Genomic DNA, 72,089 nt, shown 5'->3' on the forward strand with positions numbered 1-72,089 from the left:
GTCAATATTATCTAGTTATAGGTGTATAAGGAAAGAAATCACATCAAAAGAGCATATTAACACAAAATGGCCCTAATATGGCCCATATGACTTCTATTCAACCCATTTTCTACCTTTCTTGTGAAATAGCCTTTTTGTTTCTCATAACATGCCATCGTTGGGTAATATTAGGTGTCTAAGGCTAGAAATCACATCAATATAGCATTTTAATAAGTTTTAGGACTTACCTCATCAACCTGTTGAGTGTCCGTACAATGAGTCATAATGTCAAGCATGAATCTCATCACATACAAAGCACAATCAAGTCCATTCTCTTGCTGTGCGCACTAGCATATGACAAACAAATCACATCAGTGAAACATGCAAAGGAAATGAGCAAATATTTACTAACATAGATTGACAAAATAATCACAATATCATGTAAATTACCAACGGTGACTTCCATGTTGGACCCTTTGGAGCACGACAATGTAGCTTCTTCATAACACTGTAGTAAAAAAAAGTACATTCAAATTTGATTAGTCATATGATTACTAAATTAGTTATTATTAGCAATAATCATCACTAGGTTGCTATATATATTTACTTTTGCAATATAGACTTCACGAGCCACTTCTCCGATGATCGAGCTGAATCAAGGTGATAAATTGTGTTAGTGGAATTACAAATCACCATGAGGCTCCAATGATCCCTACATAAGTTCACAATAGACAAGCAAATTAATATTTAGGAGTCAACATATAATGAGGCCAAATCGATTGAATTTGACATGGTTAGACTTACTCTCTATAACATGGGGCGAATATGAACTTGTCTCCCGCACGCGCTGATTCCCTGATACTCTGTTCAACATAGTACAACACGTCATGGGGGTTGCCTATGATTCTAGTAGTGGATAACTGCTCAGGGTATAACCACCCAACTTTACAAGGAGAATCAGTGTCAGTTAAGTGCTCCTGTAGTGCTCTACGTGCATGAACATTGAATAATTTATCAGATGTAGGATAATCACCATCAATTTGAATAACTTGAAAAAAGTATAGATTATGTGGGCATTGAAGTACCTCATGAATGTTTGAATGAGGGAAATGTTAAGCTTTGCACCACGTAGAAATTCCTTCACATCTTCTTTGCTGATCCATGCAACTGCATCCTCATCATAGTGGAACATTGCCTTAGGAAGTGCAACTTCCATGGGATCGACCAAATGACAAGCACGGTTGTGAAGAAAGGTCATGTTAGCAGAGAGCGATTGAAGAACAATGTCTTCAACAAGTGGAGTAGGTGGCATGGGTGAACCTTTCGAAGAGTGCAACTTCGATGCTTGTTCACTCTTGGACCATTGTTCACTTAGCTTCTTCTTAGGTTGATCAATTCTTTTAGGCTTCTCCACCCTCTTTCTCTTTGAAGTTTTGCTTCCATTCGAAATCTGAAATAGTTTGAGAAAGAATAAGTTTATATATTGAGAAATGAAAAAAATGGCTTTATTTTGATGAAATGCGCCAAAAAAATTAGAACTTTGATTATTTTATGCAATTTCAACTCACAATCACTTATATATATGTAATTATGATATGGTTTGAGAATGTATAAGTTTATTAGTTGAGAAATGAAGAAAATAGGCAAGTGAGTAGCCATTTCGGCTCAAAATGGCTTTATTTTGATGAATTGGACCTAAAACCTTAGAACTTGGCGATTTTTATTTAATTTCAAATGACAAAAACTTATAAATATGTGATTATGATTTGTTTTGAGATGGAAGGAGTTTATAAGTTGAGAAATGAAGAAAATATGCAAGTGAGTAGCTATTTCAGCTCGAAGTGGCTTTATTTTGATAAAATGCGCCAAAAAAATTGGAACTTTGCTTCTTTTATGCAATTTCAACTCACAATCACTTATACATATGTAATTATGATATGGTTTGAGAATGTATAAGTTTATTAGTTGAGAAATGAAGAAAATAGGCAAGTGAGTAGCCATTTCGACTCAAATGGCTTTATATATTTAAAATTGCTTAAAAAAAATTTTAAAAAAAATATGCAACTTCCGCCGCTCGGGGACACCCGAGGGAGCCGCCCCCGCTGCCGGAACAGCGAAGGCAGCCCGCGCCGAGGCCACAACAGCCCCGACAGGTGGCTGCCAAGGCTGTAGCAGCCACGGCAGGTGGCTGCCAGTCTGCTGCAGCCTCGGCAGCAGCCTGCCTGGGCTGCTGCTGTCTCGACAGATGGCTGCCATGGCTGTAGCAGCACATGCAGGTTTTATTTGGCGGACCTTGCATATTGTAAAAAAAAAAAAAAAAATATTTGGCGGTTTTATTTTAAGAGTGCCTAACGGTTTAACACTTACAAAAATTGAGAACTAAATAATTTACCTCCTTATTAATCAACTTCACCCATGCACGTGGCCAATCAACGAAGCTACCTACAGCTTGCCAAAGCGTTGTTATCTCAACCTCCTCTATCGGTACGGGTAGTGGGGTGTCTTAGAACCCCGCAACCACTGAATCGATCTCAACCGAGTAATGATGTGGCCCCGCCGTAGCACCCGCCGTCGGTTGGGCACTACCATACGCCACCTAACTCAACGCTGTACTATTTGCATGCCTCGGTGCTAGAAGTGCACACCGGGTGTCTTCCTACACAAGTATATATATAAAAAGAAGATAGTTAAATAGGACTTTTACAACAGCATAGATAATATAACAAAATTCATTAAGGTAGAGGGTTACAAATCACCTGTAACTCTGGAAATTCATGCGGTGTTGGATTTTCAAGCTCCCTCGAGTCCGCATGTGTAGGAGTAGGAACCTGCAACAGTACATCAATCATTGCACCTCAAATCTCAATTAACTCAGTATTTTAAAACTTTTAATAACCCCATTGATTTTACCTCAGGTGGCACATCTTCACCACGTATCTCATCTCCTCCATGTCTATCACCTTCTCCTTGTCCTTTTGGTTCAGAACATGAGTCAACCGGGGTACTCGTGAGGAACGGCAAAGTCGGTAAGTTCATCAGCTTTGCCCAAGCATTCAATTCACCAACTAACTCGTTGCGTACTTGTTCCTTAATTGATGACACCTTGGCATCCAACTCCCCCGGTGAGTTAACACTGGCTCGAGATCTACCCGATTTTGTGTATTCGAGACCCATCACCTTTTGCCATCCAAGCAATGACCCTCCTAAACCTACTACTCGTCCAGGATGGTATGGCCTTCCCAAAGCCACGGTGAAAGGGTCATTCTCCACACTTGGTTCAAATTTTCCCTCCACCATCTCTTGAGTGTACTCAAGCTACAGCATAAGGAAAAATGAGGTCAGTAAAACAGTTAATAGTTTGTACAGTGATTTAGATGCAAAAGTGACTTAAATTCAACAATTCATAGGTAACTTACAAGCTTATCTGCCAGTTTTTTGGCTTCCGGACCCTTGATGACCCATTTTCCGGTTTCCTTATCAAACGTGTGGAGGGAACAAAAGAAATCACCGGCACGAATCACCAATGTAGTGATCGTGGAACTAGAGGATTCCTTCGATGCCACTAGAAGCGATTTAGGGTATAAACCCGAACCGACCCACTCAGGTCTCTTTTCACCAAAAGTCTTAGGACCCATACGATGGACGTATTCCTTCTTTTCTGCATTCGCTTTATTTTGCTCTCGAAGTTCCTACAAAACAAAAAATGTTAGTCTCATTGCTACAAAAAGTGTCAAGCTATTATTCAATTGAGATCAGATTTACACAAACTTACAATGGCTTTCTTTTGAGTCTTCATTATAACGAACTCTTCCCAATCATCTTTTGACACGGTCGGCCATATTTGCCACGGGAGACGGTCATCCTCATCAGCATTCTTCTTCTTTGTTTTCTTCTTCTTTTTGTAAATCCACCGATTAGTCAACTTGGTCTTAAAGCCTCTGAATCTTTTCGCTAATAAAGATTCAAACACCCTTCTCTTCTCGGGATCATTAGGAATAGAAAACAGCCTCTGCAAGCACAAATTAAAACCGATTATTAGTTTCTATTTAGTAACAACCATAAGGTTAAGGTATCTTAAATTGTCTAAATGTGCCAAAAACACACTTACCCTTGTATCATCCCAAAATGTTTGAATCAAACCCGGAGGTACTTGCCGCATTACAAGTGTAATGGGGATTTTCCGCAAACATATGCCAACTTGATTAGCATATTGTAGACGCCATTTGGGCCCGGGTTGGCCTTTGTTGTCATACTCCAAGACCATGGGACCGTCCGGTTTCTTAAATCTTCTCGTTGGACCCCTTCTTTTTCTTTGAGCCGGTGCCTTTTCCCCCCTCCACCACCTGTGTTGTTTTCATCTTGTCCTTGGCCTTGACTTTCAGGAGTCGGGTTCTCACCAACAATCTCACGTTCTGTATTTACAATAGGCGGTGCACGTTCAGCTGAAATTTCAAAATCGTCAAGCCTACGCTCGAACTAATCTTGAGCCTGATCCTCTGGCTCACCCAAGTCATCCTCCTTATTCACATTATAAGGCACATCAGCATCGTCCTCGTCCTCATCCTCGTACTCGTCCTCATCCTCGTACTCGTCCTCATCCTCGTACTCGTCCTCATACTCATCATCGTCAATGTCCTCTCCCAAATGAGGATCATGATCGTCCGCCATGAGATATAAGCACCTTTCAAAGCAATCATAAAACAATATTAGTGTATAGTAAAGTATATGCATGATAGTCATTATGGTTAAGTAGAAGCTATTTAAGCCATTTTCACCTACTTATTATGGTCCTATAACCTTGTATATGCATGATAATGAGTACAAAATGGCAATTTCAATCTACATATCACTTATACATATGGAAAATAGGTTTTAGAATGAATAAATGTTAGTTCATACACAAAACAAAGGAGTTGGGTTAAGTAGAAGCTATTTAAGCCAATTTCACCTACTTATGGTCCTATAACCTTGTATATGCATGATAATGAGTACACTTAGGCAATTTCAAACTACAAATATGTCATTTTCGCCTATTTATGCTCCTATATACATGATAACTAAACTATATTTGCAATGAAACCATTACTAACTTTTAATCAAACTACCTCATTCTGAAATTCCTTCGTTGTGGTCTGATCGCATATAACCTGCTTCGTTGTCTATGTCATTTAGTACAACAGGTCTAGGAACAGTGAAAGGTGCTGAATCATCAAACGCATCATATTCTTCCTCATCCTCAACATCTCCAATGCCTAGGATTCTTCTTTTGCCAGCTAGCACTATAGACCATTTTGAATCCATTGGGTCAGTTACGTAGAACACTTGCTTAGCTTGAGATACAAGGATAAATGGTTCCGCACTATCATTCAAGTGGCCAAGATCTACAAGAGTAAAGTCCTCATGTTTGACGTTACGCCTGATATTATCAACCCACTTACACTTGATAAGAGCAACCGTGAAGTCACAATAATCAAGCTCCGATATTTCTTGAATTCGACCATAGTATGACAACTCTGCATCGACAGGTGATTTATCCTTAGAACTTGCAAACTCCCTTGACGATGCCACAAGAGTTACACCACTGTTTTGGGTGGAGGAAGATTTCAAATCACGACCCTCGGTCCAAAAAGTGTACCCATTGATGTTATATCCCTCAAATGAACGGACATCATCCCTAGGACCGTATGCAAGCCACCGTACTGTATCGGTCACATTAGTATCATTCAATCCAATCATTACTCGATCACGAAACCAATCAACAAACCTCTTATTATGCAACTGCATAACTGCCCTTTCACCTTTGGATGGAAATTCGGCACGCAAACTAGCCATGTGCTCGTCTAAATATGGGTGCACATCTGAAACATGGTGCAACACATAAAGGTGTGCTTGTAAGAACTGATCTCGATCTGGTGACATTCGTTTCGACCCAATTGTGCCATGACCATCAAGTCTACCTTCATGTCAAGAAGTAGGAAGACCAATAGGTTGAGAAAGGGTTATGTAGTCCGCCACAAAGTTACCTATCTCCTCACCCACTGTCCCTTGCATCATACTTCCTTTAGGGTGAGCCCAGTTCCGTACTTTATCTTGTAATGTACCCATGTGTCTTTCAAAAGGGTAGCACCACCTCATGAACACTGGACCGCACAACTTAATCTCACGCACCAAATGAATAACCAGATGAACCATTATGTCAAAAAATGAGGGTGGGAAATACATCTCAAATTTGCACAAAGTCACAACCACATCTGCTTACAAAGCATCTAGTGTACAAGGATAAAGAACTTTGCTACAAATTGTATTGAAAAACGAACAAAGGCTTGTAATCGCTTCCCTCACGTGTTTTGGTAGAATACCACGGATTGCAATCGGTACGAATACTTGCATCATAATGTGACAATCATGGGATTTCATACTTGTCAGCTTCAATTCTCCATTTAAGGTTACAAATCTTTTCATGTTAGATGAGTACCCTGGTAGAACCTTAATGCTGTACAGACATGCACAAAACATACGTTTCTCTACCCTTGAAAATGTATAGCAAGCCGGGGGTAAATAATTCTTTTCATCTTTCCCTTTACCCTTAACTTTCTTCTTTGACGCATCTTTGGCCTTTCCCTTTCCCTTTCCCTTTCCCTTGCTCTTCTCCTTCCCTTTTTTCGAAACATTTTCATCTTCTATTCTCGACTCCTTCCCCTTTCTAACCTTTTCTTGAGGCCACAATTCTGGACGAATCCCCATCTCTTTCAAATCTAACCATGCACCCTTTCCGTCCTTTGTTTTGCCTGGGATATTCATAAGCGTCCCCAAAAGAGCATCACACACATTCTTCTCTATATGCATCACATCAAGACAATGCCTAACGTCATGTCCTCTCCAGTACGGAAGCTTCCAAAAGATTGATTCTTTCTTAAACAGAGCATCTGAGACCACAGTTTTTTCTGATTTTCCAAACACCGTTCGTATCCCTTTCACCCGAGCACTAATCTCAGCACCAGTCAATGGTCTAGGCGCAGTATCCTCTTTCACGGTTCCATCGAAAGCCTTTTTCTGCCTACGGTACGGGTGATCACGCCTAAGGAACCTTCGAGTCCGTAGGTAGACATCTTTGTGAGAATGAGTCAGGTATACGCTTGATGTGTCATCAATACATATGGGGCATGCTTTTTTCCCTTTGACCTTGTACCCACACAAGTTGCCATATGCAGGGAAGTCATTCATGGTCTACATAAGGGCTGCACGCAATGTGAACATCTCGTTCTGATGAGCGTCGAAAATAGAAACCCCTTCGCCCCACATCTTTCTCAAGTCGTCAATAAGCGGCGCAAGGTAAACATCTATGTCGTTTCCAGGTTGCTTAGGACCAGCTATTAGCAATGAAAGCATTACATACTTACGTTTCATGCACAGTCAAGGAGGCAAATTATAAATCACTAAAAGTACCGGCCATGTACTGTGTTGGGTACTAAGAGTGCCAAATGGATTCATCCCGTCCGTGCATAACCCAAGCCTTAAATTTTTGACTTCATTACCAAATTCCTCAAACTTAAAATCAATGTTCTTCCACTGTGGAGAGTCAGCTGGATGCTTCAGCATTCTGTTTTTCTTTCTTCCCTCTACATGCCACCTCAAGTTTTTAGCGTCTTTTGGTATTGAGAACAGACGCTTAAACCTTGGAATAATGGGAAGATACCACAACACCTTAGCAGGAGATCCCTCCGTGCCAGGATTGCAACTCATGCGCTTGTACCGCGACCGCTTGCATCGTGGACACTCCTGCAGTTGTTCATACTCATTTCGATACAAAATACAGTCATTAGGACATGCATGTATCTTCTTATACTCCAAACCAAAGGGACACATGAGCTTCTTTGCGTAATAGTAAGACTTAGGAATTTCATTCCCATCAGGCAACATATCACTTAATGTGGTCAACAAAGAAGTAAAACTGATGTCCGTCCACCCATGCTTCGACTTAATGTTGAAAAGTGTTAGCACGGCCGATAGTTTGGAGTATTTTTTGCACCCGGGATACAAAGGCTTTTTGGAAGCCTCCAATAATAACTCAAACACTTCACCTTCAACACCATGCAACATCTCATCCACTTGTTCATCCTCGACCTCATCCCCCTGATCATCATCGGCTCCATCCTCACCATTATCAACAATATAGTCATCATTCTCGTATCCCTCGTCCACATGAATCTCATTGCTTCTAACACGCACATCATTCCGATCAAGATCCCCACTGTACTCTCCACTTTCTCCGTGCCAAATCCACACATGGTATAATTTCCTAAACCCACGACATAATACATGATCTCTAATGATTTCAACACTATTCACATTATTAATTACAATCAGACTAGGTGTATTTTTTAATCTTTGAATTTCAATTTTTCAGACTGGGTGATATTACTTCAATTTGCACCCTTCTTGCTTGGCACACCCTTGGTTAAGTGATGATTTCTCTTCCTCCAATCGTCTTGATCGTAACTCTGAGGTAACTTCTTACTTGCTTTTCTAAATTTCAGGTTTTCCTCCTTGATTATCATGTGATGGAGACTTATTTCCCCAAAATAATAATAATATCCGGATTATTTGGTGACTGAAATGATATTAAATTTGTTTTACATGGGTTTTCTTTGTCTTTTTTAAAAAATTATTTACTTATGAATTAGATTATGTACTTCTATTAAGTTTTTCTTATAATTTTGGCTGATTTTGGCTAAATTATAAATTTGAGAGATTTGAGATTTTGAATTTCTGATTTACATAAACATAGAGTTGCAAGTCGTTTATTGCAATTAAAGTTGAAATCGGAATTATAATTGGAGTTCTAGCCTGAATTATGACTATTTCTTGCTTAATTGTGTATTCATGGTGCTCTTTGCTTCATTAAAGAGCTTATGTGTTTATTATTTCCCAAAATCATCTGGAATTTTATGTTGATGCCAGAATGTTAAGAATACAAAATATGGACAGAATTGAAAAAAGATTGATGAACTCTTTCTGTTTTCTCATTTGTGCTGTTATATTAACCATTATGATTGTCCTCTATAAATGTCTTATATCTTTGCATTTATTTATATGTTCTATTTCAATGCTACATCTCTTCTGAGACCAGGACCCTTTATCATTAATTTGGCTTGCATGTTGCATACCTTGTTCTAACACCGTACGAATGGTGTTTCCTACTCAAGATCGAGAAGCTTCTGGTCTAGTAATGTTGGCAAGTCCAAGAAGCAAAAGGGCTTCAGTGTTGTGCACTATTGATTAGTGTTGTGTCTACTCAATTTATATCATAATCATTTTCAGATAACTCTAGCTGAAAAGCATTTCCTCATAAAATGTAGTTTGTAGAATAAAATTAGGACACCGACTTATAAAAAAGATGTTAGAGCATTGAAGGCGCGACAATGTATGTATTCAAGGTCTACTACTCTTAAGGCTAGTAGGTACTTTGAAATTATCCTAGCCTAAATCTTCTTGTGTGATATGCTATTCTAAATATTTCCCTTTATATTCCGTTTCATTCAAGTGGTTTTGTCCAAATAAGGTTTCATTTTCAGGGTATAGTTGCTTGGAAGGCAGGAGCCACTACTTTCAAGATGGAGGTCTTAATCATACTTAGGCTCTGTACTGGAACAGTAAGGTAAAATATTTGCACCTTTTATGGAGGTCAACCATTCATTATATTGTATAATTTTTTAACTCCAAAGAGGTTTTATTAATTGTAATTGGTTGGTAGGCGAATAGTGATTTTTTTGTACCTAAGCATTTCGTTGCTAGTGGGTCTTGACACCTATTTCCCTGCCAAATGGTTTTAACATAATGAATATACTAGTGTTGAAATACATAGCCTGTGATGTAGCCATTTCTTACCGAAAAAACTGCACTGCATTTGGATCATTATCAGCAATTTTTCAAATGTTTGATTAAATATTTAATAAGTTTTCTAGGCTTAGAGGCCCGGCATGGGTATGATTTTTTCTCAATTTTTTGTCATCGTTAATTGGCTATATACATTGGGCCTACTTTAATTCTACATGATTGTGAGATTGTGCACATCGATCGCGTGGGTTGCTATTGGCTTTAAACTTGTTTCAATTCATCTGATATGCTACTGTCTGGGAATGTCGAAAGTAATTTTTTTGCAGTTTAACCTTGCATTGTCATGAGCTGTTAAAATCTGAAGTCGTATGCCATGATGATGGCCTTTAACTATGATTTAATCAAATAATTTGCTCCTGTACTCTGCAGGATCAGGGGGAAACTCAAGAGGATGAAAGTGCTAGCTTCAAACACGAAAGAAATTGTTCGTGTTGCTTCTAGTTAAGATGTTCAATCCCAGTTTGTGGACACGAAAATAGTCTTAAAACACCAAAAAAAACAACACTTAGATCAAGGGTTGCAAGGGGGAGATTCAACGCAAAGAAAAATCCAATTAGGAATGGATTTGGATATGATGTAGATGACACAACAACAGATTGGAACACCTGTCGACCAACATCAAGATAGAGTAGCATAACAATCTAAGAGGAAGGTCTATATCAGACTTCCAAACTGAGATTAGGCAAGTAATAGGCAAGACTACTACATAAAAAAAAAAATACACCAGTATATCATTTCACAGTAAGGAAGGGGAGGAGGTTGAGATTAGAAATGGTGTCCAAACTTAGATAGGGTAGAGTAAGGCAATGGTGTTATGCTGTTGTTACTGATGTCAGTTGCTTATACTGTTGTTTGTTACTGCTACTACTGTCTGCTGCTGCTATTTTCTACGACTACCAATGTTTGCTGCTACTGCTGTCATCTGGTATTAATGGCTGCTGGTACTGGTTAGCTGTTGTTTTCGCTAGCTAGCTGCGGCTATGTGCTATTATTACTATTGTTTGTTGCATCCGCGCTGATTGTATGTTTGTATAGAAATTGGAGGTCTAAAGAGACTTAAGTTCACTTCTTTTCATTTTGATTATTAGATTGTTTAGCCAATAAAAAAAATTGGTGTTTATGGATGTTTTTTTTTTTGTAAGAAGTATGAAATAAATTATTTCAATTCAAATTATTTTATTTTATATGTTAATTTCACATTCCTTGTTATACATATTAATATTATTTTTAAATTTCAATAATAATAATAATAATAATTATTATTATTATTATTATTATTATTATTATTATTATTATTATAACAGTAATAATAATAATAATAATAATAATAATAAATGTTACCTATTAACTAATAAGGTGCTACATTAGTTTGCAAAAAGTGATACATAATGTCAAGTAAAGTGCTACTAATTGTTAAAAGATGATTGAAAAATGTTACCTAATAACCGACAAAGTGCTACATTAGTTCTAAAAAGTGTTACACAATGTCGATTAAAGTGATACCATATGATTAAAAAATGTTACTAAGGATAAATATGTGTTACATAAGAAATAAAAGGTAACACTTTAAAAATGATACTAATAATATAAAAAATGTTACATAAGAGGGTTTATAGTACCACTTTTGAAAGTGTTACCATACGTTACCCAAAGTGTTACATAACACCTTAGGTAACATGGGCGGAAGTATCACCCAATAAAGTGTTACCTATTGTCTATAGTAACATTTTTACCACTTTATGTAACACTTATTAGGTGTTACTTGAGGCTAGTTTTGTACTAGTGCTAGTAAAAAGTAACAATAATTTCAAGTCAATTATGACGTAGATATTATTTACAACAAAACTACAAAAATTACACCATTCTATTAAAAAAAAATTTAAAAAATCGGATGTATAATAAAATATTGTACATCCGCTACAAAGTTATCTTAAAATGATCAAAAGTTACCTTTAAATGAATAAAATTTACCTAATATATATAAGTTACCCTGATATAGATAAAATTTATACATGCTGTATTGATAAAGTTACCCAAAAAGTTTAAAAATTACCCTTAATTCAATAAAAGTTATCTCGATGTATTACTTTTGCGGCACGTACATCGAATATATACACAAGTTTTTGTTCTATAAGTAAGCAATAGGATATCGTATGTTTAAACACAAATTTTTGTATGTGGCTGGCCACACGGTGTGGCCCGCCACAATTATTATTATTTTTAAAAATAAAAATACCACAACTCTTCTCTCTCCTCATTTCTTAGCTTCTTCTCCAAGCAAAACCACACATCACCAACAATCATATCTATAATTTTTCCATTTTTTCTCTCCTCTTTTCTTAGCTTCTTCTTTAACTCAAATCACACATCACCAACAATCATATCTCTACTCTATCCATTTTCTCTCTCTTATTTGCCAAATTGCTGCAATTAAAGCTCGAAATTGTAGAAATTGGGTGTCAAATTGCTGTGAAATTTTTTGATTAATTATCCTTAAGATCATCAACAACATTTCAAGTAGTTAAATCAATGAGAATCACCAAAGAAATGTGAACTCGTTTTCTTCGTGAAATCTTAGATCGAACATTCTTCGTCAAAAATTACAGGATGTTACTAGTTTGGCCAGTGGTTACTTGTAAGGTGTTATTAGTTTGGTCAGGGGTTACATGTAGGGTGTTACTGGTTTGGTGAAGGTGTTACTTGTTTGGTCAAGGGTTCCTTGTAGGGTGTTACTTGTTTTGGTCAAGGTTACTTGTAGGGTGTTACTGGTTTTGTTAGGGTTACTTGTAGGGTGTTACCGGTTTTGGTCAAGAGTTACTTGTAGGGTGTTACTGGTTTGGTATGGGGCCTACAAACAACCCTTGAATAGTAACAAATAACCCTTGAATAAGTAATTCATACAAGTAACCTTTGAAGTAACTCATATAAGTAACCCCTGAATAAGTAACTCATACAAGTAACCCCTGAATAAAGAACACATACAAGTAACCCTTGAATTAACCCACTCAAGTAACCCCTGAAAAAAAAATATATAAGTACCCCTGAAAAAAATACAAGTACCTCTAAAAAAAATTCAAGTAACTCCTGAAAAAAAATAATTCAAGTAACCCCTGAAAATACAAGTAACTCCTGAATAATTAATCAATACAAGTAACCCCTGAAAAAGAAAATACAAGTAACCCCTGAAAAATACAAGTAACCCTGACAAAACCAGTAACCCCTGAAAAATACAAGTAACCCTGACAAAACCAGTAACCCCTGAAAAATACAAGTAACCCCCGAAAAATACAAGTAACACTGACAAAACCAGTAACCCCGTTATGCGCGTGAATAGTAAACCCGTTATGCGAGCGTCTGAATCCGTTATTTTTACTGACTTGGCAGCAGGCCACACGGTGTGGCCAGCTGCACCAAAAAATCTCTGATGTCTAAATATCCTGCATAATCAAAAGGAGAAAAGTTTATTCTAAAATTTTATCAACAATCCGGGCATGGCCCGAGCACAATACTAGTAACTAATATATAAAGATATACTTTTAGCCAGGTTCCAAGAGAATGACACTTGGCGTTTTAAATTTTCGTCAAGGGTCATGCCACGTAGGCGACATCCAAGATTTAATATGACACCTCTAACGCTAGATAAGAAAGTTTATGATATATTTTTTTTAAGATAAAAAAGTTATTTAGAGTTTTATTTCTGATAAAAAAAGTTATTTAGAATTTTATTTCTGATAGGACTTCTAATTTTCCATATGAATAACTAGATTGTAACTTTAACAAAAATATCTTATAAATATGTTAATTTAAATTTATATCATAAAATTTATTTTAAAAAGTTGTATAAAAACCAGGTTTATTTATGATATACTTTAATCAACTAAAACGAACTTGGCGTTTTGGTTTTTCGCCAAGTGTCCGACATGTAAACAACAAATAAGAATTAGTGTGACACGCATGGTACCAAAATAAATAATTATAACTTTTAAAATACTTTAATTTTAAATTCTTTTAAGTTTTAACATAACTTTAACCCGTCTGTATATGTAGCGAATTAATGTAAGGATTTTTAAAACATAAGGATATATTGTGGAGGGAACCCGGGTACGTACTAGTAATACAATAATTTTATTATCTCATATCATTTATAATTTATCTAATCCAATTATATATTATAGCCAAGATTCGGATATATTTATATTTAGTATTACTTTTTATAATTACCATATATATTAGTATAAGATAAGCAAATTATTGAGCAACAAATGTCAGCTCCACATTAATCAGCTTGTCTTATAGTCTTACAGTATAAAATATATAGATAGATTACACACAGTACAAATTCTTAAATGGACCTGGTTCACACTAATTCATTGTGGACCACTAACATCAGGAAAACTATGGTTGTTTTATTAGTTAAAAAATAGAGTCACTATGATAGAAAAAAGGTCTCTATGTTGAAATAAAAGTCATTGTGGTAATATATAGGCTATAAGAGGTTAATTTTTTTAATAAAATATTTTATATACCGGTTAATATGAATAATAAAGGTCACTATGTTAAAATTAGGGTCATAACGTTATACTTTAAGTTCGCAATAATATTAAACGTTATACTAGTTTTAATAAATGTTAGTATGTTAAAAATAGGTTACTATGTAAAAATTAAAGGTTACTGTGTTCAATATAATGTAATTTGCGTGCGTATAAACCTCGGGTCCACAATAACATTATTGTGGACCAGGTCCACGCAAGTCTTTTTGTACACACAGTATATAATTTTTTTTAAGCCGTAAAGAATCTTTTGTTAATTTGCATATCTCGTTTATATTATTACTAGAATCTTGCATGATAATTCAATTGCAAATCATGTGTGTAATATAGTATATGCACATCTTATACTCCCTCCGTGTTTTAATAAGTGTTATAGTTTGATTTTTTTTTTTTCCTATTCACATAATGGTTTTGACTTGATTAATTTTCTAATATAAAAAAATCAAATGTTATTGTATGATACATTATTGGATTCATTATAATGTATACTTTCATAATATCAATTTTCCTATAATTTTACTAACATATAATTAGATAAAGTTAATGGTTAAAGTTGTGTCACGGCATGCGTATTTGGTCAAACTGTAACACTTATTTAAACACGGAGGGAGAATATATTTATTATAAGAATCTTATAATTAATAAAGGGAAAATACATTACTATAGTAATCAGTGGCGGAGCCAGGATTTTGAGAATGGTAGGGCACCGCCCCATCGACTATCTAAAATCTCTTTCATCGTACCCTACAGTGTAACATCTAAGTACCACATAGTAACCAAGAAACAAAGTCTTAATACTCATATTTTTGTTAACCCTTTAATTTACTTGTTACACCAAATTCCAGTCTTTATAAGCAATGATCCTATTAATTTTCTTTTTAAAAAGTTTTCTTATAGGTTAAAATCACTTAATGCATTCTTAATAACAAATAGCATAATTTTCCTCAAAATGAATACGAGTTCAAATTATAAGTAATAAGTTGGATATGTACATGTTAAAAGAAATATTAGAAAAAAAAAAATTACACTAAAATTATATAAAACAACTAATAATTTAGTTATTGTTCAAAAAAAAAAAAAAAAAAAAAAAAAAGGTATGTACATCTTTAAAGAAACATTAAAAAAAATTACAATTAAATAATCCTAGACAAGTCTGTAAATTTTGAAAGAGGTTGTTTTTATTTGTATTTTGGGTTATTGGTAAAGAGGACATTAAGTAAGATAAAGCTAGCCAACACTCCATATATTAAAATAATAATAATAATAATAATAATAATAATAATAATAATAAATAAAATAAAATAAAATTTAAATTAGTTGTTGGGCGGAAGAATTGAACTCATGACCATTGGAAAAAGAGTAATACTCCTACCACTAGTCTACTAGGCTACAAGTTTAACTGGATTTAGGTGCAATATACTCCATTTAACTAACTTTAAACTGATTTGATTTTTTTTTATTTTTTTATTTTATATTTTATTTTGGTTGGTAGGGCACGTGACATGTGTCCTACCAGAACCTACACTAGTTTCGCCCCTAATAGTACCTTTTGTTATTAAAGTTATTTTTCAGGAGTTTTTATGTATCAATTTTGCAATGTTGTCTATATCACAGGGAGGTTTCGGAGGTAGATGTGTTGAGAGTGTTTCCATACAAGAATACATGGCCACAATGCATAGAGTTCATAAGCACCGGGAAGATTGATGTGAAACCTCTTGTTACTCACCGATCTGGATTCACTTAGGAAGATGTGGTGAAGGCTTTCCAAATTAAACTAGCGTTAAGGATGGCAAAGCAATTAAGGTTCAACTTTTAATTTATTAACTCAGGAAGATGCGGTGAAGGCTTTCCAGACTAGTGCTAAGGATGGAAAAGCAATCAAGGTGATGTTCAACTTTTAATTTAGAGGGTTGACGAGGGATTTTAGGGCATTTTTAATTTAGAGGTATTTTCACCAGAACAAACATTTAGGTGTAGCCTAGCTACTTTTTTAGGATCTCTAAGATACATTTTGCGTTAAAAAGAGTAATCTAGAAAAATCTAGGAAGAAATGTAAAAAAATCTAAAAGTAATATATCCTAGAAAAGTCTAGAGACTTAGAACTATGTTGAATAGTGTTATACTACACGCCTAAATTCTACCAGTTTGTGCACTACTACAGAGCGAGCATTTGTGTACAACAAAAACTCTATTAAGGAAAATCTGTGTTTAGAAGTTTTATTATAATAAAAATTAAAAGAAAAAAATATTAAAAAAAAAAAAATCTTATTAATGTGATACTTTGAACTATTTTATTATTTAGAGATTTCGGCCCCGTTCTCTTCACCTTAATTTTGCTGAACTGAAATTATTTTTTCTGAACTGAAATTATTTTTGTTGAACTTAAATTATTTTTTACTGAACTTAAATTAATTTTACTTAATGAAATTATTTTTGCTAAACTGAAATTATTTTTACTGATTTTCTATTATAATTCTTCTTTAAGAAAATTGAATTTTACTGAACTGAACTTATTTTTACTGAACTGAAATTATTTTTACTGGACTGAAATTAATTTTACTTAACTGAACTTATTTTTACTGAACTGGAATTATTTTTACTTAATATTATTTTTTTAAGGTGAAGAGAACAGGGCCTTAGAGTGGTACATCTTTGCTTCTACAATTAGCATTTATCGATCTATCCTCATCCTTTATTTATGTTCTAGTATCTTTTGACAATGTATTAAATTAAATTGTTTCAGTTAAAACAATGGGACCTTCGGCAAGGTTCTTCTGAAGTGGCTGAAGACTGGGCTCGGTCCAAGTGATGTTGGGTCGAAAGATTTCCTGCACAGCAAGCACACGTAAACTAGCCTCGGGGGTTGTGCCGAGAAAGGCCCCTCCGATACCGAAGTCAATGCAATGTGTAGAGAGAGAAAGTTATGCAAGAGAATTAATTGCTTGAGGCTTATGTGAATGAATGTAAGAAGGTGTAATTGATGGCTTTTATAGGAGGATTGGGTCTAAAGCCAAATGGGCTTGCCATGTTGACCGCACCTTGACTTGATTCTGACTTGGCATGGTTGGAGAGTTGAATTACAAATTCTTCTGTGGATCCTAGTCCATCTAAAATAGCTAGACCCCTATTAAAACATAACCTTATAAATGAAACACAACTTCATTCTCTTCTTCTTCTTCTTCTTCTTCCCACCATCTTTACACAATTTTGTTTCTTTTTTTTTACAGAAACTCTCTCTCTCTCTCTCTCTCTCTTTTTAAAAAAAATCTAATCACTTTTTATTTCTCTATTGAATTTACTTCATTCTTTTTTTTTTCAAATTCTTATTTTCTCTCTCCTCTGTTCTTTGATTTTTCTCCATTAAATTTCCGCATTTAACGTGATGGAACAATTTTAAATTTCCAAAGATATCAATCCAGGTTTGTTATTATGAACTCATTGTGATCAATATTAATTTATTTTTTGATTTTGAGATGAATTTGTGGATGAATTAATTGTTTTAATATTAATTGAATTTGTGAAAGCTAATTTGATTGATTTCAATTCGTAATCGATTACCTGATTGTTTTTACAGTTCTCATTAATTTGTATGTATTTTTTGATTTTAAGATGAATTTGTAGATGAAATCCCGATCAATCAATTCGTATCTATTATGATCGATTACCTGATACTTTTGAACATTTAGTAAACAAAATCTGAACAATTGCAAATTTTGAACATTAAAAAAAAATCTGAACATCAAAAATTTTGAACATTTAGTGAAAATATCTGAACAATCGCAATGTACCACGCCTATACTTTTGAACATTCAGTAAAAAGATCTGAACAATTGCAAATTTTGAACATTTAGTAAAAAAATCCGAACGCAAATTTTGAACATTTAGTAAAAATATCTGAACAATCGCAATGACCACACCTATACTTTTGAACATTTAGTAAAAAAATCTGGACAATTGCAAAATTTGAACATTAAGTAAAAAAAATCTGAACCTCGCAAATTTTGAACATTAATAAAAATATCTGAACAATCTCAATGTATGCCTATACTATTAAACATTGTGTAAAAAAATCTGAACAATTGCAAAAATCCGAACACTGCACCACGTCCATACTTTTGAACATTTGGTAATAAAATCTGAACAATCGCCTGTGGTCCAGCTATCCTAGCTGGACCAGGGTGCATAATAAACTTATTGGAGTTGAATCTTTAACCTTGGGCTTGTAATTGAATTATTTATGGATCAGGCCCAATTGAGACTAAATTGGACCCAAACATAAATTATCGGAGTATTATAAAGATACCAGGACAAAACCTTCCTTCCATTAGTTCGTTTCTTTCATGAGATTTTATGTACGCTTTTTAATTGCTAAATATCTTTAATTTCTTATGTCAATAAAAAATATTTAATTTTATTATGACAAGAATTATATAAATTATATAGTAATAATATACAAATTATTAATGATATAATAAGTTAACATATGCCTGATTTTTCTACGATATGCCTGAAGATCAAGTTTAATTTTTTTTTTATTTTTTTTAACAGGAAGATAAAGTTTATTGTAGTAATACAACATACTAAATTAAAATATAGTGTATGGAAAGTACAATAATAAACTTTTGGGCCCTTGTCATTCTGCCCCTCATCAGTTCATCCTGAGTTAGTTGTACTAATTTTTGCCAAATATACTGTATTGATTACGCAATGGTTAACTGATTCCACAACTAAATGTTTATCTATTAACCCTCATCGCTTATGCTAGAATTACGCAAAATGGTTAACTGATTCCACTACCAAATCATGTTTATCTACTAACCCTCATCACTTTGTTCACTTCTTTTGACTACAAAGATTAGAATAGACCCGGTCTACAATAACTTATTATAGACCCAACCTTCTTGTATACCATACGAATGTGATTATATCATACGAGATGTGATTATATTACTACAAAAGTGATTATATCATTTTAAAACTGTTACGTAAATGTATAACTCAAAAGATGAATTTATCATTATAAAAAGTATAAAATTATAAATTACATCATTCAAAACATGATTTTTAAATTTTATCATCTTAAACATAATTATATAATCTCATTAAATGGTTTAATATGAGATTACATAATTTAAAATATGACTTACAAAAAGATAATTATATCATCTAAAAAAGTGATTATATCATCCAGAATGTGATTATATTATTTGAAAGTGTCAAATTTTGGGTCTACAGTAATTTATTGTAGACCGGGTCCATACAAGACCAATTGTCTTTTGACATGTATTGATTCCTTGTTTTATGTGAAAGTAATTATCCTATATGCACCGGTCTTTGTTCGTGGCAGGGCTTATATTTGCTTTTGGCCTTGTTTGGCAAATGGCTGTTGGTGGTTGGCTGTTGGCTGGTTCACTTGGCTTGTTTGACCAGCTGGAATGTTTGGCTGTTTATAATGGCTTTTGAAATTGGATGTTTAAGTTGGCTGTTTACAAAAGTGTTTGGTAAATTAATTGGTGGTTGTTGGCTGTTTATTAGATAATTTGTGGGCCAACAAGCCAAAAGCCAACAAAAAAACTACTCAAAGCAGCTTTTTCATTTTGGCTTAAAAGCCAGCTTTTTCGCTGACTAAAAAGCCAATTACCAAACACATTTTTTTGGCTGTTTGACCACCTTAAAAAGCCAAAAGCCAAAAGCCAAAAGCTAACCAAAAAGCCATTAAAAAGCCAATTACCAAACATGGCCTTTATATATGAAAAAGGTGTGTTGATGGATTTTAGAAAGAACTTTGCTGTGGGAAAAGCTAGGCTGCTAATATCATGTTATCCCTAGATCTTACCTGGTGTTTGATAAACTTATTACAGTAAATTGAAGATGGCCCAACCTTCTTGACTTTTTGTATAGTTTGAATACATAGAGAAGGTAAAAAAAAATATATGGAACCAGAATATAAACAAGGAATACTAACTATGTAGATCAGATATCGGTGGTAAAGTTAATCATAGCTCTTTTATGCTTATCTTCAAGTTGTTTGGGACTTGTAGTGTCTATAAATAGTGACTTAACAGTAAGATTAGTTTTATTGGAGATTGGAGGCACTATAAGGGGAGACTTTGGCTTTGTATTATTCACCATATTATTTATTCTTCTTAAATTAGACCAGATCAGACCAGACTATCAGAGAAATAAAGACCAGAGCAGACAGAAGTATAAATATAGGAAGTTCAAGAGACTAGTATTTTCCTATTTGTGTACAGCTAGTTTATTTTTGTAATTAATGTGTTTAGTTGGCTCTCCACCTAATAGGCTGTATAAATACTTCTATCTGAAATATCAAAGGTCAGAGGAATTTCACAATTCATTCCCAATTTTATCATGGTATCACAGCTCTAGGGTTTGAGATCTAATTTTTTTTTTTTCCCTCAATATTTTTATTTTCTCAATTGACCTATCCAATTTGTTTTCCCTCATTTTTTCACACAAATTGAACTTCCTGGTTCCTTTCACGGCTCTTCCACACTCTCACAAAAAGTTTCAATTTTTTTTTCTTTTCTTGGTTTCAACCAAGTGGCGTATCATCATGGTCGGAGGCGAGACAAATTTGAAGACTCCAATGCTCATTCATGACCCATCATCAATTTTCTATCTCCATCCTTCTGAAGGTACATGTATGTCAATTACCAAGTATGTTTTAAATGGAGATAATTATGATGTGTGGGCTTTGGCTGTCATGAATGGTTTAGAGGGTAAGAATAAACAAGGTTTTATTAATGGTGAAATTGCTAAACCAACCGATGAACAATCCCCTGAATTTATGGCTTGGCGATCAAATAACTCAACTATATGTGGCTGGCTATTTAATTCAATTGATATCTCTATCCAACCTAGTGTAGTTGGTCATAAAATTGCAATTGATATGTGGAATGATATCAAGGAACGTTATGCTATCATGAATGGCCCTCGTATTCATCAATTGAAAATTGAGTATCATACTCTTCGTCAAAAAGGCATGACTGTTGTTAATTACTACAATAAATTTAAGTCTCTTTGGGATGCATTATATGGTGTTGAAGATATAGCATGTGGGTGCAATTGTGCTGCTACTAGACAGTGGGGCATCCCACCATATGACAGGGACATTGGATTTTTTATTTGATTGTATTGAGCTACCTGATCATCAACCTGTTAGCTTACCAAATGGCATGCAGACTAGTGCAATAAAGCAAGGGAGTCGTTTGAGTACTGGATTAGTGCTCAATAATGTCTTATATGTTCCAAATACCAAATGCAACCTTATTTCTGTGGGAAAATTAATACTTGAATCTTCTTGTATTGTGACATTTACTGACAAATTGTGTGTGATTCAGGATTGCAATATGAGGACGTTGATTGGAATGGGTGAGCTTAGAAATGGGGTATATTATTTCAAGACAGTGGCAGAAAAGGCTCATGTTCATGCTACTACTGCTGACACTACGTTGCTACTCCATCAAAGACTTGGACATCCATCTAGTCAAACTATGTCTCTTATTTCTAGTTCAACTAGGAATAGCAAAATCAAGAAAATTTTAGACTCTTGTGAAATTTGTTATCGAGCAAAACAAACTCGTACTATTTTTCCTATTAGTGATAATCAAAATCAGGAACTTTTTGGTTTGATTCATTGCGATCTTTGGGGTCCATATACAAAATCTTGTTTTTCAGGCTCCCATTATTTTCTTACTATTGTCGATGATAATTCTCGTGCAGTTTGGGTGTATTTATTGAATGACAAAACTGAAGTTCCTAATTGTTTTCGTAGCTTCTTTGCTATGGTGAAAACACAATTTGGGAAAGTGGTAAAAATGGTACGCTCTGATAATGGAACAGAATTTTTGCCTTTAATACCTTTTTTTGATGAGCAGGGCATGCTATTTCAGACCTCATATGTAGGAACTCCTCAACATAATGGCCGTGTTGAGAGAAAGCACCGCCACATTTTAGAGGTAGCACGAGCTCTTCGGTTCCAAGCATCTTTACCGATTGAGTTTTGGGGTGAATATGTGCAGGCTGCAGTCCATCTTATTAATAGAACCCCTACAAAACTTTTAGAAGGTAAGACACCATACGAGTTACTTTTTGGATCATCTCCTCATTTTGACTTATTAAAAGTTTTTGGGTGTCTTTGCTATGTTCATAATAAGCAACGTCACAAGGACAAATTTGCCTCTTGGAGTCGGAAATGTGTATTTTTGGGTTATCCATTTGGGAAAAAGGGGTGGAAAGTCTATGATTTAGAGACTAAAGAAATGTTCATTTCTAGAGATGTCCGTTTTTTGGAGAATATTTTTCCTTTTGCCCAAGCTCATATAACCCCACTACCTGCAACTAGTGATGATTTGTCATTGAATTGGGATTTTGATCTTGATCATGTGGACAGGGGGAGTACTAATCAATAACCCACCAATTCAATCCACTCAAATGCCACATACACAATCACCCCAATCTGAACCTAGCACCTGCACTCCTCAACATTCAACAACTTCCATGGCCACCCCTGTTCTGGAACAGAATACTCCAACTAATGAAGGCCCCATTGTTGATCTGACTCCTCGCGTGCGACGTCCGCCTTCTTGGATGGCTGATTATATATGTCACTCAGTTCAGTCTTCACCCCCCATTTCTACTGCCACAACACCTACTCCTTCAACATCCTCAGGTATGCAATTTCCTATTGCCAATTATGTTCAGTATACAAAATTTTCTACTAATCATCGAAATTTTCTGGTTGCTGTTAATGCTAATGTTGAGCCTACTTCTTATAAAGAGGCAGCCCGTGAGTCTAGATGGCGTAAAGCCATGCAAGATGAAGTTGATGCTTTAGAAAGAAATGGTACAAGGGAAGTCACTGATTTGCCTCCGGGAAAGAAACCTATTGGTTGTAAATGGGTATATAAAAGTAAGTTCAAGCGAGATGGTACATTGGAGAGAGACAAAGCTCGACTTGTAGTGCTCGGTAATCATCAAAAGGAAGGGGAGGATTTTAATGACACGTATGCACCTGTAGCAAAAATGGTAAGTGTGCGTATTTTTCTTGCGGTGGCAGTTGCTAAGAAATGGGAAGTGCATCAACTTGATGTAAACAACGCCTTCTTGCACGGTGATCTTAAAGAGGAGGTTTATATGAAATTACCTCCCGGGTTCACTACGACATCTCCAACCAAAGTATGTCGTCTCCGAAAGTCTTTGTATGGTCTTCGCCAATCACCTCGAAATTGGTTTGCAAAATTGACTTCCGCTTTGCGTCTCTATGGTTTTCAACAATCTCGTGTTGATAACACTCTGTTTACTATTCGAAAGGGGACTGATATTCTCACTGTTTTGGTTTACGTTGATGACATTTTAGTAGCAGGCAACAATTCAGCTTTGTGCACATCCTTTAAGCAATATCTTGATGATTGCTTCAAGCTCAAAGACTTGGGTCCTCTTAAATATTTTTTGGGTATTGAATGTGCGCGATCTTCAGAAGGAATGTTTTTGTCTCAACGCAAATATACACTTGACATCCTTGCTGAAACAGGTTTGGGATCATGTAAACCAGTTGATACTCTATTACCTCAGAATCACAAGTTGGCTCTTGCTTCAGGTCCTTTGTATCATCACCCTGCCAAATATAGACGTATCATCGGGCGCCTTATTTATCTCACCATCACTCGTCCAGACATCTCTTATTCAGTCCACATACTATCCCAGTTTATGCAATCTCCTCGACAAGAACATTTTGAGGCAGCTATTCGAGTTTTAAGATATCTTAAAGGTAATCCTGGTCAAGGTGTGTTCCTTAGTGCAGATAGTGGTTTGCAACTATATGCTTATTGTGACTCCGATTGGGCGAGTTGCCCTATCTCACTCCTTATCTGCTCGCCGTTCTATTTCGGCCTATTTTCTAATGCTTGGCTCTTCTCCTATTTCTTGGAAGACAAAGAAGCAGGCAACTGTGTCCCGTTCTTCGGCAGAAGCCGAATATCGTTCTATGGCATTTACTTGTGCTGAAGTCAAGTGGTTGAGGTCTTTCCTTGCATGCTTGGGTGTTTTCCATCGTCAACCAGTTCGTTTGTTTTGTGACAACCAAGCTGCAATCCACATTGCTGCAAATCCTGTTTTTCACGAAAGAACGAAACACATAGAGATTGATTGTCATTTTCTGCGAGAGCTCTTGGTTGCCGGAGTTATTAGTACAGCTTATATACAAACCTCTCTTCAATTAGCTGACATTTTCACTAAGGCACTAGGGACAGACCAATTTTATTTTCTCATGTCCAAGTTGGGAGTTCGTGATCCTCACACTCCCACTTGAGGGGGAGTATAGGAAGTTCAAGAGACTAGTATTTTCCTATTTGTGTACAGCTAGTTTATTTTTGTAATTAATGTGTTTAGTTGGCTCTCCACTTAATAGGCTGTATAAATACTTCTATCTGAAATATCAAAGGTAAGAGGAATTTCACAATTCATTCCCAATTTTATCAATAAAGATAACCACTCAAACAAGACAATAATTTTTTACTGGACCAGACTAGACAGTTTCATACCAGAAAGATTTAGACCAGAGTAGCCAGATCTTTAAAAATTCAATCCAGAGCACCTTAAATAAGTTGAAGAGAACATAGCCTTAAAACTTAGAAGATTAGCAATGTTGATGTATGACTTGATAATCTTTCTATTTGCTGAAAATTGATAGAATATGAATTTGATAGTTTTATGTTGGTCAACCTAATTCATATAATCATATGATTCATGTCTCAGCATTTACATTACCTGATGGGAGTTTTTACTTTTTATCCAGGTATGAAGATGCCTTTAATAGATTCATTGATGAGATCAATTCTATTGCTGCATATGATTGGTGGGAAGGCTCTGTTCACAGTATTCTTTTAGTGCTTGCTTATCCTTGTGCTTGGTCATGGAAACAATGGCGTCGTAGAATTAAAATCCAACTTCTGTAGGATTATGTCAAGTCTGAATATAACCATTCGTGTCTACGCTCTTGCTGAGCAAGGGCATTGCACAAAGGAATGAAGGTAATCATTACGTGTAGTTTTCAAAAAAGAAAAAAATTGTCACTCTTAAGCAATTACTCGAACTCCTATGTCAACTTTTTCTTCACCTTGAAGTTTCTAATTATATGCGTTTCAGTAAATGTGTATGAGAAGGTAAACAGGGAAAGGCTTTGATTAACAAAATTTGAAATGGCTTTCTCTGAGCTCTCTTCTCCTCAAGGTTATCTATGATGTGATTATAATGGTATCATTGTAGGTTGGAGGAACACCTGATTTAATGGTTGCATATATTGATTTCTTTCTTAGTGGTGACGAAAATCGTGTAGATATTGTGTCAATCATACAAAAGAGGTTTCCCTTGTGCATAATTTTTGGTGGCAATGGCTGTTATATGTCTCCGTATAGTCTTCATAGTGATGCACTGTAGACCAATCTGATGGCTCAGGTGTGTCACCTTCCCCTTTCCCAATTCATTAGTGATATGTGATGCGTTGTATAACCTTGACCCATATTTATTTCAGCATGTCCCAACTTCTGTATGGAGTCATTTGGTGGCTGGCCTGAATGCTCAGTTGAGGACAGTCCAGCATGGATTCATGCCACACTGGGATCTCTGGAATTCAAAGGGACATTTTCTTTCTATTTTCTCTGTTTCTGCGCAACACTAGGCCAGTTGGTTGCCAGGTTTGTTCAGTATGTTTGTGTTGTGTATTGGTAAATTTTTCAAACAATTCTGTAGAACTTTTCCTGTAATAATGTGATTCTGATATGTTCTGTATGCTTATGCTGTTCAGGATACTTTGCAGCTGCTCATCTTGATCATCATTTTGGCTTACCTTTCTGTCACCTGCCTTACGCTTGTACACTTTTACTGGATTTCTCTAGGGAGTTTTCTTGCTATCTTGCTTATTCGTCCTTTATCTCTGTTGTCCCCCTTTCCTGCGGGCTTGAATGCACTATTCAACGAAGGACATAGGAGGGCTTTTCTGACACGAATGTATGCATTGTGGAACGCTACATCTTTGTCAAGCATTGTCAGTTAGGGCTTAAGCCTAACTTAGAGTAAATGTAAATTGAAGGTACTAACGTTTGCCAAAAGTTGCACATAAGGTATCAACGTTTCAAAAGTTGCACAAAGGGTACTGAACTTGTTATAGGAGGTAAACAATCCGGTGAAAACTTGTTAAAACGGTTGGAACAAGTTTTTGGTTTATCAAAAAAAGGAAAAATAATTAAATAGGAACACGTGTGCTTCAGGAAGGAAAAAAAAAGGCTAATTTGTACATTGGGAAACAAAAAACATCATTACCTTTCACCTTTCTCCCTCTTCAACACACTAACTCTTCCAAGCACCCAGAAATCACGAAAATGGTGGCAGCTTCAATTTCAACCTATTTTACTTGTTCTTCAATTGCTTCTATGAAAACTAAAACCTTCCCATTTCCATTACTCTCCCAAAGGTATCTTTAATTTCACCCAATTTAATTAAATTGCATTTTTTTAATTTTTAACGTAGTTTCTAATTATTACGATATATTTTAGGGAAATGTTTGGGAGTATATTTGATTTGGGGATATTTGATTATCAAGGATATAAATTGGTTCTCTAGGATATTATTTCCTATATTTATCTTCTTGCCCATGCTTTAGCTAGTGGTATTCGACTAGGCTTAGTAGAAGTCAGACATTGTATTATATATTTGTTGCTCATTGTATCAATAAATAAGACCAATATTCTCTGTTTCTACACTAATTCATTTATTTACAATTGCGGAAGCTCAAGTAAATCGATTGTTTCCGTACTATCCAATTACTCCAGTGATTATTCATCTATTTCTGGTAATTTGATTTCTTACTATCTACAAATTTATCTTTTCAAATTGTTTTCTGAATTTGAATTGTTTGAAGATAATTTTGATTTGTTACCGAAACTTATAATTAGACTTATTAGCTGTGAAATTATTATTTTTGTTGATTTGTTACCGAAACTAATAATTAGACTTATTTTTGTTGATTTTCCTGTAACTTTTAGACATGTACTCTTTTAAAAAAAATAACTTTGTATTTTGTATTTCCTGTAATTTTTGTAATTGCTTCTTCTGATTTTTTTTTTCAATAGATGCAAGGTGGACAAGATGGCTATATGAGTATATATGGAAGTCAGTTTTTTTGGAGTTGTACCAGCTATAATTTAACTGATAGATATCTTGAACAATTGCAAACTTCAGTCCCCTCTTTATTAATGTCAGAATTTTATTTTTCATTTTTTTTTTGTTTGGTTAACCTGTTGTAGAAGGTCAATTATATGGTGAGTACTCTATCTGCAACTTTTGAAACGTTAGTATCTTATTTGCAACTTTTGGCAAACGTTAGCACCTTTAATTTGTATTTACTCGCCCAACTTATAATGAAACTATTGAGATTTTTTCTTTCCTTTGAAGTTGTTGTTTATCTTGACTGCCCATGTTGGTCTCTGTACCTAGAAGTGAAATCTATATCAGCATGATAATCCATAAGTGAGATAAATCTGGTCGATTATCGGCAAATTCAAGTTAATCTTCTTGATTGCTATAATGTGTTAATCTAAGGGCTGTATTGGTATTTCATCCTATTAATTTAAGGATGCACTTGTAAATTCCCTCTCATGACATGGACAACTAACATGACTAAGAAGCCACGTAACAGCACAGACTTACAGGTGGAGTTGACGCCGTGTCACATCCGCAACTTAACGACGGACTTGATTAGGAAAACTCTGCCTTCAGAGTTCAAACATCATAGTCTCTCTCCTTTGTAATTGCTCAATCCTGTATTTGTTCAAACATTAAGTTTGGAAACACCACTTAAAATCTGCTCGTTTTGAACACTGACTGTATTTTTGCAAAATTTGAATAACTTAATTATTAGGTCGCTTGGAATTCACCATAAAAGCGACTCACGTTGATCAATGGTTCAAGCGGCCAAACTCCATTTAAGCTGAAGTTTTTGAGCTTTGTTTTTGTTTTTATTTTTATTTTTTTAAGGGAAAATGTTTTGAGCTTATTAATGCTGGAAATGGCGGATCTACTAAGGAACCAGGGGTCACGTGCTACCCCTGGTTTTAAAATAAAAATTAATAATAAATAAAAAATTGTTGTTTTAGTATAATTATTAAAAAAATTGCAAATGTAAATCACATTGGTATCGTTGTCGCAACGTTAAAATTGTAGAAGCATGCTGGGTTGCTCGGAGGTTTGGCAATTAGCAAGTTCGATTCTTTTTATCAAGCATTAATGTTTAATACTCCCTTAAATACTTGCTCCATTTTTATTTTTTGCACTATTTATTTGTCCTACTTTAACTAATATTTGTGACTTATACATAAGAAAAAATATGATCTTGTAGGTATTTGTTGGAATCATCTAAATGAATAAATTATTAATTTTCAATTGTTAAAACTTAAAGTTATTGATAATTAAAGACATTAGTGATCAAGTATTAGTATCGGCATGCGTATCCAAGAAAAAGGGAGCAAGAATTTAAAAATAGAGGGAGTAAAAAGTATTTACTATTTCGCTTTAGCCTACATAAATTTACTTTTTTTTTTTTTTTTATATATAAGACACTTAAATTTACTTTTGCCTCTCTTTTTCAAGACACGATTCTTTTTATCAAGCATCAATGTTTTTTATTTTTTATTATTATTTTTATTTATTTATTTATAAGACACTGAAATTTACTTTTGCCTCCTCGAGCATATTCATCCCCTTTCAACATTGAGCTCTTCTATCCTACTTGATAATCGTGTCTTATCCTACTCCAATAATTTAATTTAATACATTGTCAAAAGTGTGGTGCTATCCTACTTGATAATCGTGGATCCGTCACTTGCTGAAGTACTACGTAAATGGTAGAACAGAGAAAACAAAGAGAATTAAATATGGGGGCCACCATCCCACCAAATTACGAGTATTAATTTGAGAAATTCATTGTGGGACGCTGGGACTGGGACCCATTAAATAACAACCTCAAAGATTACCAAATTGTTAAAAAAAAAAAAAAAAAAATTGAAAATTGAAAATTAAAAGCTTTGCAAAATGTTTATTACTCCGTACTACGTATATCATTGTCATAGCAGTATACGTACTGGCGTATAACAATACATTAGTACTTTTGAACCAATTTTCTGACTTATGGGTATTAGGGGCTGTTTTGATTCATTAAACTGAACTTAACTGAATTAAAGTAATTGGAGTTGAACTGAATTAAAATGAAATAAATTGTTTATGAGAGAAGGAAATTGGGAATTAAACTGAACTGGTTGGAGCTGAAATCAACTTAACTAAACTAAAATTAAGCGGAACAGAATAGACCCTTAGTATCATCAAAACACATTTTATTGTTCTATGATTTTGTTTAATTTTGTGTTTGAAATGTGATTAATGAATATTAATCTTATTCTAATTTAGTGTTAAATTAAAAACACATTAACTAAAAAATAGGAAGTATATACTTCCTACAATGCGTCTTGTGTGCGACTGGCTACATGATTGTAAAAGAATAAAGTAACCCCTATAATATTGACCGAGTAACCCATATAATACTGACCGAGTAACTCCTAAAATACTGACTGGGTAACTCATAACTAAACCCTAACACTGACGAAGTAACCCATGTAACATTGAACAAGTAACCTTTATAACACTAATGAAGTAACCCTTTTGATTGATGGTCACGCCGTGTGGGCAGCCACATATAAGAATTTGTGTACTTCCTTTGTTTCTATTTAGTTGATGCGTTCAACTTTTGGCACACATATTAAGGAGTTGAGAAAGAATAGGAGAAAATGATTAACATGTAGGGTACACTAAAAAAGCAAGGTATAAAATCTACCCAAAAAGGAAATGTTTCAACTAAAAATAAACTTCCTAAAAATGAATATGTGTCAACTAAAAAAAACTGAGGTAGAAATAACTTATAGTTTTTTTTTTCTTGATTATATATGATTATTACTGTGCATTTGTCTCATACGTACCTTCGTATTAATATATTCTCTCTGTATATATATTAATAAGTAAAACATTTTTTAATCCACATACGTCAATGCAAAACTTTGAATGATAATAAGTAATAATTATTACAATTGAATATTAATAAACTACTTATTGAGACGATTTATTCTAACAAGCTCCTGCAAGACCATTTTTTATTCTTATATGTAGATCACAACTATTAGTCAAAGTGAATTACGAGTAAATGAATAATGAAAAAAGTCAAAAATGTTTCACGCATTTAAATATAGAGGAAGTGGAGACTTAAAAATTACATATACTGATATACATAAAATCCAAAATTGTTTAATTTAAAGATCAATAATAACTATATACTAAAAGACATGCCAGCAATGACATGTGTCATCACCTAGTATGTCCTTAGTAGTTTGTTTTTTAATACTACCTCCGTTTTAAATAATCTGCAACAAAGGGCCTTGCACAATTCCCAAGGAAAAGTTTCTTAAGCAAAGATTAGTAAACAAAAGGGCATGTGATTAATTGGATGAGAGTAAATAACCCCACCACAACCACCCAAAACACAACTAGCGCACCACCACCAGACCACTGCACCAAACCACCAGATCACCAACACCACAACCAGACCACCAACACCACCAGAACACCAACACACGAAGCCCCACCTCACCACCACTTATCACCTCGCACAACCACCCAAAACTCATCCAACCAACTCGCACCTCCACCAACAACCCACCCAACCACAAACGAACCAAGACCCCAACTCACCACCAAAGAACTAAAACCCCCACTTACCACCACAAACGAACCCACCCAACCAAATTGCAGACCCCCAAATTGCAACCTAATCGCAGACCCCCAAATCGCAACCAATCGTAGACCTCCAAATCGCAACCTAATCGCATACCCCCAAATTGCAGACCCCCAAAATCGCACGACCCCCAAATCGCAAACCCCCAAATCGCCCCGATTTGGCAGAGTGACGTGAAAGGTCGGGGTGAACGATGACAACTTTGAACGGGGAAATAGAGGCAGCGGTTTCGTGGTGGTGGTGGTTTTGTGGTTGTGATTGATGAGAGGGAATTGATCTGAGTGGCGGTGTCGTGCAGTTAGTGGTGGTGTCGTGCTATTGGTGGTGGTTCATAGGGAGGAGAGAGAAAAAATGGTGATGTTGGTGGTGGATGTGGTTGTGAGGGTGGAGAGAGAATGTGGGTTAGGGTTTTATTTAAGGATAAATTAATTTGGGTTAAAGAGTTAATATGTTATTTATTGTAGTTAAGTAAAACTTAGTAAGGGTATGGTGATAATTTTACACAAAAAATTTACAAAAGGGGAAACTTTTAGTTTGTTGCACATAATGTGTAGTTTCCATTTTAGGAAATTGTTGCATATTTTATGAAACGGAGGTAGTAAAAAAAAATTAATTATAGCATAAAATCTCTTACAAAAACAATTTTTTTAATATATGTTAATAACAAAGATAATTACTTAAAATTAAAAAAGATTTTATTAATTTACTTCAAGAAAGTATTGTTATTAAAATAGTTGTTTTTTTATTGATTAGAATTCACAACAAAGTAGTGTGTATATTAATTAAATTTTTAGATTAATTAAATTTTAGTTTTTTTTTTAACATTTTTTCGTAAAATAACCAATTATATTGAAAAGTTGATATTAATTTTTAAAAATTACCATGCATGGCATGGAACCCAACCTAGTATCATATATTATACTAACCTTTATAATAACACATATGTGCATGTATAGTAAGAACCACTAATGAATGAATATTTATGTACATTAGTTGAAAAAACATATGAAATTAATCTATAACTAATATTAAAGTAGCAACCGCTGATGTGAATTAATATAATATTTTTCTCTGTAAAATTTAGTGGAATTTGGTGAAGGAAATGTGAATTAAAGTTTGGAGAGCGTTTTTAAAGAGAAAAATCGGGGAAAAAATCAGTCAAAGGGTCAAAATAAATGTTAGGTGGGGCCTACAGACAGAAAATTCACCGAATTTTTGAAATGGGTGGTAATCTGAGCATTTATTTAATTTAAGGGTGGTAATTTAAAATAAAAAATTAAACGGGTGGTTAGTTCAAAAATGGTTACATTTTTGGGTGGTAATATAAAAATTAACCAAAAAAATATTAAACATTTCACAAAAAAAAACCAGAACATTTACTAAAAAATATGAACACGTCACAAAAACTGAACATAAACATACAATTTTTATGTTCATATTTTATAAAGAAATGTTCATCTTTTATACAGTAAATGTTCAATATATATTACCAAACTATTGAATTATTACGAGTTAGACAAACTTTTTGCAAAATTTGTCTGATTCGTAATAATTCAAAATTTGCAATTGTTCAGATTTTTTAACGAAGTGTTCAAAAGTTGTTATTGTTCATACTTTTTTACTAAATGTTCAAAAGTATTGGCGTGGTGCATTGCGATTGTTCAAAAAAAATTTATTAAATGTTCAAAATTTGCAATATTCATATTTTTTTACTACATAATCAGAATTTACAATTGATCAGATTTTTTACTAAATGTTAAAAAATATAGGCGTGGTTAGGTACACCATAATACATCTTAAAATTTGCAATTAAATTTTACATTATATATAAACATTAATTTTGTTGGGCTCGCCTATTTCAAAGTCGTTGACACGGCCTTGTCAATCGGGCAATCGGCCATCACTGTCTACGCAATTATACCAACCTGCCCCACACGTTACTAACCTCAAGTAAAACACAAATGAAAAGGACATTGGAGATATTTTGTCAAAGATAATACGATACAAATGCCTTTCAACACAAACCATAATTTATTTATTTTTTTATTTTATTTTTTTTTACAACAAAAACTTAAAGAAAATAACTACAAATGAGTAAATCTAACAAGAAAATCAAATTTTTCTTAGAGATAAGTCTGTAAATATATCTCCTAACAAAATATATACTTCCTCTGTTGTTTTTTACTTGACCTGTTTCTTTTACCACGCTTGCCAATGCAAAACTTTCACGATCAATAACTTTAATTTTCTATAAGTAAAAATTGTAAAATTTACATATTATGATAATACTTATTGAGATGAATTCAAAGCGCGTCAAATAAAAAAGAACGGAGGAAATAATATATATATATATATATATATATATATATATATATATAATATATATATATATATATATATATATATATATATATATATATATACACACACACACACAATATAATTTCTATATAAAGAGTCTGTTTTTCTTTTTGGCGAATTCAAAATTAAGAGTTTAAAGTTAAAAGGTTGTATTATTTGAGAATGTTCTCCATTTTTTTATGGTTGTCGTCACCTTTTGTACCAATGATTAATTTTTGTATTAACTAGATTAGATCCAGTGCATTGCACGGATTTAACAAAATTTATTGTGAATTACTCCAATCTTTGAAAAGTTATATTATAATTTATACAAAAGCAAGAGTTATACAATAATTTAATTAGTTGATAAACTTTGATCGACACATGGTTTGGGCATTAATAATGAATTACCATATAAAAGGTAGAAAATATATTAAATGAAAAATATGGAATTTATATGTTAACTAAATATGGAACAAATATCTTTGTTGGTATTGTAGAAGATTGTTTAAGAAGATTTGACAAAAATTAAAATAAGGAAAATTCTCAATGGTAGTCACGAATTATTGCTTATTCTCAATGGTAGCCAATTTTTTTTTTTCGATTCTCAATGGTAGCCTCCAACTTTTTAAAAGTTTCAATTGTAACCTTATTTATGTAGTTTTGTTAGATTTCTATTAAATCTAACCTTATTTCAAATGAAGGTTAACTTTTTTTTTTTAAATAAAAATAAATAAAATACAAGTGAAAATAATATAAAAATAAAATAAATAAAAAATAAAACAACCCTTCACATCAGCCACCAACCCTTTCCCCCATCTCCTCCACCGCCAATTCTACCCCAGCCCTTAACCGAGACCCCAATCATCTTCTTCCCCCAGCCCCCTCTGATTTTTAAGCTCAAGCTAAGGCAACAATGGCGATACTCATGACGAAGTAACCGCCGAAATTGTCTCACGCTAACCCGTTAAATCACCTCTACGCTTCCAATGTGTTTGCAAATTGTAGAATTCCTTAATCAATTTCCCCAATTTCATCAAACTTCAACTCAATCAAGCCCTAATTTCCAACTCCGAATTAATTGCTAAAGACGAATAGGACCTTATTTGGGTTGCTATCGAACGATTTCCTTCTTTTAGACGATCAAATTTTGCTCAATATTCGACGAGATGATGACTTTGCTGGCGTGCGAGTTTTCGCCATTAATGTCCCAAAGTTTGAACGGAACCATCGCGAGTGCATTTGGGGGTGTGGGTAAGGGGGATGTGTTTGAAAGGAGGACATGGGATGTCGGGGGGAAGTGGCATTGGGTGGGGGTTGGCCGGTGCCGGTGGGCTAGAACGGAGGAAAGAGTTAGGGACGACATCCATGAAGGGAGGAAGAAGATGAAGAAAATAGGGATGGGTGGAAGCCATGAAGATGAAGGGAAGGAACAAAAAAATGTTTAATTGTAGTTAAATTTAACAATTATTTTTCTAAACTCTAGTTAACTTAACAGTTACTTAACATTATTTAGTAAATGAGGTTACTTTAAAAAAGTTGAAGGCTACCATTGAGAATCGAAAAAAAATTGGCTACCATTGGAAATAAGCAATAGTACGTGGCTACCATTGAGAATTTCCCTTAAAATAAATTAAAAAACCATTTTGGAGGGAAAATACAGCACCAGGAAATGACATGCATGTGTCATTCCTGGTGTCTATTTTAGTATTATGTTATTGATTTCCAATACTTTCTCTCTCACTCTCTTCAATAATTCTCAACCATTTATTTTTCTCTCTATCTCTCTCTAACCCCACCTGCACTTATATACTTTCACCAACTTTCTTAATTCCCGCGAAAAAAACTCAAATATGCTCTGAATTACGGGACGGAGAGAGTAGTTTATAAATAGGAAAATTAGAAATTAACACCACAAATTTCACAAAACATGGATTATAACACTACAAAATCTCAAACTTTTATCACAACACCACCAAAAAAAAAAAAAAAAAAAAAAAGAGTAACATAAAATTAAAAAAATAAATAAAATGATTTCACCACCATCTAACGGATTCTTGGATGGAATTCATTAGTGGGGCTCACTGTGAACACGTGTCACTCAGCAACTTGTATACAAAAAGATATATAAAAAGAATTGTAAACCCTAACTTAACCCAGCCCCACCACCGGAACCACCTACCCTTGCCTCCGACAGCCCAAATCCAACCGCTGAAACCCCCAGACCCCACCAAAACTGCCAACTCCACCACTTCCTCCCTCCCCCCTCTCCGAAAACGACCCTAGCCCCACCACCTCATGCACCGTACCAACGATGAAGAAGACGCTAGATCGCGAATTCAAACCCCGTCCAACGGTGTTATGGGGGAGGTTTCGAGGGTATGCACTGTTAGGGGAGGGGGTTTCGGTCATTTTTGATGTTATAGGAGGGGGTTTTGGGCGGTGGAGAGGGGGGTTTTATTATAGGCGGTGGATTTCGATTTTTAGACTAAGGTTGGGGTGGTTTTTACGGCGGTTGAATGGGCTGGGTGGTTTTGGGGAGGGGGAAGGGATGGAGTCGCGCAATTTTGACGATCATGGTTGGGCTGGTTTTGGGTGGGGCAAGCAGTACCGGCAGCTAGGTTTTTTCTGCCGGCGGTAGGGGTTAGGGTGGCTGATGGTGGACTAGTGACTGGGTTAGGGTTTTAAGGTTTTTTTTTTCCTTTTTCCTTTTTATTTATTTAAAACCAATACCTAATTGACACGTGTCCATAGTGGGCATTGGTGGACCCAAAAAAAAAATTTAATCGGGTCAAAATACCTTTGATAAATTTTAATGGGGTCAAGAGGTTATTTTTAATAGGAAAAAAAGCTGAATATTATAGAAGAAAAAAAAAATCAATTTTAAAGGATATTTTTTTTTTTACATGTTCTAGTGGGGTCACTTAACCCCACTTGCCATAAGGTGTATTCCGCACTGATAGTGAGTCCTACTAACGAATTCCATAATTAAATTTCTGTAATTCTTATGGTGTTATTTTCTAATTTTTCAGTATAAATATGCTAGTATGTAATAGGTTTCCTCTCCACCCTTGAAGCTAAAGTGAAAATCAATCAAATAAAGTGTAAAAATGAATTTATTTGTTCAAAGTTGGAGTGATGGCAAGAAGTTGCCTAAAAGCTACATATTTCCACCTGAAAAAAGACCAGGGGAAAATGGAATTGCTCCCAAAACCAACCAGAGTGTTCCTCTAATCGACCTCACCAATGCATTTGGTGATGCTCATCATCCTGCTCGTGCTGATGTCATCCACCAGCTCATTAAGGCTTCTCAAGAACTTGGAGCCTTTCAGGTCATTCTTTCTTTGCTTTATCTATATCTTGTGTTTCCTTCAAAAAAAAAAAAAAAAAAAAAAAAAATATTTTGCTTATATGTTTGGTTTACTCACTTAAGTTACTTTACCCCTACGGACACCATGCCATTTTCATCATCTCCCTCTTATATCGAGAACACCACTGACAATCCGAATTCAACCAAAACTCTATGAATAAATGGTGAAATTTAGGGCATATATGGTCAACTCCAAAGAGGAAATTAAACTCGATCTATGACTTGGTCCTTTAACAATTTAATAATTGATTGAGAAGGCTCTAATCTTCGTTACACATTTGAAAGGCCGTTAAGTAGCCAAAAGAGGTGTAACAACTATAATTGTATGTAAAATTAAACATTGGAACACAATCAATTATATTTGGCTAATTAATAAACGGGAATGATAAATACTCCCCCCGTCACTTTTTAAAGTCTCATATGCTATTTTAGGCGTTACAAAAATATAGTCCCATTAGGTTAAGTCCCATGAAATGCACCATTGTTATTAAATTTTATACAAAGTTGTTATTGAATTTAAAAAAAATTACACTTGTAATACTAATTTAAAAATAAATATAACTTGTATTTTATACTTATATCAATGTTAAGATTATGGAAACTTTAGTCTTGTTTTTTTTTTCCTTGAATTATGAACCAATGTCAAGATATTTTGAATTATTATAAAATATTTTCCTAGAAGAATATGTCAAACAAAATAAAAAAATAAAAAAATGAGCAGGATAAAATCTCACTATGTGTGTCTATTTTAGTATTATATATTGATTGATTGATGATTGATGATTGATATTAAATCTTTCCTTTAAAAAAAAAAATACAATTTTCCTAAATTACATTTATATTATTAATAACTGTATTTCTTTTTATCTCTTGAATTAATTTTTGTGCAACACTAATTAATTTGTGAATGAATTGGGTGGCAGATTAAAAATCATGGGGTGCCAAGCAAATTACTTAATGAGGCAAGAAGTGTGATCAAGGAATTCTTCGAGCTTCCAGGGGAGTATAAAGAGAAATATATTTCTTACGATAGTAAGGATATATTCACTTTGTATACAAGCAATTATAATTATTTTGCAGAAGACCTTCACTTTTGGAGGGATGGTATAACACAACGATGCTTACCTGTTGAGAAATGCGCCCCTTACTGGCCCGACAAGCCCGCTAATTACAGGTAAGATGTCGTATACATCATTGTTCGAAAAAAATTTATGTACAATGGTATTATAGATTCTTGTCGTATGACTAATTTTAAATTTTAATATACTACTCCGCATTACAGTTCTATATGACATACCAAGTATATTATATAGATTCATGTCGTATGACTAATTTTTAATGATTGGCTGGATCAAAGTATTATACGTCGATGCAAGTATGCAACCGCAATAATATAGTTATACGTATGTATGAACTGAATATAAATACTTTTAGGGAGGTTATTGGAGAATTTACGACAAAAGTAAATGAAGTGGGAAAGGAACTGCTAAAGCTGATTGCGGAGGGACTAGGGCTTGAAGCTGATTATTTCGAAAAGGCAAAAGTTGGGGATGTGGTTGACATGAATGTGAATCATTACCCATCATGCCCGGACCCTAAGCTTACTCTAGCCGCCGGAAGGCACAGGGACCGTAGTCTCATAACCATTGTTATGCAAGGGGATATTGCAGGCCTTCAATTTGTCAAGGATGGAGAATGGATCCCAGCTGATCCTATTCCTGATGTTTTTGTTGTTAACCTGGGCAATGTCATGCAGGTATGTATATACTGTTTTTATTTAGTTGACACCTTTCTTTTATCACGCTTGCCAATACACTAAATTATTAAAACTGAAATTAATAAAATATAATTGATGTCCTCAAAAAAAAAAAATACAAATAAGATTCCACTTGATTATATTTTATCACAACTATAAATCACAAAAGCTAGTCAAAGTGAGTTTATGAATAGTGTAAAAGTCAAATAGTGTCAACTAAAAAAAAGGAAGAAGTATGTATTTCATTTCAGTTACTTTTTGTTTTACTCACTTTCATTTTGGTGTTATTGTTCTAAGGTTGTTAGCAACGGAAAGCTTAAACCCGGTGAACATCAGGTAGTGACAAACGAGAATGTAGCTCGAGAAAGTGCAGCTGTTTTCCTATGTCCGGCAGATGATCAACTATTTGGACCAGCTAAAGAACTTACTGATGATGAGAACCCACCAATATACAGGGATCTTCACTATCACGAGCTACTTGCAGCTCACAATCGAGGACGTACATTTAAATTAAGCTCTGACCAAACCTTGAAGACTTTCCTACTTAAAGCTTGATTGATTAAAAGACCACTATATTTTCTCTAATATTTAAATTCGATCATGTTATAAATATTGTACTCCGTAATAAATTGTGCTTTATTTAAATATGGAACAATTAATTGATGGATTGATGTATCAATTTACATTTAAGTTTTAATTTAATGTCATATTCAAATCAACAAGTGTCTAGTGATGCAACAAGTGTCTAGTGATGCAATTGGTGTCTGAAGCACGTAAACTCTCGAATTTACCCACGTATCGTTTCTGAAACGTTTCGGAAACGTCTTGCGTTTCAAAACGTGTTTCAAAACGGCTCATGGAATTTCTTTATTTCGCGACGCGTCTCACATAATTTAAAAGTTCAGAAACCTATGGAAAACTTAATCAAAGATATCTATTAACGTTTCCCCTACAAAAACAACAATTAGGGTCTGTTCTCATTGACTGAACTTGGCTAAACTGAACTGAATTGAGCTAAATTGAACTGAAACGAATATTTTATAAGAGAAGGAAATTAGGAGCTGAATTGAAATGAACTGAACTGAATTTCAACGTAGGCCTTTAAACCCTTAAATTTTAAAATTACAAGCAGTCAAGCAACATGGTTGTTTATGTAATTGTCGTTTCCAAGCTTTTGAAGATCCTTGTTTACTGCCGTCACCGCCTTTCTATAACAACATTGATCTAACTACCACCGACAAATTTCACCAATTTGATGTTTATTTTTGGATTTAATTTGTAAGAAAGGGGAACTTCTTGCAATTTACAAAATGAAGTATTTGTTTGTTTTTATTTCTTGCAAATTTATTTGGTATTTCATTCCATTTAAATGTCTTTTATTTATGTGATTTTTCATGTCCCCGTTTCCCATAATTTCAAATTTTCCGTTTTCCCGTTTCCGTCTTCGTTTTCGTTTTCCGTTTCCGTGCAACTTAGATGTAAACGATGATCTAAGGTAACACAGATGATTGATGAGCTTCCATAATATGTGATTCCGAGACTTACAGTTGCAGACTACAATCTAGAAATACATAGAAATATGTGAGGGACTTTAAGATACGATTGCGTTCACTACAATATACGAATTGGAATGGAGCTAAATAAAAATCCAAGAGTCCAAGGTTTAGAGATGTCGTTTGGCCTGTTATAAATTTTCAAGTACTACGTTTTTTTTTTTAGGAAATCAAAAATAAAACAAATCCTGTTTAATGTATATATTTGTTTTTAAAAACAAATCACAACCCGACAAGTTAGGTTTGGATAACCCCGTTTAACATCAACACGAACACAAACTCGACAAGAACACGAACTCAACACGAAAGACACGTTTGATAGCCCTAGTTTTATGGTTTTCGTTTTATGAATCTTAAATACAACATAACTGCAGTCATGAACTTCAAAAATATGAGTTTTTATTGACATAAAAAATAACTTTTTGTGTAGAGAATGACAATAAAAAAAAATATCTTGATTATAATACAATTAATTTAATCACTAAATTGAATCATAATCATTAGTTTACAAGCTCTCGGCAGCCATGAGCCATCAACTCAAAACGACACAAAGGACAAAAGTGGTTAAGGTTGAGCCACTTAACAATACAACCGTCATGAAAAGCATGTTTACACGGTAATAGACACACCAATTCTTCTGCTTCTTTTCCTTGTTTCTTTCCAAAATTGTCTAGGCAAATTGAGCAAACTTCATCAACACCAACCACTAACTCCTCAACTCTCACCCTTTTCAAATTAGCCACAACCGATTCATTGGTTAATCGTTGTGCTCGCATTGATACTCCACCAGTGTCGTAGAAGCCATTATAAATAATGTTCAGTAATATTTTATAAAAGATTTCTTCGCTACTATCTAACCGCTGTCTAAAAGCATTAATGTCTTCCCTAATGTCAAACCCATAAATCAGTAAGAAAAAATAAAAAATGATTTCTACGCCATTATCCGACAACTGCCTAAAGGCATTGATGGCAATTAAAGTTAATGCACACAATTCTAGATGATCAGATTTTAGATAAAGTATTAGATTTCTATCCAATTACAATTCAATGTATGGGCACACGGTAATCTAGTAGATAATATTATTGATAATGTTCTCAGATTGTCATCCAATTGCAACATAATGTCTAACATCCCATTCCAGAAGATGAAAGACTTACAACTTTAAAGGATATAACAATAACTAAATAAAACACTCCTGAAATAAATAATAAGACCATTACAACATTAAAGAATATAACCATAACATTACAAATTAATAAACTAAAGGAAAAATGGAATCTAAAAATCCAACCTTTGGGCGGTCTGACAATAAAAATCCAACCTTCCATTAATCTCAAAAAAATCCAACCTTTGCACCCCACCTTCTTTGACAGGTCCATTTGACCTTTAACTTGTTAAACCGATTAAAAAGTTTTTTTTTTTTAATTTCCTTCTCACTCCTCTTCTTTCTCTCTCCTCTCTACACCACCACCACTTCTGCCACCACCTTAGCACCACAAAACCACCTATCACCACCACCACATATCACCACGAAACCACCCAACACCACCATCTAGCACCACGAAACCACCAAACACCACCACCTAGTACCACGACACCACCCACCACCCGCCACCCACCACTACAACCCACAACCCAAACTCAAATTAAACCCGGAACCCCAAAACCCACAACCCAAACTCAAACCCACAACCCAAAACCCACAATTCCGAACTCAAACCCAGAACCCAGAACCCCAAAATCGAACCCACAACCCCAAAAACAGGTCAGGGATATTAGAAAACCGGGGTTGGGTTTAGGGAGGGGAGGGGAGGGGTGGAAACGGGTCAGGGGTTGTCGGTAAGTGGTCGGCGGGCGGGTGGGGAGGTTCGGGGAGGGGTCGGGCGGTTTGGGAGGGTCGAATAGGGTGTTTGGTGTGGTGGTTAGGGTTTAGATTGTAGGGGGTTTTGGTGGTTGGGGAGGTTGCGACAAGGGGTGAGGGGGTGGGGGGAGATCGTCGGAATCCGGCGACCCCGATGGTGGGGCTGGTTGGGGTGGGGGGAAATTACAGGGGAGTGGGGGAGGTGGATGGGGTGGTGCGGGGGCTGGGGGAGGTGGCTGGTGGTTTTTTTTCTGTTTTTTTTTTAATGATTAAAAAAATTATTGACCAATTAACGACTGACAGGTGGCACATAACTTACAAAAAACGGTCATCAACAGGTAATGGGTCTGTTGGAGAAGGTGGGGGCAAAGGTTGGATTTTTCTGAGATTACTTAAAGGTTAGATTTTTATTGTCAGACCGGCCAAAGGTTGGATTTTTAGATTCCATTTTTCCTAAACTAAACATCATAACTTAAGAAAAACTACAAATTTAAGCTTAAATTAACTTAAAAGACGCTCAAACTAACCTAAGAGATGGCTAAATTCCTCTTTTAGTTTCTGAAGAAGTTTTTCATCATCTTCGGTGAGGTGTGATTTTGCAAGTAGAACACTGAATAGTTTGAACCTCTTCTTCTCCTCTTTTCTCTGTCTCTTCATGACATCTCGCTCCTTTTGATAATCCAACATTTGTTTTGCTACATCTGCTCGCTTCTCATCAACATTTAAGTATTGCTCTTTCATCATATTCATCTTTGATAGGGCTTGGGTAAACGAATCTAAACTATTAATTCCAGAACTAGCAACTGATTTACCTTTTCTTTTAGCCATTTTCACCCCATCGGGTCGTCCACGCCTTCCGTCATCTGTAAGAGTATCTGATTCTGACCTTTTGGAGCTACCACTTTCACTGGTTTCCGGCACTTGCTTGTTTGTTGGCCTCCATTTATCACATTTACGCAGCTCTTCCCACACACTGAGTAAAGTAAATCGTGCTCCATTTTGTGCTGCTCTATACATTTCTTGAGCATCAGTCATAACATTGTGGTTGTTGGTACCACTCCCATTTCTACGTTGTGCTTCCGCGTAGCAACCGACCCATATATTTAATTCTTTGTTAATTCTACCCCATCGACCTTTCATAGCTCTCAAAGTCCTACGTTGTATGATAGAAGACTTTTCTACCCTAGCTAGCTCATACAAATCATATATACTTTTCCACATATCCCTTAAAGTCTGATTTGTCGCCTTTTCTGGATCATCAATCGCACAATGAATCCAAGCGGATACAAGTGCATCATCTTCTTGTGCTCCCCATTTACTACTGGAAGCGTTGTTGATCCCTTTTGGATCTACCACGTCAACCTCTTCATCGTCATTGTCATCATCAGTAGCATTGATTTCGGGAGGAGTTTTGTTACTACTTCCATCGCCGCCAGGAGTTGCTCGATTATTATCTAGTTGGTTACCAAAATGTTGAGACATTGGAAACATTGCACTAGATAAATAATTTTGGGGAAATTGTTGCAAAAATTATTGTTGAAATTGGTTTTGAAATTTTTGTGGGAACTGGTTAGACAATGGTTGATTTGGAGGTATTATTGGCCGATTAGGAATGTTATAATATAACATTTTTGAACATTCGGATTAGAAAGGGTATTTGGGTCAAATTGAAAATTAGCTTGAAAATTTGGAGAATTGGAATTCATTTGGTAATTTGGATTGTTTGGGGAGTAAAAATTATTTCCTTGATTTGGATTATTAGGACCCATAAGTAGGGTTAATATTTTTTGGGTTTAGACAATATGAAAATTGAATGTTGTGTGTTAATAGAGAAAAGGTAAAAATTTACTTGTGAAAAAATATGTCAATATTGGACTCTACTTATAGATAAAATTATGACAAACTCAACGGTAATTTTTTTTTGAAAAGTAATGTAGATTTTTTTTTTTAAAAACCGTTATAAGATATTTCACCCTTTTAAATCTATACAAAATTCTGGCAAATAATGCAACAGCTACATTTATTCAAGTGTCATTGTAGTGTACTAACACAAGGTAAACAATGAGGCAATTTTAAGCAAAACGTTGTCGTTTCACACAACAAAAAAGCAAAAAAAAATTAAAATAATGAAATTCTTGCACACGGTCCAATGTTGTCAGTTACCTGGAAGAGAGAAGTGCCTCATGGGGTGAGTTACTCACAAGTCACCATTTACAATGGTGAGCTACCCCAAAGTATGAGAGAGAGTGTTGTGGGGAGGTTAGTGAGTTACCCATTGTGGGTGCTCTTAATATGTATATGTATATGTGCGGATGCAACAAACTTGCACCAAATCCATCCCAGTAAAAACCGCACGAGGATAGAGAGAAGTGTGACATTCTTTTGAGGTGTTGTTTATTAGTTCTACTCGACTTATAGTGGTGGCCGAAGGGAGTGTGTAACAGTGTAAGTAGCTAGTGAGTTGTGACCAAAGGTGATGCCGTTGTAGTATTACCATATTAGTGAGCATAAAGAAGGAATTAGACCGATCATGGAGACTGCTACCTGCCAGTGAGTTGGTAGAGTATTCAAAAGAATAGTCAGATACTTTTTTTTTTTGAAGAAGAATAATTAGATACTTAAGTATGTTACATAAGTTATTTTTTCTACAAAAGAATAATCAATACGAGTAACTTATCTTGACTGAGAAAAATGAGGCTGCATTGATTTGATTACTTCGCAACCTTTTGTATTAGCTATTGCTCTTGTTGGTACCACAGGAAATTTTTGGGCAGATTAATGTTACAAAATTTTATTTCGGACACAAAGTTAGTCCTTGAATTTTGACCAAAGCAGCCACACCAGTGGCAAAAATAACAAATTACATCAATATCAATGTGTGAAATTAGATAAAATTGATAGATTGATTTGAGATTCAGTATTCAGCAGTTCATTTTGATCTGTGACATGCTCGCTTGGCAGCTCGAACAATATCCTCAATCTGTAATATGGAAAGGCAGATATTAGACAATTATACACAAATGACATAACAAATGTCTGGGTTTAGAATATATTCACAACTTTTTTTTTCCACTACCATGGGACGATAAGGTACAAGAAACGACCAGCTTGCCCAAAAGATTAGTTACTCCACTAGTATAAGCAACAAATCCCTCAACCTAGTTAGATACTATTGACCACATCCTAATAGCCTATGCTGAAATCAACTTAATGTCGTAATTTACAGGCTAGTATCAATTTCATTGTCTTTAATCGAGCTTTAATTTTTCATTAAAACCTTGGTTGGACTGACTGCTTCATTCTTGCAGGCAAGTTTGCGTTATATATGAAGAGCTAATTTATATATTGTAATACCCCTTAAAATAAAATAAATATAGCAGGATTGAAAGGTGCTACTTCCAGGACGTAAACAGAACAAATTCACTATGATCAATAAAGAAAATATAATTTGGACCTGTGGGACGGCCATCCTTTCAAGATTTGGTGCATAAGGCATAGGAACGTCAGCACCACTAATCCTTTCGATTGGTGCATCTAGGTACGCAAAGCTATCTTCAACAACTGATGCACTGTACAAACAAAGAGAGAAAATTAGTTAAACATAGTTGATTTACGGCCCCATTTGGTTTGATGTAAAATATTTTCAATGAAAAATTAGTTTTCATGGAAACAAATTTTCAAAGTAAAACACAATTGCAAATTAGTTTTCCATTGTTTGGTTGCACACAAGAAAAGTAAAAAATAGGAGTGGCAATGTGAGGATGGATGAGAGGGAAATAAAAAAGGAGGTAAGGAGGAGAGAGGAAAATGTGGCTTCAAGGAAAATGTTTTCAATCATTAATAATGTAATTTTCCACCATTGGGAAAATTGTTTTTCACCCCTTCACAAACCAAACAAGTGAAAATGGGAAAATCATTTTCCATGAAAACATTTTACATCAAACCAAACGGGGCCGAAGTGAAAAAGTGTAGTTGAGAACTCAGTGCCAAATTGTCTTATTAGCTCAATTGACACATGACACTGTTATTGCAGCACACCTTATTATAAGTGAAGCAATGGCACAAAGATCAACTAAAAATAGAACGTTATACAAGCAATTACAAATTAACTTTGTTCAGGGAAAACTAAAGAAAAAGGAGGAAAAAACAAGTATATTCAAGGTGATGATTACCAGATTTCTGCACCAACTCCATGCTGCGGGAAACCCTCTTCAAGAGTTACTAGCCTATTTGTTTTCCTGACAGATTCATTGATTGTGGGTCTGTCAAGAGGACGAATTGAACGTAGATTTATCACCTGAACAATAGAAGATGCCATATAATATCCTCGAGTCCTCAAAATTAAGCAGCAATGCTAAAGTAAGAAGAGTATGCAGCAATATCAATGAACCAAAAAAAAAAAAAGTTACCTCGGCACTTATTCCTTCTTCTGCCAAAATGTCAGCTGCCTGCAGTTTAGGAAAGTCAAGTTATACACTCTATAGTTCACAGAAAAATGTGAAAAGAACAAAATGATGTACTACATTTGAGGGAAGACGTTAAAAAGAAATAATGTACCTTCAGAGCATAGCCCACCATCTTAGAGAAAGCTGTGATTGTGACGTCCTTTCCTTGTCGTTCTACCTGTATCAAAATAAAGAATTGGTCAAGCAATTTTATCAATCTATGTTCAATAATTGAGATATATCATCAAGAAAATCATAGAACCTTTGCTTTCCCAATTGGAAGGATGAAATTAGGGTCGAGAACTGCTTCTGAAACAGGGAAGGATTCTCCATATCTACAGAGAAACATATCAAAATTTTGTAACTTAGACGGTGAACAAATCCACAATTGAAAAGAAAAAAAAAAACAATAAATATGTATCATCACTTACAGTATCTCGTTTTCCAGAAAAACAACAGGGTCAGGATCCCTAATGGCAGCTTTAAGTAACCCTCGGGCATCTTCTGATGAATATGGACAGAGTACCTTCAAACCAGGGCATGAACCGTACCACGCTGCATAACACTGCAGAGGCATAAAAGTAAGCATAAACCATGACTTTAATTTATAAATGAAAGATTCCGATAGATTGGTTGAGTTGATCACCAACGAGATTCGACTGATTTTCAAATACTGAGAATTACACAATTTAAGTACAAAAATAAAGGTATAGGTGGGGGGGGGGAGTCGAAAAATATCATATCAAATAAAAAAGAAAATAAGGCTGTCGAAATTTCCTCAACTAAAAGAGATTAAAAGATTGATCAAAATATACAGTTACAATATAATACAGTATTTGCCCCATTCAAATATATTGCAATAGTTTGACTTTTAAAGGTCTAGCTATATTAGACCACGGATTTTTATAAACTAGATACATGGGGACTTACAAAATTTAAATTGCTATTAGTCTAATATTCAAGAAAATTTAATAATTTTTTACAAAATACTCCCTCCAATCCTATTTGTTCATCACATTTCAAATCAGGGCGTAAATTAAGAAATGAATGTTAATGTTAGAGAAAAAGTTAACATAATAGAGATTCTACGTACCATTTTGTTCTTCACATTCAGGATGGTTCAAATAGATAACCATTTAGAATCTTCCACATATGGAAAAAGTTCCCTTTGATTTTCCTTAATTTTGGTGAATGTGCCAAAAGTTATTACCCTTTTTCTCTTTTCCATACAAATTTTCTAATAATTTTCCACTAATTGAATTTCCTCTTGCATGATTTCAATTTTTAATCATCATTCTCTCTTCCCAAACACCACAGTAATTAGGCATGTCCTTTTTTTTCAATTTTTTTTGATAAAAAATAAGAATCTCTATTACTTTAATTTTTTTTTTCTCATTCAAATTTACTCCCTGATTCAAAATGAGAAAAACAAAAGGGTGGTGAGACAAGAAAAGAGAATGATGGTCACAAATTGGAATCATATGGGGAAATTCAATTAGTGAAGAATTGTTATAAAAAAAAAATTAAAAAAAAAAAAAAAAGTTAGTAAAAATTTTGGCACATTCACCAAATAAATAGAGAAAAATTAATGAGAATATTTTATCAATATATAGATGATTCCAAATGAGAAGAATTTTTTGAAACTTCTTAATCGTGAAACAGAAAGAACAAATAAGATCGGAGGGAGTACTCAATAAAATTTTCTTCAAATATTAAGTTATCTTGAAAGTTGACCGCAGACAATGGATAGAATAAACATTTAAAATATAAAATGGAACAGATAAATTGGGAATGTTAACAGGGTAAAAGTGCCCAACAAAAGAGTTGATATCATGATTGAGCACTTTGGTCAAAAAAAAAAAAAAAACAAGATTGAGCACAAAGTATTTAGTATAAGAGAATGGCACAATCAATCCTACTCTGTAAAGTTGTGAAATAAGAGAATAAAACACCAGATTTTTATATGCTAATGGGAAACATGCTAGCTAAACCATATGCCTTGTAACTTCTACCAATGGTGGAAGAAGAAGCCAAGCCAGGGTTTACAGGTGACGAGTCTTTGAGTGTATTCAGCCCACTTGGGTAGAAAGAAAATTTGTTACTCAAGCAAAAAGCAACAGCTGACCATGGTGATCTTCAAGGCTAAGGGCATTAGTGATAAAGGGCTTGGATAAAGGTTTCAGCACCAGAGCTAATTATCTTATGTTAAAAACCCATAATTCTTCCTTGATATTTTATAAAATAGCTGTAATAACACAAGATAACCCAGAGTTGCTGTTCTGAAACTGACCTACCCATATGGAAGATGTAAGAGGATTCTCATGGAAACTCCTTGGTTTTTGCATGATGCAATTGTAACAGATGGGTTTTATGTTTGCTGGAATAGCTAAGAGCAACCATTATTCTACTTCTCACACTTTGTGGAATTAATGATACTCATTTAGTCCTGAGAACCTAGGACCAAATCATGTATATCATGACAAGCTCACCAAAATTTCAACCAGAAGACGTGGGATTAATAAACACATTGAGATGTCAATCAAGAAAAGAGCCAGAGAGAAACGTTATCAGCCATCACCATAAATACTTCCTCCTTTCTCTTTTAATTGTAATGTAAAAGGGATGCATGGTGTTTTAATTGAGGAGAGGGAGAAATAAAAAAAGAACCCATGTGGTAAGAAGACATAGAGAGAACCATTGTCCAAATTAAGTAATGTTGCAATTAATTTTGCAGCTTCCCCCAAAGGAAGTACTTCAAAGATTCTTTCAAGGACTAATAAAGCTCCAATGTCATGCTAAAATATTCAAAGATCAACTCCACACCCTTCTCCAGAATGCAGAGAACATGTTAGGCATCTGGGAAAGTTCCTTGAAGATTCAGATATCAACAGACTACAGCGCCCATTATGCCTGATGTTGAGGCAATTTTAAGAGAAAGATAACCAAGTAACATACAGGTCGCAATGAAAATCCCAAACTTTCTGAACAGAGGCAATGAAAATTAAACCTGAGAATGTTGAGCACCAACTCCAGCAGCAGCACCATTTGGACCTCTGAAAACAATGGGTACAGATATCTGACCGGCTGACATATAGTTTGATTTTGCAGCGGAATTTATAATGTGATCAATCGCCTGTTACACATAGGAATAGACTATGTCAGCATCATCATAGATAAAATAGAAGGTATGAGATTTCCACATTAGTAGAATATAACCATATTATAATATTTTAATAAGTAGTATGAATGGGAAATTCTAACCAGTAGAAAAGAACACTTCAATATTAATGGTAAATTTTATTGAAGAAAAACATAAGACAACATTGAAATGTGTCTACAAAGAAGGGGCTTTGATTTTTCTTTTCCGAACAATTTGGGTTTCATTATCAGCGAGATACCAAAATTAAAGTGTTAATTGTGATTTGTGAGATGTTTGTGAGTGTCAGTTCAAACGTGCAAAATTGTAGTTCATATTAGTAAGTTGCAGCACAGTTAAAGCCAGGTAGCTTAGAAAGAGAAGAAAATCCTTAGGACAAATTTCATCGACATCACTGTCCTATGTGAGCACCAAATATATATATATATATATATATATATATATATATATATATATATATATATATATATATATATATATATATATATATATATAAAGTTGCAGCACTAGCATTAAGAGAATCCTGAAATATAAGCTATGCAGCTGTTAAGAAGGCTGAGAAACCTGTTATGATAATATCACAAAAATATATGTCCAAAACTGATCAACAGATCAAGGATGATACTAAAGAAGTCACAGCAAGAAAGGAGATTGTTCATCGAATTATATTCATCATGGTACAGGTAGACTAGGAAGAGAATAATCATTGCATCATTCGCCAAAAGCCAGGTCAAGAGTCTCTTGAATGCCAATAACCCAATAAAGATGCAAGCGGAGTTAAATCCTATTCACAAAACAAGACTGTTGGCAAGCACAAGGAAAAGAAAAACAAACAAGACCAGACGCTTACAGTTTGTTTGGATCAAAAAGTTGAAGGAAAAGGGAAGGGAGGAAAGAAGAAGGAATGGGGAAGAGAGGAAGGGAGGGAGAAGGTAAGATTACATTTGCCCTCCAAATCTTTCCAACAATTGAAGGACTTAGTTATTAAAGAGGTAGGGAAATTGAATTTTTCCATTTCTCTTTCCTTCACTCCTACCAAATGGTACTCAAACAAGGGAAGATAGATCCCTTCTTTTCTCTTCTCTTCCTTTCCCTCAAATTTTCTCAATCCAAACAACGTGTTAATACTTGTTAAGAGTACATCAAAGACTACTTTCATATGGTAGTTGTAGCAACCACGTATGATATACAAGAAATAAAAACTCGTTAAAGTAGCTTCATTTGAGTATCACATATTAGCAACTAATAAAAAATAGCAAAGCAGAAATTTCCAAGGGTGTAGAAGTGATTTATGTCACACTGACACCTTAAACGGTGTGGGATTGAACCTAGAAGACTAATAATAATATTCCCTGTGTCCCGAACTAGTCGTAACACTTCTATTGGCACAACACAAAACATTTATCTCACCAAACATTCAAAATGGGAAGAGAAAAAAGGATCAAGGGGAGTTAGTGGGAAACATGTCATCACGTTTTGAGGATGTGAGTGAAGCGTTTCTTTTTTTATAATAAGGAAAGTGATGCAAGTAATCCAGGACGGTTCAAATCCAATTAGTCTTCCAAGAGTAATTGAACATATTCAAAATCCATATATCATTAAAAACATATGCCATTGATAAATGTCAGATTTAGAATTAGTAGCACAACCGTACTGTACAAGTCATGTACGACCATTTGGGTCATAAGGCTGTTCCAAGAGGCTCTTTGGATACAAAGAATACTCGTTGATTTTGCCCCAAGACAAGACAAGACCCCAACTGTGTTTCAAATTGTTAACTTGGGTTTAGTTAAAATCCACTGTTCCTGTTTCACACGAGTTTGTTACTAGTGGATGGATTTCGTTCGAGTTTATAAAAACCAACAAACAAGCTATAAAGAAATTATGACATAAAATTTAAAGAAGTTCAAGCAGCAGCTGAAAAGTGAAAATCCTGTTCTTAAACTGCAGCACACTGTTTTGAAGAATAGAATAATCTCATTAAAGCAACACGGCTATTAAAAGAGCTATGAGACTAGGTTAAAATTTTAGTTCCTCATGAAATTATTCAGTTAAATTCATTTTTAATTCAATCTACCTCTAAACCGATTTCCCAGCACATAAATTTTGACTACAGGCTAATAATTGTGGTTGACTTAAACCAGGATAATCAAATTCAATAGCAAATAAATTATAAGCCATAGTTATACACTTCTACGTTCTCCTGAAATTATCCTTCACTCACCCTTCTAACCAACAAAATAGAAACAAAACTGCCAATAAAAAGTTTCTTACCTGCATCGAGAAGTTAAATGTCATAAATTCAATAACAGGTCTGAGTCCTTTGTATGCTGCACCAACTCCAATACCAGCAAAGCCAGCCTGCACAACCATATAACATATAAATCTCTGATTGACTACAGCATGTGAAAAGCAGTTTAAGAGGGAAAATTTATTCATTATTTACAAATCAAATGAAAATAAATGAATAACATCTATGTAGTTCAAGGAAAAACCTCTGTAATTGGAGTATCAATAACCCTTTCTGGACCAAACTTGTCCAAAAGCCCTTTGGTTATCTGATGCAAAATTATAACAGAAAAGACATATGTGAGCAGAATACTTTTAATGGCGAAAGCAACAATCCAAGACATAAAAAGTGGACAGAATAGTGAAATTCTAACCTTGTAGGCTCCTTGGTATTCACCAACCTGTTTGTGTGCAAAAGAAAACATATTCAGCATTAACTTCCACAAATCACATTCGGTATAAAGAGCAGAAAATACAGACATCCAATAGTATTTACACAGTACCTCTTCACCCATCACAAAGACACTAGGATCTGCACTCATTTCTTCATCTAATGCAGAATTTAGAGCATCCCTGACTGTCATCTGCAAAGTCCATAACATTGCGTCATCAAAAAGTCCGAAAAAAGGATCACTAAATCAAGAAGGAATTGTGCAAAAACATGAAAATAGCGATTTATATACAAACAAAGATCCTATCGTGCATAATTGGAAGAACAAACAGACTTAATGAAGGCAAGAACTCCTCTTATAATGTACAAACACGCAATGTATGCTAACCTAAAACCAATTTACACGTGAAGATGTTGTCCGACACTCAAGTATAATGCACCTCGTTCAACAACCCTAATCAGATCCCAAACCATAATTTTGTAACAAACAGCAAACCAAGCTAAATAAATCCAACTTTTCCACAATTGAACAGCAGAAAAGGACTCATCCGCATAATTAGCCAAACACCTTTCTACTCAAACAAAAATCAGCAACCAGCAATTTGTAACCTATCCAATTACAACCTAATCAAATCGTTGACAAATCGCAATCCGAACTGCAATAAAATTACACTTACAATGCGCGAAATCAATTACTGCAAATTTCACAAGCACACAAATCCAATTGCCAAATTAAGAATTCAAAAATAAATATAATGATTAAATCACCTCTTTTCCTGCAGTTGCAAAAGTCCTAGCAGCATGTTGTAAAGCCCGAATTCTCTGCAAAAAAATAATTTAAGCAAAAAATATATAAATAAATCTACATCAATCAAAATTCAACAATTGCAATATTTCTACAATTGCAACAATAACTTTTACAAAAAAAAAATAAAAAAAAAAATAGCAAAAATACCGAAGAATACTGAAGACTTCCATTGTTAACAACTTGCTTAACAAGCCAAGACATTGATACTCTTACAATTCAACTTCTACAACAAACAATGCAACATAAATCGAATAGATCGGAGAATCAAACCAAAAATTTGAACAAATCTGGAAAAATCAAAATTCGATGAAAATAGAATTTTTCTTTTTTCTTTTTTCCAGAATCAAATTAAGAGAAAGTCAATGAAAAGTACTAGAAGAATAGAATGTTGGTGAAGATATAGTATAGTAGTTAGGTGAAAATGGTGGTAGTTAAATCTATTGAATGCGAAAATGTAGAGAGAGAAAATGTAGAGAGAGAAAGTAGTGAGAGAGAACTGACCTTGGTGAGGGAGGAGAGAGAAAGTGAGAAGACTGGGTTTGCGGTGAATTGGCGGCTATTGGTGTTGGTATCGGCGGATGAATACGACTGTTTATTCGTTCATTTGTCTTTTTTTTACAAGTTTTTTTATTTTATTTTATTGTTTTTTTTTTAAAGAAGAAATCTTGCTTTTTTTAATTATAATTATTGGCTGTTTGATTCAAGGAAGAGTCAATTGTTTAAATTACTTTTTTTTTTTTTTTTTTTTTTTTTTTGGCAAAACACTGATCAACTTTATGGAGTCAAAAACAACAGATTTGACACACACGTCGGGACTTCTTCAATCCACTCTCTCATCTCATCAAAGTTCCTACAAACAAACGCAAGTCTATGAGCAACACCATTGCCATTCCTATCCATATGGCGAAAACTAATCGAAGTACATCTCCAAGACAAAAACAAGATGTCACTTACAATACGACCAAAATAAGAATTTTCAATCTTCCTAGTCTTCAGATGATGAATGAGCTTCAGGCAGTCAGACTCAAGTATTAGCTTGGTAATACTTGAATCAATAGCAATTGATAACAACTGTCTCGCTCCCAAAGCTTCAGCAACATCTGGCCTCAACTCACCTTGTTGCTTTGGTAAAATTACTTGCTTTGTAGCGTTTCCCCTCAAAAAAAAAAATTGCTTTGTGCTTTCGTATTGTAATTAGGGGTGTAAATGAGTTTAGATGGTTTGTGAGAAATTTCAGCTTGGTTTGAATTCTTCGTGAGTTGATTACAGGAAAGCTTGGGTTTAAATATTTGTGAATAGAGTTGAAGTTTTTTATAGCCCTTTTCATTTTTACAAATTAAAATGTAGTCGTGTTAATTCGTGTTACAAGACATAATTTAGAAGGCTATGATTAATAGTTGAAAAATGATATTCTTAATTCTTACTATCATACACTACTTCCATTTCACAATAGATCTTACTATCATACACTACAGCCCCAGAGCTGCTCTTCTCTGTTCAAATCAAATCTGCTCTACTCAAAAGAAATCTGATCTGCTCTACTTTATTTTCAAGTAATAATTAATAATAATAATTAATATTCAATTATAATAATAATTAATATTGTATTGATGATAATAATTTATTATTTTGAATAATTTTAATAATTATTAATGTTAAAAATAATTTTAATAATTAGTAATATTAATAATAATTAATAGTTATTAATATTAATAATAATTAATATTTATTAATCATAACAGTAATTAATCATAATAATAATTATTAATAATAATTATCAATAAAAATATTTAATAATTCAAACTTTTAAGAATAAATAGTTAACAATATTATTAATTAATAATTTCTAATAATTATAACAATTCTTTCAAAAAAATAAATGATAATAATAAAAATTTATTTTTATAAACATTTGATATTAGAATCACAATGTGTAGAAACAATTTATGTGGGTATTGATTGTTAATTCATTGAGTTGAATTATTTTTCAAATCTTTCCATACAATTTAAGAATTTTTTTAAAAAAAAGGAGAGAGATTGTTTCAAGTAGTACTTTGTATATCATTATTATTTTGAGGGTTAAAAATATATGATTAAGACATATTTATAAGTAAAATTATTATTACTCATTAAATCATTTTATTTTAAAATTTTTGTGAAATAAATATAAGTAAAACGTTGTCTTATATCTTTCTACTCTTAACATGTTAAATATGGTACACATTTATTAATGTTTTTACTCACCTAAATCAATGGTATATGCACTTGATAATAATAATAATAATAATAATAATAATAATAATAATAATAATAATAATAATAATAATAATAATAATAATAATATAGGGCGCGTTGCAGGGCTTCCTTTCTCCTTTTCTTCGTTGGGGGAATTAGAGAAGGATGCTTTAGCATTGCTGAAGCGGGTTCAGGTGTTCGCTAAGACTCAAGATATTGGTGCTCGTGCAGCTGCTCACATATTCAGCAGGATCGACTTCGCTATAACTAGAGGGATGGTGGCCCAGATTGTATCCCAGCTCCCCACCAATTTCTATATAAATAATAATAAATAATAATAATAATAATAAATAATAATAAATAATAATAATAATAACAATAATAATAATGTTGAAATATGCTCTGCTCTGTTATGCTATCTTGAAATATGCTCTGCTCTTCTGCAGAAATCTGCTCTGCTCTGCCTAGAAGCTCAAAAAAAATAGGGCCTACCTCCATTTTCCAATAGATGCAATGTTTTGATTTTTAAACTGTTCATTTGTTAAGTTTTGCTTTCTATATATATATATATATATATATATATATATATATATATATATATTCCAAGTTTACAAATATTGAATAAGATTTAATTTTTAGGTTAACAAAATCATTTTTGCTGAATTTCATTATTTGTTCTTTAATGTTATAAATTTGTAATTCAACAATGGTATTACTGTGCAAGTTGTAACATATAGAGTGACTATAGATATTGTTTTTTAAAAAAATTGTAAACTTTTATATTTTTCCTCAATTAATTTCACTTTGAATTATACTTGAATAACTTTTTATTACCAAGATTCATTGACAGTGTCTTAACTTAATAAAAGGTGGTACACTTAATTTCTTTATTTAAAAAAATGGTATATATCTGCACAAGTTCCTCAAGGGCTTGCACATAGTATTGAAGATATAAAAGTCGATAGTAGTACTAAAGGCCAAAACCCCACAAAAACCATTGCATACAATGATACAACATACAAATAGTCTGCAAATTAAACGACTTATTACTAGTTACTACATAGTCACATTACAACATGGGATGGCTATTCTAAGTTGCACTTCCCTTTTTTTCAATAAATCTTATTGACATGCTATTTAGGCGACATTAAGTAGACATACTAAATCTATACTATATATTAAAAGGCGTTTTTTTTAATGGAACGGTTATCTTCAATGTATATGACAACATGTCACAATGCCACATCAACGACATGTAAGCTTACCTCAAACAAATAAATGCTACACACTTACCATCTCAACCAACTTTTATTAGTGTTTTAAATTTCACATATTTACCATTATATATTTCTTTTAAATTAGTGGTTATTTTATTTATTTATTTTTCACAAAATTAGAAAATAAATATATATGAAGTTAAAAAAAAAAAAAAAAGGTAACATCCGAGACAATGCCTAAATCACACACTAGCTGTACAACAGTTGAACATAATTATTAAATTAAAGAAGTACAAACTAGCAATCCGGGGCATTGCCCGGAACACACACTAGTTATAAAGTTTAAACCGTAATAATTTAACAATTTCTTCTCATCAATGGAATATGTATTCCAATTAATTTGTCTATTTATCTAATCTAATATATATTTTGTGATAAAATAGTATGTTGCATAAATTTATACAGATTGATGGTAAAATTATTTCAATTAATTTTCTTTGTAATTTGCAATAAATAAAACCGAAAAAAATATACTCCGTATATAACAAGATTTGACTCACAAATTAAAACTCTTACCTTATATCTCAAGGTACTCAAATCTTACTAAGAATGTATAGTGTTGAGGAAATGAGGATAGACCAAATAGGCTAATATCAGTCTAGGGGTGAGCATGGGACGAGTACTCGTACCATTAGTACTAACGGTTCGGGTACCCAATAACCAATATCACTAAAAGTGATATCCATAAACCGAACCGATAAGTTCGGGTACCCGGATTTCGAAACGGTTATCGGGTACCCAATAAAGTTTCTAATAGTGATAATTAAACTTAATAAATTACTTATTATGATATATTTTATGAAAATTTGATTCTAATAATCCAACCTTTCACCGGTCTTATTTTATTAATCCCACCTTTCGATTATTGCTCATTAATCCCACCTTTAGGGGGCATCTCATTCTATTAGGGCAACCTGACTGGTTACCTATTATACGGGTAATTTTTTTTTTCAATTTTTTTAACAAAACAAAAAGGATTTAAAATAAAAATTAAATTTAAAAAGCCTCAGCAACCACCCATGACCCCACCTTCCCCTGAGCCACTCCCAAGTCCCCCATGGATTCCGGCAGCCTAATTGTCACCCAATCCCGGCCAGTCCTTCCCCCTAACCTTCCTTTTCCGACTCCCCTTTCCTCTCTCTTTCCACTGTTCCGAGCAACCCTTCGTTGGAAACCCTAAACAACCTCCGTCCACTCTTTCCCTCCCCCTAACCGCCCTTTTCCGGCCAACTTGTCCCCCTTCCCCTCTCTTTTAACCAACACTCAAAAATCTCTTAAAATCCTCAACAAAAACCCTCGAAATAACCCAACCCGTTGGAAACCATCATTGAAACCCTTGAAATTCGAAACCCCACCCACTGAAATTGAGAAGATAAATTAGGTTGGGGTTTCGGGTTTCTGCCGGACTATATAACAGGGCGGCAAGGGGGAGATCTTGGTCGTGGTTGGTGACCCATCGAAATTCATGAATCCCGAAACCCCACCCATTGAAACTGGAAAAGGGAAACTAGGTGGGGGGTTTGGTCGTGATTGGGGTGGCTAGAGAAGTAGGGAAGGGCAGGAGGGTAGCTAGGGTGGTTGGGGAAGGGTGGTAGAGGTGGCTGGCTGGGGTGGCTCGGAGTGTAGTATCAGGTTTCATGGAGGTGAGGGGCAGGAAAGAGTGGAAAGGTAGGGGAAAGAAAAGAGGAAAGAGGGTAAAAAAAAGGATTAAAAAAAAATTTAAAAAAATCAACCAACCGTAGTAAGACACATGGACAGGTAACCCATTGTAGAAGGTGGGATAACCGGTTGGGCCGGATAAAATAGAAAAGGGTGTAAAGGTGGGATTAATCAGCAATAATCGAAAGGTTGGATTAATAAAATAAGACTGTTGAAAGGTTGGATTATTAGAATCAAATTTTCCTATATTTTAACACTAATTAACAACAATACCTCATGATCTTGATCAAATTATTAATTATATTACTAATCATTGATATTATATAGTGATTATGAAGTAAAGTAAGAGTTTAGATTTTGGAAAAAATAGATTTATGTAGGATAATAAACAATAAATTGCTTATCGGTTCGGAACGGGTAACCGTTAATTTAAAACGATACCCAATAACCATACCTGATAACAAATTATCGGAACGGGTATCCAAGCCGTTATGGTTATCGAATCGGGAACCTAATTTTCAGAACGGTAACGAAACGAGTTTTCGATTTTTCTGGTAGTTTTGTTCAGCCCTAAATATCACACATGAAATTATCATCAAAAAATTTCAATTCTTTATTAAAATATTCTACCAAGTATATAAGACTACTACGAAGTATAAAGGAATAGAGGCATAATTTATTAAAATATAATAATGAAAATTCTTCATCAAAAAGTTCCAAATCTTTATTAAAATATTGTACGAAGTATATAAGAACACTGTAAATAAATAGCGGATAATATTATATTTTATTAAGGAGAAGAGAATCGGGCCTACTTGTATGTAAAAAGAGGTGCTGCATTTTAACAGTATTGTTACAGCAATGACAAACATAAATACACAATTAAAGAAACATGTCAACTAATTTGGAGCGGAGGAAATATTTTGTTCGATTTCATAACATAAATAAATTTTTCAAAACAGAGAGGGCGCAGCAAGAGACCTCAGCATAATCACTAGGAACAGCTTGAACCAAGAACGGATCAATGTCCATTTTCACTAGTCTAAGAGGATTTTAGGACATCTGAAACAATAAAAGTGTGTTTCTATTATTTTGAAACGGTATAATAGTACACAAGTGGATTTCTTCACCAAAAGTCTAAAACTAAAAGTGCACTAGTGAACATATAAATAACAATTATCAAGGTTATACAAACTACTGAGCTACAGCTGATATACACCTTTTCCCAGCATGATGTGAAAGTCATGGCTGGTTCCCCATCGCCCGATTTACAACACTTTTGCTAACACCGGCAAAACTGTGGTACATTACAGGATCTCCTGGCTGGAAGGGGAGCAACCTGGCCAACCCTCAAGAACTTGTACATCTGAGGGAGGATCAACCAGGTACACTCCAGGGGCCAGAGGGCTCCGAGTGTGTTGTAATGTATCCGATATAATTTCAGATAGAATGTCTATAAGATATCATCCAAATCGTCTGGTACATGCAACTTTTCAATGGCAGCCTGGAAACCACAACCAAACTTGTTACTTCGTATTAAAGAGCAGCATAACTGGTTGAAGCCTTTCTAACAAGTAAAAATCATCTCAACGCATAAATCAGTTTATTTTATGAATCAGAGAAATAATATGATCTATGTAAAATACAAACACACACAAAATAAAAGAATCACAATATAGCAGTGTGATGATACTTTCGATCTGTCGATATTTCTGTATTAGGAATCCAATTGGACATTAAAGAATGAAAGAAGCCAATCCCTATCAAAATCTATAGATGCAAGAAGTTACCTTTATGGTGGCAACATCTGTTGCTGATGGCTTCAAGTCTAGGGCCAATCCAAAATGCAACATGGCCTTATCATACATGTTCTTCCGCTTATAGATCTTACCAATCAATGCATAGATACTGCATTCACGGGGTGCATATTCCTTAAGCTCTTCCAAGACCCTTAGAGCTTCATCATAGTTATCCATACCAGACAGTACAATAGCCTTTTGATACATGGGAAGAGGATTCTTTTTATCAGCTAAAATAGCTTTTTCCATCATTGCCAATGCTTCCTCATTTCTCTATTCAGCAACATAAAACAGTTGGATAAGGATAATGAAAAGAAATTTGTCAAACAGGAAACTAACACCCACAAAATAAGCATCATACCCTTAGAGCATGCAGGGCTGTTCCAAGATACGACATGATTACAGAAGAGTGCGGATTAATCTTGAACGCAACTTGAAAATGATGTTCAGCAAACTCAAACTTCTCTTGGCGAAGGTAGACCATTCCAAGTCCGTACCATGCATTGTAATGTCGTGAATCAACACGGAGAGCATTCTGAAAGCTTTTTATTCCACTCTCAAAGTCCTCCAAAGCAACAAGCTCGTGACCACAGAGAGTATGAGCATAAGCAAATCTTGAATTAAGTTGCACAGCTCGCTGAAAATTTTTCAAAGCTGTATCATGATCTTTTTGCAAGCTGTAACAATTTCCCATGGCACACCTGCACAGCCAAGTAACATAAATTAGTGTTAGGTCCCGAAGATATGCAGAAAAGAAGAACCAAACGAGAAATATAGGTGGTAGGTCAAACTCAAAAGCTAGCGAGGGCCAGCAAGTGAAGTCACAATCCATCACTGTGTTACTCTTTAGGTTCAATTATGTTTTAAAATTAACGACCAAAAGAACACCACAGAACATGATAAACTTTCCAAAGATATTGGATATAAACTTGAATGATAAATCTTTAGTCAAATGTGTTCAATTAATTCCTAAGTAACACGAAAGCAGAAACCAGATGAGAAAGCATTAAAAGGAGGGGTGGGGGTGCAAATCTGGAAAACAGTATAAACTAATCAAATAAACACTGAAAACAATTGTATAATACAGTCTCCTGCTTTTTTGTACACAAACAAGCTGTTCAAGAATTATATTCAGTCTTTATACAAATGTCCCTTACAAACTACCCCCGCCCCCATTCTTTGTTCAACACAGCTATGGATGCTGTTAACCTAAAGATCCAAGGTTGTTGAGTGGTGGACTGATGCATAAAATTCTGAGGAAATGGCAGAGATATGAGTCTGCCACGCCCCACACATCATTTTGGATCTGTTACTGCAATCATTATTCAATTATATTTAGAGAAAAAAACATTTCATCAGCTCTTTGGTAATATTAATGCATTTTATTTTTCAAAGATGACTTTGTATCAGACACCAAAACAAGACCATCCATTCATCCAAGCACAAGGCACATGAACCCACAAACCAGAACATAAAGAAGTAGTTATCAACTTGACCTCAAGAAAGTAGATGATAGGTATATGGACATGTTGGAACCAAAAATGTTGACAAGCTTAATTCTTATTAAATGTTAAGACTTCACAAGTTAAACCAGCTTTAAGACGATTTAACTTAGCATATACTACCTCCATTTCTAAATAACATCAACACTTCCAATAATGGTTTGTTTTCTAAAAGATTATTCCAATATAGAAATTATTCTACATTTGGCAAACCCTTTTATTACATTACCCTAAATAACCCTACAATATTTTCATAATTTCACTCACTTTTACTTTATATCCACCTTTATACCCACCCACTTTTTTACCTTCACTATACTTTAACCACCTTTTCATACACTGATCAACTAACCAATTTTCTTAAAATTTGTGCAAATAGTAAATTTTAAAATCAAATGAAAAAAAAGACAGTACAAGAGGAACTAAACAACTGCTGCTCAAGCTTATATGACAAACATGTTTAAGGATCCATCAGAAAGTACCATGTTTGAGGAGCCAAACGGTCAATTGACAGCAGCTCCTGAGCCAGGTAACTTAGTTTCATATCTTCCTTTAGATGCTGCAACAACAAAAAAAATCCAACTCCGAGTCACATCCAAAATACAACCAACCCAACCCCTCTTCATATACCGAGGGATATAAAGAGATACAGTGCAATAAGAAAATAAGGACACGAAAGATGGTACCCTTCCAGTATCATTATATATATAAATAAATAAATAACTCACATAGAGAACAGTTGAGTAGACATCCATCCCATCTAAGCTGCAAGGACATTGACGTCGAGCGAGACTGAAGGCGCGATCAGCTTCCAAATAATCCACTAATTCAAAATGTGCTCTCCCGACCTGCAAAAACAAGCAATCAGTATAGACAGCAACACTTTTTACAAATGCTAGATAGCTCATAGCAGAATTAATTAAACACATTACCTCAACGATAATAGAACTTTTAAGCTACAATTCTAAACGTAAATAATTACCAAGCCCCTCTAATACCCAAGTTCTGGCCTTAATTCACTCCACTAAATAGCCTTAACACTATTGACACAAATAAGATTAATCAATTTGTACAATGACCTAATGTTAGTGCTAAATCTAAATATCTTCTGCATAGAAATTTTTATACGCACAAGTGGTTACGTGAAGCACCTAACTAACAAAAATGCAACGCCTAGTAATATTGAATTGAAACTAGACTCATAATTTATATCTACACAAACGTTTTCAGCTTGTTCTTCTAACAATACCAGATACAAAGCAGGTGGTCCGAAACAGCCAAAACAGGCCAAGAAAGACAGTCCAAAAATTCAGAACTGTAGTTGTTATCCATAATTAATTCTCAAATAAATCTGATCAAGACCATAAAATGTGTTGTACTACATCCAGTCCTACATATTAATATGTTGTAATACAACAGTCACAACAACTCATGCAACATTCTGTGTATATTAGATGTTATGTTCTACTTACTATCTCTCCTAAACAACACACCATTCAAACTACAAGCTCCAGTTTTACTCCTATTGAGACTCGTTACATCAGCAGCAAAATGCTATACAGTGGCAATTACCTGGGAAAGCACCCAGCCAGTGCTGTAATGTTTATAGGGGAGTTTCTTATAGATCTCCAATGCATCCTACAAAACCAGAAGGGAAAAATATTAACTGGCAATTACAGCATTAACAGGCAGCAAAGTTAGATTCTTCGTTTATTTTCTTTAATTCGCACTGTTTGGTATAAAGTAAAAGACGAGGAATGTCAAATGAGCCAATGTGATACAAACAAATGACAGAGAGAAAAGGTAGGGTGATTATGGTTGTTAATCTTGTCAACGCATGTGAACAAAGGTACCTCTGGTAGGGTATTTTGTGTGTGAAAATAAGCAAAAAGTGAATCGAACATACCAAATGAGGAAATGATGCAATTAACATGCAACTTCCCATAAAGGAATATGGTGTAATAAAAAAAAAATTAAAAAAATATAAAAAATGGAAGTAGATAACATTGATATCCTCAAGCATGCATCTACAGCAGCACAGTTCAGTTGCTTAAGCAGACAGAAATTATTACCTGGCACTTGTACATGCAAGATAGTCTAAAGCCATCCCCCAAGAGTCTCCATAAGCCTAGGATTTCAAGAGCCCCGTTATGGACTTCAGAATCATCAGGGGTATTCCTACATATATTCATTGAACCACTATCCTGCTGCGTAGACCCAGCATCAGAAAAGGAAGATGTACAAATACTTGCTTGTGTATTAAATCGCGAATCACTAAAGGCTTCATGGCGATTTCCTGAAGGAGACCTTAATTGTAAGCAAATCTAGCAATGATCTAATTTTAACCAAACATAATCATGTAAATGAGAGATCTATGTAAACAAAAACACTCTTTCAAAAAAGAATAAATTTTCAAACTATTAACAGAATAGCATGCAAAAAAAACATCAACTATTTTTTGGAAAAAAAAAAACAGAAAAGGCAATTATGTGCACAAATCTAGCACTGAAGCTGAATTGCTATTGCTACTACTTACTAGCATCACTCATATATATATATATATATGATGAAAATTGACCTGAATTCTATTTGATGATTATCTTTGGAAGACATAGCTGACCACCAAATTAAATTTTCTAATCAATGATTAACACAAGGGAGAGTCTACTAAAGAATTAATGGGCAAAACACAGCCAATTTACAGCACATCCCTAAGGAATTCCATGTAAATCCAAGATACAATTTGTGAAATGAGTCAAACTTCAGTTTTCACACAAGTTTATTGCTTTTGCATGCACAATCACACAATGGTAATATAAAGGTTCCATGTTAAGTCAATAGCACATTAATGAAATCAATATAACACAGTCATTTGGGGTTAGAGACACAAAAGGTATTCAGACAAATTCTATAATAATCAAGTTCAGATAACTATAACTCCAAAAGTTTATCACCTTCTTCAAAACTTTCATTTGGCCCTGCCTGCCCTTTGCGAAGTGTCACTGAGCGTAATCCTACATTGCCCAACCTAGAATTACCAGCATTTTTTAAGGAATGAGTGGTTCCATTCCCAGTTGATGAAGTTGTCGTTGTATTGGTGCTTCCTCCTGCATCCCCTGAAAGTCGTGTATTTCTTCTGGGAATAGAATCAGAGAATAATCTGCCAGATATCTGAAGAGCAGAAATATAAAGGATGTTACCAAAATAACATTTTCATTTCCTTGCATGGGGTCACAAAATTAATTGTTGTGCTCATTAGGAAAAAAATAAAATAAAAAATAAAAAAATCCTACATCAAATAATTTATGCATCAAGTTTTTTTTGTGTTTTTAACGTAAGAATGTGTTGAATAAGACAAAAGCATTCATAGGTTTATTAATCTCCAACCATTACAATTGAAACACAATTACAATTGTTAAAAAATAAATTGCAAATCATACATGTTCCAAGCTCCTTAATTCCTGTTAAATTTTCAGTTGTTTTCACAATGTTTAAATTTTAGTGGGATGGAGGGAATATATTATATGAGCAAGCTTGAACAGCAAATGAACTTGAAGTTGATCATAGATACACTCGTTCAATAAACTTTATGGCCTTTATTGATTTATTCACAAATTTCAATTAAAATTAGTCTGTTTATCAAATAAAATGCTAGACATGCGGTCACAGGATTTGGTTAACATGCTTCATTTTGAGAGTTTCTGATGTCAAAAGAACAAAACGTGTTTCTAAGATAAGCTCATTTATGAGAAAAAACACAGTTTTGAACTATACTCAATTAATGAACAAGTTGGTCACAAACCACTAACGTGCACAACAAACTCCTAAATGAACCGAGCTTTAACCGATTTTGAGCCCAGTTTAAACTTGAAAGCTCCAACTCGCCTAAATTAATTGGCTATGAACATGAACAGGACAAGAACAAAGTACAAGGTAGTACTTGCTTACTTCGACTCAACACGTTTACACTCCTAATTATCATCAATCTTAACCTAGCAAACAAACTAATTGAAAATTTATAAACTTTATCTCGTTAGCATTTTGACAAATTCAACATGAAAAAAACTAAATAAAAAAAAATGTTTCAAGGAGCGTTTGGTTCATTTTGGAGTATGGGTTTCAAAATACCAATACCCATACCACTTGTTTGGTTTATAATTTTTTTTGTAAATTTCATGCCTTTGGAGACCACCCAACAAAACCCTGTGGATTTTGGTTCTCACCCACAGGACCATCTAGTCAGAAGATAGTGTAAGATAAGGGTGTAAAGGGTGGTGCACAAGATGCTTAGAGAATAGAGAAAAAGAAGTTAGAGTAATGTAGTTTTGGTTTTAATTTTAATCTTTTATAATGGAAGAAGGGTAGAGGGATGAAAGAACTCAAGAGAGATGAAACTGGAAAATGAGGCATAAGTGAACTTGAAAAGTGGAGTGGATTGAGAAAAATGAGAGGCTTTTTTTACATCAATAAATATGAAGGTTATTACTTATAGTAAATTGAACCAAACATGTGGTATTAGGTATGGGTTTCTGGGTATCAATCTTTTCATTCAATCTAAACCCATGGGTTTGAAACAAAAACCTAAACCTGATACCATATGTAAAACCAAACGCCCCTTTCAAAGGGTTGGGTCAGAACCTTTCTCAATTTTCCTTCATCCAAAACCTTCCTTCGAGGGGCTTGAAGAGTCGTGCCTACAGTTGACCTTGGTGAGCTTTCACTGCTAGCCGGGGCAGTAGTTTGCTGTACATGCCGACAAACAGGTGGAGGAGCAACACCAGACATCTGCAATAGAAGGAAAAGGTTAAAAGGCCATAGAAAGGCTAATGTAAACAGAATTTTTCTCAAAAACACAAAGAATGATTTAGAAACATCCCACCCACCTAAAAAGAAAAAAGAAAGTTCACACAACAACAACAACAACAAAAATTAACAATGGATGCTAAATTATAATTACTAAAAGCAACTTGTGCTCCACCAGGAAGAACTTGCTTTTAACTATCATAACTAGATCAGAATTTCAAAAGCAATGCAAGGACTTGTGCCATTATATAGCTTTTAGATCACTCTTTTATGGTGAAATTGTTCAATTTTTTCTAACTACTGAAAAAAGGAAGTTGACAATATTGATACTACTCATAAAATATGAGGGAGGATGTGGACCCTCAAACTACTGATGGAAGGAAGTTGACAATATTGATACTACTCATAACATAAGATAAGAGGGAGGATGTGGATCCTCAGTCCTAAGAATCATTAAGGAGAATTCTACAAAGATAAACGAGGAAAACTTCAAAAACAAAAAATAGCTTGATTCCCTTCTCTTTTTTTCTAGTGAAAAAGTATTGTCTCAAAACCTTATAGAAATCATGTTCTCAATTAAAAAGTTTTAGATAAAGTGTATTCAGAAAGAAATACCAAACAAGTCCCCACTCTACACAAGCTACTCAGAATATTTAAAATTATTCATAAACTAAACCACTTCAATGTATGAATAATGATCTTTCGAACAAAATTAGAAGAATTTCTGGAATACACAGGAGTAAATCAATGATCTACATATTATAAATGAGAGGAGACAGGAAGATATTTAAAATTCAGTGAATAAAAAAAATAGAAATAAAAAAATTGAGCAGCACATTAGTTGAAGATGCAGATAGATGAAATACTATCCACTGTAATATAGAAGTATTCATTAAGATGTACAGTAACTTGTGAGGCAGTTATCAGGAAGTATTAGAGAAAAATCTTGTGCACAACTCTTATTACAGGTAGTAAAAGTTAATATATTTTACAGATTCATCTTAATAATCTAGCTGCTAGTAATGAGGACTTGAGGAGGACAGCTTGAGACATATGAGGCATTTAGAGGCCAAAAAAAAAAGAGGGGGGGGTATTGGAGTCTATTTGTTTGAAAAGGGTAAACTAACAGCAGGTGTGAAGGCATTACTGCAGAAATCCGTACTCTATTATTATTCTATGTAAATAATTTATTGATGTATGCCTTTCCCTAGTGCTTCTGAGAAGGTGCCCAGCAGTGCAAAGAAGATAGGAAATTTAGTGGAGGTTGACTTGCTGAGGCTTGTTGACTTGTTGCTTCTCAAAACCACAATTGCAACTCTTATTTTGATAAAAATCAAGTATTTATTCAAAGTGACAAACTGGAAAAGTGGAAAGCAAGTTTTATAGCAAACTGATCCTTTGCGACTTATTGAGCACTTCATTTGTAGAGTTTCCCTATAAGAACAAGATTACATGAATCTTCAACTCACACTCAGTCTCACCGAAAAATAAACATCCAGCCTAAAAGGGAAAAGAATTAGACGACCATACCTTACCTGAGAGGCCATTGGAGAAGGAGTATTGTAAAATGACAAGCTTGAAGATACACAATTCAGGGATTGACTGACAGCAACTGAAGATACATTTGCTCCTTGATAACTTCCAGAAGCATCCTTTGCGCTGTTACCATGGATACTTTTCGGCTGCCTAGGACTAGCATCTCCACAACTCTTAGCAGAAACTTGATTTTGGTCCTCAGTGGAAATAACAAAACTCTTAGAAGTGAGAGAATGCTGCAGCTGTTTCTGTATGGTATGAACAGCTGTATCACCAAACACAGCAGATGCTTCTTCAGCAGAGCCTGAGAATAACAACAGTCACTTACATTCAAGAGGAACAATACCGTCAATATTTATCACTGCACACCCCACGCGCATCGGCGCATGTCAATTTACATTTACTATGCTTACACAACTACCAACATGCAAGCATCTTACCTTCACTAATGCATCTCTTAACTACTTTACATTAATATACAAATTCAAAAATATTACTCCAAACATATCCTACAACAGCAACTAAAACTTCAATATAACACAGTAGCACAAATCTCCACTAAAGCTAAAAAGAATAAAACCATACAGGTAACTAAGAACTTGATCTCTTCATCTTATTTCAGAATCTCATTAATTATTCTTCTCAAAATCAGTCAGACGCTCAGACCAGAAAATTTCATATCAAATCAAACCAAAATATTAATAGTTTTATTGATCATTACGATTACACAATATTATATATCTTAAGTTGCATATATAGGTAAAAATTATGAATATTACATAATTGAAGAGTACACATATTGACTTTTTTGCTTTGTTTACTGTTCATATTCACTATTTACATTCATTACTTCCTCTGATTTAATTTAATTTCTAAAGAGTGGAAACAGGAAAGGTATGTGTAAGAACAATGGAAATACCCAATATACAAAGTTCCTCATAAGCAGCCCAAAACAATGGATTAATGGACAACGCTTGTTTAAAGTGATGAACAGCACTCTTTCTTCGGTCAGTATACCTGAGAATGAACATTTCAAGCTATCAGATACTATAATTAAGGATGCTTCAATTTAACAGTGATAGGTTGCAGACATTTATGAAATTACAAAATATTCAGAAATCAGTAGCTTACAATGAAAAAGAAATTATTCCTGATATTTCTACTATCTTTTCCCAGTATTAACTACTTAGAATTTGAGGCCTTGATCAAATACAAAACACTGATTACTAGTTGATTTCCCAGGATATAAAGTATTGCCAAACAGTACACCAGAATGCACCACATCATGTGAAGATAGAATGCAATGAATCCAAATACAACCTAATGATAACAACCCCCAAAGATACTACAAGAAAAATAACAAGTCAACAACAAAGCCTTAGTCCCAAAATGATATATACCCCCAAAGATACTAAAACCAGAAATTACATTTCCATGTCACTATCTAATGCGTATAGCACATTGCCTTTCTCCTTAACACAATCGACACAATGTCTATCAAGTATAAACCATTGTCATACAGGAAAGTCAAGGACTCGTCTAAAGTTATAAAAAGAGCTTGTCTTTTCTTATTTCTGTTGCTATTTCCCCGACATTCAGCATGTCCAGCAGTCTGAGATAAGACATCAATGAAAAATTGCAAAGACAAAATATACTACACAGATATTGGCACTGCCTTACAAGGGCTCATAAAAGGTTTGCAGAAATTAGAAATTCATTTACAATCACCAAGTAGCAAAGTTGGTTTCATCAAATTTCACAAAAAAAATTTAGCCCAAAATCGAAGAGTTTAGACATCACAATAGATTTTACATGTAAGATTCATTAGACCAACAAGTTACATGGTATACCCAGCTACACAGCCCTGCATGAAAAGAAAAGTACACTGAGTGGTGTTAAAGACAGCGCATACAGGCCACACGTTTTACAATATAGGTACAACAAAAATACATTTTAATGCACCCAATTTTTAGTACTTGAGACATCCTTGAAGATAGATGCATAAAACATGAAAGCCTTGGAAGGACAAAAAAGAAACCTGTAGATAAGTCCGAGAAGATAATGGCCAGCTGCATCATTCGGTACCTGCACCGAGAAAATTAGAAATCATATTACAAAATGTTCCAAATGCAGTGTTGTTTAGGTAATCAAGCAGGATTAAAGTGCCAGGACAAACAAGGGATTCAGGCCCCGTTTGGTTTGATGTAAAATATTTTTATGGAAAATGATTTTCCCATTTTCACTTGTTCGGTTTGTGAAGGGGTGAAAAACAATTTTCCCAAGGGTGGAAAATTACATTCTTAATGATTGAAAACATTTTCCTTTACAAAACAAGGGAAGCCACATTTTCCTCTCTCCTCCTTACCTCCTTTTTTACTTCCCACTCATCCATCCTCACATAGCCACTCCTATTTTTTACTCTTCTTGTATGCAACCAAACAATTGAAAACTAATTTGCAATTGTGATTTACCTTGAAATTTGTACAGTTGCAAATTAGTTTTCCATGAAAACTAATTTTTCATTGAAAATATTTTACATCAAACCAAACAGGACCTCAATGAAAGCAGTATGAAATACAAAAATAACAAAACAATCACAGCCTTATGATTTACTAGTCACATAGTATCTTTGGAAGCAGAACGTAGACACTTAAAATGAAAGAAAAAAGTAAAGTAAAAAAAACTCTTAATAATCTAGAGCACTAAAGCAATAATTACCTCTAGACCCGAATCATTAGCAGGAGACAACGCCTTTTCTGCTTCATTTAAAAGATCCATATGAAAGCATGAGAAGGCAAACAAGTAGCGGGATTGGGCCATTTGTTTTCCTTCACATAAACAAACAAGAAAATCAGAAGATTAGAAGAGTTATCATAGAAAGTAGTAACAAGATAACTGAAAACATCTTAAAGAAGACAATGTACATAATCAATACTCAATTCAATAGTAGATTAGTAGAGAGTATATAATAATTTAATCCACTTCTAGGTTTAGTCATAATCAAAAAAAGTTTATACAGACCTTTCAATATATTATATGCCGCATAAGCTTGATTATTTCGCAAGTAACAATTAGCCAACAATTGCCAGTTCACCTACATCCAAGGATGAGAAAATTCAAGATATGATAGAAACATATTAGAATAACACTTGCAGCAACTAGTAGCATTTTATAAGTGATACTAGATCACATCATCTATTCTTATTACTTCAGTTTTGACAGATTGAGAGATTGAGTATAAAATTGCTGGAGCAGACAGATGAGAGTAAATCCACCCATCAATTATGCCCGCACAATAAAGTGCAAACAGAGACAACACTAGCATTGGCATAATTCCATCAAACAGCAAGGAGGACTTCATTAAAAAGGAGGCCACCAATACCTCATAAGCCTCAAAATTTGGTTAGCTTTCTAATGATTTTCGTCTAAGCTTCTCTCAAATACCACTCTCTATTCCAACCCCATAGACCCAAACTAAAATCAATTATGTGCAAGTGTATAACGCCTTCATGTTATATTTTCCCCAAAAATGAAACATTATATGAAATGTTCACTAATTGCATTGTCTAACACATTGTTCAGACCAAAATCTGATTCAATTTATCAAGGAATTTTTATCATGTCAATTTTCAAGTCCAATTCTCATGCAAGTTACTTCTCGCAGTGTCCTACCCTTTGGTTTTTAATTTTTTAGCCGTCTCCTAAACGCCAAACAATGACATAGCAAGGGCAGACCCCTAAGTTCAAAGCATTTCACATCCATAAAAAGGTGTAAAGGACATAAAACTTGAAATCACCAACCAAATTAAGTAATGAGTACGAGTTTCTAGTGAAATCGTCGCTTCTCCATGACTCATCTCAGCTAATCTTATCCCTCCCCCAACTCGCTGCCACTCCCAGAAATAAAATCATCTACATTTTACGAGATTTGCCGAAAATCACATCATAAGACCACCAAAAGGGCATTATGAATCACATACCTCAGTAGGGAACTCAACACAAAGGCGTTCACAGATGAAAATGGCA

The 72,089-nt window shown here is 34.3% G+C and overlaps 4 protein-coding genes and 1 long non-coding RNA gene across 7 annotated transcripts in view; 2 read left to right on the plus strand and 3 right to left on the minus strand.

Annotated features, from left to right (window-relative positions):
• Positions 1-25,247: 25,247 nt before the first annotated feature.
• Positions 25,248-27,891, plus strand: LOC110703925. Its single transcript, XR_002507798.1, has 5 exons — positions 25,248-25,480; positions 25,716-25,904; positions 25,981-26,143; positions 26,254-26,919; positions 27,578-27,891. It is a non-coding gene; the product is annotated as an uncharacterized LOC110703925 (long non-coding RNA).
• Positions 27,892-36,670: 8,779 nt separating this feature from the next.
• On the plus strand, positions 36,671-39,444 carry LOC110703926 (2'-deoxymugineic-acid 2'-dioxygenase-like). The gene is made up of 4 exons (XM_021881721.1): positions 36,671-36,953; positions 37,915-38,165; positions 38,426-38,747; positions 39,045-39,444. Exons 1-4 carry the CDS (start codon positions 36,732-36,734, stop codon positions 39,300-39,302), a joined length of 1,053 nt encoding a protein of 350 aa, XP_021737413.1. The 5' UTR covers positions 36,671-36,731; the 3' UTR covers positions 39,303-39,444.
• A 3,240-nt stretch (positions 39,445-42,684) lies between these two features.
• LOC110703868 (glutathione S-transferase T2-like) lies at positions 42,685-43,644 on the minus strand. The gene has a single exon (XM_021881646.1). The coding sequence runs from the start codon at positions 43,642-43,644 to the stop codon at positions 42,685-42,687; it is 960 nt and encodes a 319-aa protein (XP_021737338.1).
• Positions 43,645-44,864: 1,220 nt separating this feature from the next.
• LOC110703927 (pyruvate dehydrogenase E1 component subunit beta-1, mitochondrial) lies at positions 44,865-53,982 on the minus strand. 3 transcript variants are annotated; one of them, XM_021881723.1, is made up of 15 exons: positions 53,754-53,982; positions 53,400-53,472; positions 53,213-53,266; positions 52,557-52,637; positions 52,428-52,454; positions 52,260-52,322; positions 52,039-52,125; positions 49,615-49,740; positions 47,039-47,172; positions 46,870-46,942; positions 46,720-46,785; positions 46,572-46,610; positions 46,335-46,459; positions 45,617-45,731; positions 44,865-45,142 (listed from the first exon to the last, which is right to left on the minus strand). In XM_021881723.1, the coding sequence occupies exons 2-15, from the start codon at positions 53,451-53,453 to the stop codon at positions 45,092-45,094; spliced, it is 1,095 nt and encodes a 364-aa protein (XP_021737415.1). In that variant the 5' UTR covers positions 53,454-53,472; positions 53,754-53,982; the 3' UTR covers positions 44,865-45,091. The 3 variants fall into 3 exon arrangements, with proteins under 3 accessions (XP_021737415.1, XP_021737414.1, XP_021737416.1); XM_021881722.1 differs by having other exon boundaries at positions 53,400-53,475; positions 53,754-53,981; XM_021881724.1 differs by lacking the exon at positions 53,400-53,472 and having other exon boundaries at positions 53,754-53,978.
• Positions 53,983-59,486: 5,504 nt separating this feature from the next.
• Positions 59,487-72,089, minus strand: part of LOC110703928 (cell division cycle protein 27 homolog B-like) — a 13,188-nt gene continuing 585 nt past the window's right edge. The window contains exons 2-16 of the mRNA XM_021881726.1: positions 72,044-72,089; positions 71,085-71,157; positions 70,782-70,891; positions 70,102-70,148; positions 68,983-69,080; positions 68,063-68,367; positions 66,363-66,509; positions 64,679-64,895; positions 63,797-64,020; positions 63,297-63,362; positions 62,453-62,572; positions 62,207-62,283; positions 60,584-60,923; positions 60,214-60,495; positions 59,487-59,927 (exon numbers count right to left, since the gene is read on the minus strand). The exon at positions 72,044-72,089 is cut by the window's right edge and continues 66 nt beyond it. Coding sequence (XP_021737418.1) covers positions 59,877-59,927; positions 60,214-60,495; positions 60,584-60,923; positions 62,207-62,283; positions 62,453-62,572; positions 63,297-63,362; positions 63,797-64,020; positions 64,679-64,895; positions 66,363-66,509; positions 68,063-68,367; positions 68,983-69,080; positions 70,102-70,148; positions 70,782-70,891; positions 71,085-71,157; positions 72,044-72,089 — 2,203 coding nt within the window. The 3' untranslated portion in view covers positions 59,487-59,876. The remainder of the gene's footprint in view (positions 59,928-60,213; positions 60,496-60,583; positions 60,924-62,206; positions 62,284-62,452; positions 62,573-63,296; positions 63,363-63,796; positions 64,021-64,678; positions 64,896-66,362; positions 66,510-68,062; positions 68,368-68,982; positions 69,081-70,101; positions 70,149-70,781; positions 70,892-71,084; positions 71,158-72,043) is intronic.

This window comes from Chenopodium quinoa, unplaced genomic scaffold, assembly GCF_001683475.1.
Source record: "Chenopodium quinoa cultivar QQ74 unplaced genomic scaffold, ASM168347v1, whole genome shotgun sequence".
Classification (NCBI taxonomy): Eukaryota; Viridiplantae; Streptophyta; class Magnoliopsida; order Caryophyllales; family Amaranthaceae; genus Chenopodium; species Chenopodium quinoa.

What these genes read in the sequence shown, in the direction of transcription:
- LOC110703927 (XM_021881723.1), bottom strand. Translation starts at nt 53,453, where the DNA reads ATGTCTTGGCTTGTTAAGCAAGTTGTTAACAATGGAAGTCTTCAGTAT. An exon ending in TTGATACTCCAATTACAGAG is followed by an intron (nt 52,126 to 52,259) that starts GTTTTTCCTTGA and finishes ATGGTTGTGCAG; the next exon opens with GCTGGCTTTGCTGGTATTGG. An exon ending in TTCCAATTGGGAAAGCAAAG is followed by an intron (nt 46,786 to 46,869) that starts GTTCTATGATTT and finishes ATTTTGATACAG; the next exon opens with GTAGAACGACAAGGAAAGGA.
- LOC110703868 (XM_021881646.1), bottom strand. Translation starts at nt 43,644, where the DNA reads ATGTCTCAACATTTTGGTAACCAACTAGATAATAATCGAGCAACTCCT.
- LOC110703926 (XM_021881721.1), top strand. Translation starts at nt 36,732, where the DNA reads ATGAATTTATTTGTTCAAAGTTGGAGTGATGGCAAGAAGTTGCCTAAA. An exon ending in AAGAACTTGGAGCCTTTCAG is followed by an intron (nt 36,954 to 37,914) that starts GTCATTCTTTCT and finishes ATTGGGTGGCAG; the next exon opens with ATTAAAAATCATGGGGTGCC. An exon ending in ACCTGGGCAATGTCATGCAG is followed by an intron (nt 38,748 to 39,044) that starts GTATGTATATAC and finishes TATTGTTCTAAG; the next exon opens with GTTGTTAGCAACGGAAAGCT.